This window comes from Dama dama, chromosome 1 (genome assembly GCF_033118175.1).
Source record: "Dama dama isolate Ldn47 chromosome 1, ASM3311817v1, whole genome shotgun sequence".
Classification (NCBI taxonomy): Eukaryota; Metazoa; Chordata; class Mammalia; order Artiodactyla; family Cervidae; genus Dama; species Dama dama.
In genome coordinates, this window is record NC_083681.1 from 81,809,102 (window position 1) to 81,881,013 (window position 71,912).

Sequence of the window (71,912 nt, forward strand, 5' to 3'; positions counted from 1 at the left end):
CAGGTGAGAGGTCTGGGACAAACGCAGCACCGACCAGGGTACCGGGGCAGCAGGTACCAGTGAAGGCCGTCCTGGGAAAACCTCTGGTTGTAAACGTGCGTTTCTCTCCTCCCCTCCTTCCCTGCTCCCTTCCTCTCTCCCTCCCTCCTTCCTTCCTGCACCTTTCTTCTCTTTCTTTCCTCCCTTTCTCTTTTCCCTCTTGAAGCATTAAAGCCCTTCTTTCCTTCCAGATAACTGATGCTAAATACAGGTTTATGTTTCATGCCAGCAGCACTTTACTGAGGTATAATATAAATGCAGTAACTGACATGACTGAACAGGGCTTCCCTGGGGGCTCAGATGGTAAAGAATCCGCCTGCATTGCGGGAGACCTACGTTTGGTCCCTGGGTTGGGAGGATCCCCTGGAGGAGGGCACGGCAACCCACTCCAGTGTTCTTGCTTGGAGAATTCCCACGGGCAGAGGAGCTTGGAGGGCTGCAGTCCATGGGGTCGCAGAGTCGGACACGACTGAGCAGTGAAGCGCAGCACACACAGCGACTGAACGGCAACAGAGTTCACTAACTGTTGTGATTTAAGTGCGCAGATTAATGGATTTTGATAGCATACATGTACACATATACCCATCATACAGATCGAGGTATAGAAGATTTCCATAGCCCAGGGAATCCTTCCAGTTCCTTTCCAGACCATCCTTCTTCCCTCGTCCTCCAGAGGCGGGTTAGTCTGTCTACATGAGCTTCGTAGAAAGGAAATCTTTCTGTCTGGCTTCTTTCATTCATCATAACTTTCTTTTTTTGAGATTTGGCCATGTTGTTGTATGTATCACTGGTTCATTTCTTTAAAAAGTGCTGAGTATGAATAGATTGCAATTCATTTATCCATCCTTCTGTCTTTACACATTTGGGTTGTTTTCAGTGTTGAGTGTCTATGAATAAAGGTGCAATGGACGTTGTGGTCATACTTGTTTTGGGTGAACATAGGCATTTGTTCTCATGAGTCCATACCAAGGAGAAGGAATTACTGGGACATAGGGTAGCCGTATCTTTAGCTTTATAAGAAACTGCAAAATGATTCTCCAAAGTCCTATAATCTTAAACTGATCATACCAAAGGTCAGAAAGCACATGGAGAAATTGGAGTTCTCACTGCAGGAGTTCCCACAATGCAGGTGGGAATGTCTTGGCAGTTGTTTAAAACATATCCAATTCCTTCAACAAAGGTAGGATAATTCAGGTTTTATTATTATTTTAGTTTGTAAAGCTTATGTTTATTAGGGAATTTTTCTATTTTCTCTGTTATCAAATTTATTGGCATAATGTTGGTTATACTATCTCCTTATTCTACTTTATGATATCTATAGGATCTGTAGTAATGCCCTTTTAAAATTTAAAATTTAAAAAATCTTGGTACTTGGGAGTTCTATTAATCTTTTCAAGGAAGCAAAGTTTGAGTTTTTGTTGAGTTTTTAAAAATCTATTTTTATTAACAGCTTTGTTGAGGTATAATTGACATTCATCTATTTTTTACGTCATTGATCTTTTTCTCATCTTTACTAGTTCTTTCATTCTATTTTCTTTGGGTTTAATTTGATCTTCCTTTTCTAGCTTCTTGAAGTGGAAGCTTAGATAATTGATTCAAGACATTTCCCCCTTAGGGTCGTCATTTAGAACTCTAAGCACTGCTTTAATATCATCCTCATCCCAAATTTTCATATTTATTTCATTAGTGCTCAGTTTAAAATATTTGCTTATTCCCATTTTAACTTACTTTTCCTGCACAGGTTATTTAAGAGTGTATTCTTTAATTTCTTTTAGTCACAAATTACTAACATTATTGGGCTTCCCTTGTAGCTCAGTTGGTAAAGAATCCTCCTGCAATGCAGGAGGCCTGGGTTTGATTCCTGGATTGGGAAGATCCCCTGGAGAAGGAAACAGCAACCCACTTCAGTATTCTGGCCTGGAGAACCCCATGGACGGAGGAGCCTGGTGGGCTACAGTCTATGGGACCACAATTGTTGGACGTGACTTAACGACTAAACCACCACCACTAGCGTTATTCATTTAATTCATTGTGGAAAGAGAATTTGTTTGTCTTGATTTCATTTCTTTGTGATTTATTGAGACCTGACTAGCATATAATCCATTTTGGTGGATGTTCCACATAAACTTGAATGGAATTTGGATTCTTCTGGCTTTGGGGGTGTAGCATTCCGTGTATATCAATTAGATCAATTTGGTTAGTGGGATTCAACTATCTGCCCTTGCTGACTTTGACATACTTTTTCTACATATTACTGAAGAGAAGGGTTAGCATATCCACCTATGTATTTTCCTCACATGTTTTGAAGCAGTGTTGTTAGGTACGTAAAGATGTACGATCACCGTGTCCTTCTGAAAAATTCATGCTTCCCTTTATCTCTGGTTGTGTTCTTTTCCTTAAAGTCTCTTGTTCAATAATCATGTAGCCAGCTTACCTTCTTTATCTTAGTGCTTCCATGGAATATAATTTTTCATTCTCTTGCCTTCAACCAATCTATGCCTTATCTTTAAGGAGTGTCCCCTGTAAAGAGCATATGGCACAAATGCCTATGGCTGATTCATATTGGTGTATGGCAAAAACCATCACAGTTTTGTAAAGTAATTATCCTTCAATTAAAATAAATAAATAAATTTAAAAAATAGAAAAAAAAGATCAAACAGCAGGTTGTCCATATCATAAAAAAATCCCTTATTCTCCCATTAGCATGATTCCCAGCTATAATCCTTCATAAAGAGGAAAGTGAAAGTGAAAGTGAAGTCGCTCAGTCGTGTCCGACTTTTTGCGACCCCATGGACTGTAGCCCACCAGGCTCCCCCGTCCATGGGATTCTCCAGGCAAGAACACTGGAGTGGGTTGCCATTTCCTTCTCCAGGGGATCTTCCTGACCCAGGGATCGAACCCAGGTCTCCTGCATTGCAGGCAGACGCTTTAATCTCTGAGCCACCAGGGAAGCCCGCCATAAAGAGTAAAAGTCACTATTAATGATCATAGAGACAAAGGATAAAGAAGGGGTAACTGGAAAACTCAAGCATGGTGCATTGGGGAATGGGAGGTTGGATGTGGTGATCGGTTTCCTAGGATTATGCGATCTTTTAGCTCTGTGATATCAGAGAGTAGCCCTGGGACTCTGAGAATTTGGGGGGTAGACTAAAGAGAAAGAGGGAAAGAAAAAGGAGGCAGAAGGAACCAGCCAAACAAATTTCACCAAGCTTGCCGCTTTTCTTACAGAGCTTACAGAGTAGTTCTTGCCCACTTCCGAGGTGCCAGTGAAAGCATTCCTTCTTTAGGGTAAGCTTCATATGGCATTGATGCTACTGATGCTTATCTCTCTGGGGAGAATGTGGGTGAGGATGAAGGACCCTATCAAAGCTACATCCCTTGGGAACTGAATTTTACAAACGACTTTTCTGATTGCGCCTTTTATGTCTTTGTTCCTCAGACTGTAGGTCAAAGCGTTCAGCATAGGGATGACCACAGTGTAAAAGACACGATCTTGTTCTCCTCTGGGGATTTTGTCTGAGTTACTTCTCTGGCACATGAAGGCAAGTGTCCCAAGGAAGAGAACAAAAGCAGTGAGATAGGAGGTGCAGGTGGAGAAGGTCCTGGCTTTCCCACCAGGAGACTTCATTCTCAGAATCTGACAGTTCTGATGATGAGAGTGTAGGAGACCAGGAAGATCGTGCCATTGGCCAGGAACATGAGTTTGGCAGGAAAGAGGATGACAATTTCACTTTGTGTCATGCTGTGGGAGGCAAGATTTAGCAGGGGTGGGAGATGGCAGAAGAAGTTGATCTGATTGTCATCACAGAAGGAGAGGGTAAATGTGCACACGGTCCACAGGATGGCCCTTGATAACCCACAGACGTAGGCCCCGGCCAACAAGCCCATACGGATGCCTGGAGACATCACCACGTTATAGCTCAGTGGATTGCTAATGGCAACAAAGCGGTCATAGGCCATCACAGCGAGCAGGAAGAGTGAAATGACGGTGAAGACGATGGTGGATTTGGTGAACTGATGGTGAAGATGGTGAAGAAATAGAACTTGGGTGCACATCGGCCATAGGAGATGACCATTTTGCTTGTGGTCAGTGTGGCCAGGACCGGAGGGGTGATGACCACGGCATAGCAGGCATCCAGCAGGGAAAGAAGGCCCAGGAAGAAGTCCATGGGGGTGTGGAGTTGGGTGTCCCCTGGAGTTAGAATAAGCATCTCCACATTTCCCAGAAGGGTGACTAGATAGAAATTAGGAAACATCAGGAAGCGCGGAATGGTCAGTTCAGGGTGATCTGTGAAACCCACGAGAATGAACTTTGCCACAATGGTGAGATTTCTTTGGCCGCAGGTTCCATTCAGCTGGGTGGCCTCAAAAGGAGAATGGAATTAGAGATTCCAGACCTGCAGGCCTTTGTCTTCCTTAGAGTCAGATATTAGATGAAAATCTCATATTTTTCTGCTCAGAGAGAGAAAAAAATGTTATGATTTAAAGAATCTGCAGGCACTGTCTTGGTGGTCCAGTGGCTAAGACTCTGAGCTTCCAGTGCAGGGGGCCCGGGCTCGATCCCTGGCCCGGAAACTAGATCTCACATGCTGCAACTAAAAATTCCACATGCCACAAAAGATTGAAGATTCCATGTTCTATAGCAGAGACCTGGTGCACCAAGTGAAAAAATAAATAACAATAAGTAATAACAATAAAAGAATCTAGCTGGCAGGTACTATGGAGAGTGTTCATCTATCTGTGTATCCTTCTGGAAAATGGACTCAGGGTAGGTATTTCTTCAGGTTCACTTGCTTGTTGTCTAAGGTCTAAGACCAGAGAAAACCTTAGACTATCAAGACTAGTAGGGACCAATCTGGAGTCTCTCCTAGAATATCCCCAGCAGATGGTCACACAGCCCAGATGTACCCAAGGGCTGCCTTGTATGGATTCCAAAGTTGGGCCCTGACAACTCCCAGCAGGACGTAGAATGTGATGTGAATGCTGCCTCCAGAGTGGTCGGACGCGGAGCCCTCCGTGGTCGGACGCAGAGTCCTCTGTTACCTGATGGGGACTTTCTGGGCACTCTACCTTTGGAAAATTCTTCCTGTTGGGAAAGCCACATTGCCCTTTCTGTATCTTCTACACATTAGTACTGGGTTTCCCAGTTGGCACAGTGGGATGATCTGCCAGTGCAGGAGAGGCAGGAGAGGCAGCTTTGATCCCTGGGTTGGGAAGATCCCCTGGAGGAGGACATGGCACCCCACTCCAGTGTTCTTGCCTGGGAAACCCCATGGACAGAGGAGCCTGGCCGGCTACAGTCCACGGGGTTGCAAAGAGTCGGACACGACTGAGCGACCGAGTTTAAGGTCAAGTCTTCCACATTAGTATTATGCTTGATTCTGCACGTTGGGCAAGACCCCGCTCTCCCAAGACAGAAAGCGATCATGCCCACTCTTATCACGTCTCTTATTCTTTAAGTCAAACATTTCCAGTCATTTTAGCAATGCCCAGTGAGCCTTTCATAATCTATTTTTGTTCTGTTATGAACATGGTTATCATCTGTCTGGGATCTCTTTTTGGAGGGTCCTTGAGAGAAAGCAATTCTGTGAAAGTCGTTAGATTTATGAGGCTCTTATTCTGTGTCAGACATTTCCACATTAATTGACTGATTTCGCTCAATAATCCTGAAATAGCCATTATGAATTTTCACTCTTGAACTGTGTAAGCCGAGGGTCAGGAAGTTACAGCGGCTTGTCAAAGGATAAATTGCAAGTGCAGAAGCCAGAACTTAAGCTGCGGTGTCAAGACTCCAGGGCTCTGCTTGTTTCATTTCTCTACTCTCGTCCTTCTTAACCACCACCCGTCTCCTTGAAATTTTAGCTTCTGGAGCCTAGAGGTAGCTCATAGGAAGGGCGTTAAGAGAAATCAGGTTGATTCTTCACTTTCTAGGGGTGGAATGGGTTCTTTTTTTTTTTTTTTTTTCAGTGGGTTTTGTCATACATTGATATGAATCAGCCATGGAGTTACACGTATTCCCCATCCCAATCCCCCCTCCCACCTCCCTCTCCACCCGATCCTTCTGGGTCTTCCCAGTGCACCAGGCCCGAGCACTTGTCTCATGCATCCCACCTGGGCTGGTGATCTGTTTCACCATGGATAATATACATGCTGTTCTTTCGCAACATCCCACCCTCGCCTTCTCCCGCAGAGTTCAAAAGTCTGTTCTGTACTTCTGTGTCTCTTTTTCTGTTTTGCATATAGAGTTATCATTACCATCTTTCTAAATTCCATATATATGTGTTAGTATGCTGTAATGTTCTTTATCTTTCTGGCTTACTTCACTCTGTATAATGGGATCCAGTTTCACCCATCTTATTAGAACTGATTCAAATGAATTCTTTTTAACGGCTGAGTAATATTCCATGGTGTATATGTACCACAGCTTCCTTATCCATTCATCTGCTGATGGGCATCTAGGTTGCTTCCATGTCCTGGCTATTATAAACAGCGCTGCGATGAACATTGGGGTGCACGTGTCTCTTTCAGATCTGGTTTCCTCAGTGTGTATGCCCAGGAGTGGGATTGCTGGGTCATATGGCAGTTCTATTTCCAGTTTTTTAAGAAATCTCCACACTGTTCTCCATAGCGGCTGTACTAGTTTGCATTCCCACCAACAGTGTACGAGGGTTCCCTTTTCTCCACACCCTCTCCAGCATTTATTGCTTGTAGACTTTTGGATAGCAGCCATCCTGACTGGCGTGTAATGGTACCTCATTGTGGTTTTGATTTGCATTTCTCTGATAATGAGTGATGTTGAGCATCTTTTCATGTGTTTGTTAGCCATCTGTATGTCTTCTTTGGAGAAATGTCTGTTTAGTTCTTTGGCCCATTTTTTGATTGGGTCTTTTATTTTTCTGGAATTGAGCTTCAAGAGTTGCTTGTATACTTTTGAGATTAATCCTTTGTCTGTTTCTTCATTTGCTATTATTTTCTCCCAATCTGAGGGCTGTCTTTTCACCTTACTTATAGTTTCCTTTGTTGTGCAAAAGCTTTTAAGTTTCATTAGGTCCCATTTGTTTAGTTTTGCTTTTATTTCCAATATTCTGGGAGGTGGGTCATAGAGGATCTTGCTGTGGTTTATGTCGGAGAGTGTTTTGCCTATGTTCTCCTCTAGGAGTTTTATAGTTTCTGGTCTTACATTTAGATCTTTAATCCATTTTGAGTTTATTTTTGTGTATGGTGTTAGAAAGTGTTCTAGTGGAATGGGTTCTTTGATAGCTACTCATTGTTCCAGGCGCTGCCCTCTGGAATGAAGCCTCTAGGGGGTGGGGGTGGAGGCTTCTCTCTCAGGGATTTGGGGACTCACTGGGAAGCTGGTTGGAGTCAGGATTAAAGACTTGTTTGTGAGCTAGGGGTTCTCACCAGCCAAAGAACTTCCATAAAACATTTTGGGCTGTCTGTCAGTTTCGATCCTGAGAATTTCAAGGTTCATAAGGCAAAATCAAATTCCTAGTATTTCAGATGCAGAGTACCGGGTCCACCAAGTTTCTGATAATTACCATATTAGATCTGCTGGTTAGCCGTAGCTTGAGTACCGACCACCCTGGCTCACCCCATTGCTGTCATCTTCTTTGACCGCAAGTCCCTTTCCTCCAGAGCACTGCAACTCCTGTGATTTTTCTGTGTTCCTACCTTTTGTTTCTTTCTGTCCCTCTGTGAAATGTTTCCCATCATTTTTCTTTTTTTTGCCTTCTCATAACTTACACATGGTGTGGCTATTCACCACATGGAGGTCCATCATCTTATTGAAAAACTGAAAGAAAATTTTCAGGGCTTTATTGTATAGTTCAAATACATCAAAAAGAGGATTTGATGTATCCAGCTGCCTTTCTGGGAGCGAGTCCAAAAGTTAAAGAGTTGAAACTATATAGCCGGGCCTACATGTTAATTGTTGTGTCCAAAGGATCAGTTATGTAGTACAAAACAGAGCTTCATGCCTTCACGTGGATTGTGGAAGATGCTGGCATTGTGATATCTTTCTGAGACCTAAGTCTTGAAAACTCAGCTTGGAACTTACTAGTATAGACAAACTGAGTTTGTACTCACATCTATTATTCTGTTCCAAGACTCTCTAAATCCTTCTTTCAAAGCAGCATTCTTTATCCTTATTTAGCCACACACTTTTTTTTTCCTTCTTTCCATAGAGATGAAAATTTAAAGACATGGAAGTATGCTTTAGGACATGCTTAATTAAATGTCCTCCAACTCTCTTTGCTACGCTTGTCTCTGAATCTTAAGATTAGAAATGTAGGTTTCTTTGAAGCATTTGAAAGATTACTTTGAAAATTTCAGTATTTGGACTAAATAGCTAGTAAATTCAGATTTCTAAATAATCACATGCTTTGTAGACATAGCAATATCCCACTGCTTAGTCGGATTTGGATTGGCTAATCCACCATCTATTTTCCAGAGTGGGCATAATCTTTTGGCTTCCCAGGTGACTCAGTGGTATAGTATCTGCCTGCAATGCAGGAGATGCAAGAGGCGAGGGTTCGATCCCCGGTGGGGAGGGGGGTAAGATCCCCTGGAGGAGGAAATGGCAACCTGCTCCAGTATTCTTGCCTGGAAAATCCTATGGACAGAGGAGCCTGGAGGGCTACAGTGCATGGTGTTGCAGGGAGTCGGTCAACCAGTGGACATGCAGGCAGCGTAACCTTTCAGTCCAGCCCTTGGATATGCCCCACGACATTTGCATAACTTAGTTAACACAGCCTGAGAATAGGCACCTTCACTGATGCCTTCAATAGGCCCTCATTGGCCTAAAAAGAAACGTTCATCTGGCAACTTTCTTTCGGATGGTGGTAGCTAAAACTTGCATCTGTTCAAGACACTGTCTCCATGGGGAAACCTGACAGAGAGAACTTTCCTTGAAACTCAGTTATCAGCAGTTGTCTGCTGGTTTCTGGGTCCACGTCTGTCCGATGTCTGATATTTGAACGTGACCTCATGTTAGCAGAGCGTCTGGGTGAGTGGTTTGTCTTTCTCCCCGGGGACTGGGGGTCTCTGTGTCCATGGCCATCAGGATGGGCTTTCATGCTCTTTCCAGCAGTTGGTGGGAGTAACCACGACGCTTACCAGGGCTCCTGGACTTTATAAACACACGGACCCCTGGAGTCAGGAAGGACCTTGGCACGCAGTTCTGTGAGTCTCCCCCTCTGCTCCTCAGAGGCCTCGGCCTTTGTGGAGATGCCTCGAGGGACACAGCAGGGGAAGTAAGCAGGAGGCTGAGCGCGGACGGTTCAAACAAAGCGGCGTTTCTTGTCACGCTTGTAAACAGACAGGTACTTTTCCATCTTGTTTGGAGATGGGGTTCTGACGTTAACGAAAGATGACCGTCTGCTCCACTATGTTCTTTTCATTTGGCAGAAGAGAACTCTGAAGCTCAGAGAAGTAACTGTTACCCAGCGTGTCAGAAGACATTCCTCCCAAACCGCTCTCGGTGGGGTGTCTCATGTGGGGCCTTGGGACAGCCCGTGGGGTCGTGAGAGGGCAACCCAGAGCTAACAGGCCCGGGATGGAGCCCCAGGAGCGTAGTTGGGACCCTCAGAGGCCAGGTCCCCGAGGTTTCCGAGTGGCCACCTCCCTCTCTGTGACATCCATCTCCACGTCACCTTTTTTGTTAATTGGGGGTTTTTGCCGCACATCAGTGTGAACCCGCCACAGGCATGCGCGTCCTCCCTCCTGAACCCGCCTGCCCCCGCCTCCCCATCCGCCCCTCCAGCTTGTCTCGGCGCTGGCTCTGGGCCCCCTGTGTCAGAGAGCAAGCCCTCTGGCTCACGGTTTGACAAGTGGTGATGGATAAGCATCAGTGCTGCTCTCTCAAATCCGCCCACCCTCGCCTTCTCCCACTGAGTCCGAAAGACTCTGCTTTACGTCTGCGTCTCCTTTGCTGCCTTACACTTGGGATCATCGGTACCGTCTTTCGAGATTCCATATGTATGTGTTAATATGCAGTATTTGTCATTCTCTTTCTGACTGACTTCAGTCTGCATCAGGCTCTAGGTTCATCCACCCCATTAGAACTGACTCAGATGTGTTCCTTTTCATAGCCGAGTAATATTCCAAGGTGTACATGTACCACACCGTCCTTATCCATTCTGCCAATGGGCATCTAGGTTGCTTCCGTGTCCTAGCTATTGTAAACAGTGCTGCAGTGAACAGTGTGGTACACGTGTCTTTTTCAGGTTTGTTTGCTCTTGGTGTATGCCCAGCAGTGGGATTTCTGGGTCATGTGGTAGTTTTATTCCTAATTTTTAAAGGGAATCTCCACACTGTTCTCCATAGTCATTGTATCAGTTTGCATTCCCACCAACCGTGTTAAGAGGCTTCCTTTTTCTCCACACTCTCTCCAGCATTTATTGTTCATAAGCTATTTGATTTTGGTCAGCTGTTCTGTCCAGCTCTACATTATCTTTTCAAAAGCTTCTTCTGAAAGAAGGTCTTTCTGACCTCACCAGCTGAGACAACCTCCTCAGAGGGATGGGACCCAGCCTTGGTACCTGCTCTGAATACCTACTTATTCAACCATATGGGTGTTAGGGGAGTAATAGTATCTATGCCAATTATTGTTCCCTGCACTTGACATACTTAGTGCTAACTTCTGCAGTCATCAGTAAGGTATGTATTCCTGCGTCTGCTTCACAGGAGATAGAATTAAAGCCTTGGCCAGATAACCTGTCTGAGAGGTCACAGAAAAATTTTAATTGTTTTCAAACATTTGGAAAACACACCTAATAGTCTCTGGAATATTTCTGATCTCCCAACATAGTTACAGGATTTATCCTACCTCATGGGGAAAGAGCCGGTCCTTTTGCTTCTGTGAGGAAATTCTATGAAGCACTGCTGATATTTCCTGTGTTCTGAGCAGATCCAAAAAGACTGCTGCTGTGGTGATCTGAAAGTCATAGAAAATGCAATTACCTAATCTTCCTCGGGCTGATATTACCTTTTGCTGAAACCCGCTTTTGAACACACTCCCAGCAGGTAGCAAGACGAGGCTGTGAGCCCAGTTTTACCGAGTGCCTGGGCAGCTTTCAAAGCCTGCAACCCCAGGTCCTCCCGGCATCTAACTGTTTTGCCTTCTTGCTCAAACAACCCAATTTAGATCATCTTGTTTCTGAATCATTGAGTTTTCTGATCCTATTGAATTCTTTGGTGGTCTTAACACCTTATAGGTATCACGTGTGTGTGTGAGTCACTTCAGTCGTGTCTGACTCTTTGAAACCCCATGGACTGCAGCCCGCCAGGCTCCTCTGTCCATGGCATTCTCCAGGCAAGAATACTGGAGTGGGTGGCCACGCCCTCCTCCAGGGACGGAACCCACATCTCATGTCTGCTGCCTTGGCAGGCGGGTTCTTTACCACTAGCGCCACCTGGGAAGCCCCTAGGTGTCACCTAAGATGATGCTAGATGAAAAAGGGGTTCTTTTTTCTATACGATTCACTGTGATAATTTGCCTGCCTTCAGTGGGGGTTGCATGAGCCCAGACTTGACTGCAAATCACAAAATGAGCGGGGCAGGGTTTCATGCTTCTAGGAGAAGTCAGCTCTTGGGTTGGCGCTGACTCATGGATATCATCACATCCTCCTCTTTCTCTCGGCGGGTAAGAAAACCACAGGCCTAAGGATTCAAAGCTCAAGAGGGTAAGTGGCAGACCAGTCTTGGATGACACCATTTCTCATGCTCCTCCCTCTATGTGACCTTCAGGGACGGAGCACTGTCACCTCCAAGCCACGCCCTCCAGGGCTGGCAGGAGACGGAGAGAACCCAGGCCTGCTCTGACCCATCACAGATGAAGAAATAGACCCAGCGGGGGAGGGCGCATGGCTCATCTGAGGTCACATGGCTTCTTAGTTGCCAGCTGAAGGCCGTGAGAGCTGATCAGAAATCATGACGGGGTAGCTAAGGTCAGGGGAGCCTAGGACTGTGAAACCAAGGTGCGTTTGATCAGCTTGGTCTCACCCAGCCTGTTCTGCTCAAGGATCCTGCTTCCTTTGAGACCCACCTCTGGGAAAGCTGGCTAAACCCCATATAGATGTTCTCAAGGTCTCTGTGAGCCATGCCTGGGTTATTTTCCCATTCTCTATTGTAGTAGAGTTTTGAGCATTAGACCTTCTTTAGTTTAAATATCTGCCTTCTAAAATATTCTGTGGGAGAAGTGTTCAGTTCTTCAACCTATATAATTTAAAAAATTTTATATTGGAGTATAGTTGCTTTTACAATGCTGTGTTAGATCAGAAGAATAAAAAACCTTCAAGTAGTGAGTCATCCTGTGGCTCTTTGACCTTCAACTGGTGGCTTCCAAGGTCACAGTGTTTAATGGCCTCAAGCTAGTGGGATGGGAGGAAGCAGGGCTTGTTGGGATGGTCTGCACCACTTCTTCAGCATTCTATTGGCTAAGCTGCATGTCCATACTTAGCCGCAAAGGAGGCTGGCTAAGAGTCTAGTTGTTTTACCAGTCCTAGCTGGATAACATGAATCATTTGGGGTCAGAGGGCACGATGAGGTAGGCAGCCCACATGATGGCCCTAATGATTCCTGCTATCCGGTAAGCACGTCTTTGAGTGATTTACTCTTTTGAGAATGGCCCGGATTTAGTGACTCACCCTTAGTAAATAAAGTGTGATGGGGTGTTACTTTTGAGATTAAGTTTAAAAAAAACGCTGATGCCTGTATCGGGTATTCTTTCTGAGAACACTGTTCTATTCTCTACTAGAACACTATTCTAGTTCTCTGCTATTCTCTCTGGGAAAAGTCAGCTGTCGTGATGTGAGTTGCCCCATGGGAAGGTCCATGTTGCAAGGAGCTGACATATTTGGTGACCAGTGGGGAAGGATCGCGTCTTGCCAATAGCCATGCCTTAACCTGCAGCCCCGGCCAGCGTGATAATCACCGCTTTGTGAGAGACCCTGAGGCCAACATGCTAATCACTGCTTTGTGAGAGACCCTGAGGGAGGTTCCCAACTCACTGGTGCTGGATTCCTGACCCCATGAAAACAGTGACAGGAAATGTTTGCAGCTTTAAGCTGCCAAGTTAACAATAATAGACAACTAACACATCCTCATGCAGAGATGCTACAGATGGCAGACAGCGCTTCAGTACTCTGCTTACTTCTTGTGGTTCTTTTTTTGCCTTGGATGTTTAGCCCTTGATTTCTTAGTATCTTTTCACTTGTTTATTTTATCTTTTTAGGTGCTTTTGTTTTATCTCTTTGCATGTTTTAAGGCCAGTTTGGTCGGAAAATCCTAGTCCACCATCTTGCCAGAAATGGAAATCCTATTCATTTAAATCTTTCTGCTTTTCAATAAGTCTTTGTTGAGCACCTACTGTGATTCAGGAAGCAGACTAAAAATAATGGATAGTTCTTGCTTCCATGGAACTTACATCCTACCGGAGGCGGGGGTAGAAAACAAACAGGCAAATAGATACCAGGCCTTGTCGTGTCCTTAAGAGTGAAACAGCAGGACCAGGGGATAGAGTGTGCTGTGCAGCAGCGGAGCTCTTGTTCTAATATCGTGGTCCAGAGGGTTTCTCTCAGATGAGGCAGCATTTCAGCAGAGACCTGAGTAAAGTAAATGAATAGGTCTTGTAGAATGATGATGAGAATGCTTGTGCAGACCCTTTCTTCTTGGAGGTCTGCAGGAGATGTTGGGAAGGAAGCATTCTCTCATTCCTTTTATTCCAGAGGGATTGAATGTAGGGAATTTGGACACGGCTTAGCAGGTTGGAGGATCTGAGACGTCATTGCTGCTTTCAGCCTCTCAAGCATCAGTAGAGCTGTCTTGTCTGGGACAAGACTTAGAGCTGAAGCTGACTTAAATGCCCTGGTCCCATCTCAGCCATCACAGAGAATAGGGTCAGTGTAGGCACTGAATAAATTTTTTATTGAATGACTCTTATATACAATCTCTTCCATTTTCTATCCAGCTGTTTAGCCAAGAACTTGGAGGTGTATAGGCATTTAGGTTAAGTAAGCTTCTCTCCTTGTTAAATACATGTTTTTATTTTGTTTATCTTGTCTTCTCTGATGTGTTGACCTTTGGATTGTCCCTGACTGACTTTTGAGTGTCCCTTCACACGACTCCCAAGTTGCCCAGCAAGAAAACCATCTTCTATGATTCTTGGAGAAAGAAACTAATGAGTAAGCCCATTTTGTTGTTGTTGGGAGAAATTTATTTATTTATTTTTAATTTAATTTTTATTTTATATTGGAGTATAGTTGGTCTTCCCAGGTGGCTCAGTGGTAAGGAATCTACCTGCCAATGCAGAAGATGCAAGTTTGATCTCTGGGTTAGGGAGATCCCTCAGAGAAGGAAATGGCAACCCACTCCAGAATTCTTGCCTGGGAAATCCCATGGACAGAGAAACATTGTGGGCTCCAGTCCCTGGGGTTGCAAAAAGCTGGACATGACTGAGCACACATATAATTGATTTACAATATTGTGTTAGTTTCAGGTGTGCTGCGAAGGGACGCATGGGCTATTTTCCCTTAAGTGATTCTGTATCAGAGAAGGCGCGATTGTTTATAAATTGGTGTTCAAAGGTGATATAAACTGGTAAATAAGAGTCCAGTTTCTGGAGCCAGATCCTCTGAGTGCAAATCAAGAGCCTGGCTTCTGTGACCTTGGACAGCTTAGCTTCTCATGTCTTAGCTCCCTCACCCCTGTGCTAGAACAGTAGCCTAGAACACCCCTGTTTTAGAACAGTGCTAGAACAGTAGTTACCTAAGCAGAGGGTGATGAATGGGGAGGTCTCTCCTGTAATGGGAGAATGACAATGGGAGAGACATAGACACACCCTCATACTGAAAAGCGAAAGTGAAAGTCGCTGAGCCGTGTCTGACTCTTTGGACCCCATGGACTGTAGTCCGTGGAATTCTCCAGGCCAGAATACTAGAGTGGGTAGCCTTTCTCTTCTCCAGGGGATCTTCACCACCCAGGAATCAAACTGGGGTCTCCTGCATTTCAGGCAGGCTCTTTACCAACTGAGCTATCAGAGAAGCCCACCTCACTCCTGTGTGGGGATAATAATTGCACCTACACTATAGGGTTGCTAAGGCATCACAGGGTTGTTAAAGACATCTAAAAGTTCTTAGACTTGTGTCTTGCATATAATAGGTTCTCTGTAACTCTTAGCTGTAATAATGATAATATTTTGTTAGGAGCCAGGACAGTGAGTTATTAGATTCTATAGATTGTAAAAAAGACCACTCAGATTATCTAGTAGAATAAGGGTCTATGGTTAAGACTTTTGTGCTCCAAAAGGGAGACAGAGATTTCTTGGGCGACTTAATGGCAATGCTAGAGCTCAGTCTGGAACATAATTCAGGACTCAGAAAGATCTAACGCTGCACCAGGGACTGCTTTCTCTGGCTGCTTTTTCAGCATCTGACGTTTGCTCATTTCCTCTCTGTCTGCCCATAAGCATGGCTCAGCCATTCTCTCCATATCTCATCATCACTTGTGAGTCTCATTTCTCAGCTAACGTAGTCTTTCCCCATATTTTTCAGTTTAAATCCTCAAGGCAGAGATACCTTTATTGCTCACCGTTGTACGAGTCTAGAGCATCTCATGGTTTCCCACTCTGTTCATGTTCCGATGAAATCTGTGCCAGGGGCTTATCTAGTCTGATCACCTGAAGGGCAAAGTCAAGTGCTAGAACCGTAGTTACCTAAGCAAAGGCGACGAGTAGGGAGGTTTCTCCTGTAATGAGGGAATGACAGAAGCACAGACACACTCTTCATTTACACTACTGACTAGGTCTCACACGAGACCCCGTCCTTTGTTTATTGAAAGAGTGTAAATGAAATGAGTGTCAATGAGGGCAGACCTGCTGCAACATACTAAAGAGCTCCTTCCCATTAGAGTTCTGTAAGGATGGAGGCCTTTGATCCTGATGACCGAGCTGGAGCTAGTTCCCAAAGGGGAATTTATTACAGGATCCCAGTGTGTCCTAAGGGAGCAAGAACCCAACTGTGGCCGTGTTCACTGCAATGGAAAGTAGGGAATGGGAACTGTCCGTGATCTTCCTGAGTCTTTTGTTGCAGATTCTTAAAAAAAAAATTTTTTTATTGGGGTGTAGTTGCTTTACAATATTGTGTTAGTTTCTACTATATAGCAAAGTGAATCAGCTATTCGTATGCATATATGCCCTCTCTTTTTTGATTTCCTTCCCAGACATATAGAACAAATGTATGGATACCTATCAAAGGGGGAAGTTGGGGATGGGATGAATTAGGAGATTGGGATTGACATGTATACATACTGGTACTATATATGAACTAGATCCCTGGGGGAGGAAATGGCAACCCACTCCAGTGTTCTTGCCTGGAGAATCCCATGGACAGAGGAGGCTGGCGGGCCATGGTCCACGGGGTCACAGAGAGTCAAACACGACTAGCGACTAAAGAGCAACAATACCTTAAAATAGATAACCAGTGAGATCGTACTGCACAGAGAAGGGAGCTCTGCTTAATGCTCCGTGGTGGCCTAAATGCAGGTTCTCTCTGAATAACTACGTCATTGTCGCCTCTCTCTTGACTTCTCCACGTTGGTCAATCTGGTCTCCTACGCTTGGTCTCTCATATGTTGAGCTTCACGATGCCCGGGGAAAAGTTTGTATTCATACCAGGTATTCACTTCTGAACAAAACGCCTGCAGGCAGAGGGGCAGGCCATCTTAATGAAACAGTTGTTCCCACGTGGAGGGGCATGGAGCCTCGACTTCTCATAAATTCACGATTGGTTAGAGGGATTCATTGGGCACAGAGCAATACATTCAATAAAAAGGACATCCTTGGGTTACCCTTGAGTATGTGGGATGCAAATAAACATACTCACTCCTCCTACCCCACCCCCAAAATTAAACATCCATATTCATTTTATTTCTTAGGTGAAAAGGAATGTTGTTCATCATTCTGTGTTCATTGTCTTGCCTTTTCATTTGTTCATGATCTATTTAATATTTGCTCTTGGCCATGGAATTGTGGCAAGGGCCAGGGTTGACATCAGAAAGTAAACGAAAGAGAAGGGAAGAGAACAATATATACTGAGCAACGGATTGGTGCTGATTCCTTTCTCATCACTTTGTTTAATTTTTACAATATGCTCTTGAATTAAAAGTTGTTACATTTGTTTTAGACTTGATGAAATTTAGGACTTGAGACATTAAACCACTTATCCCAGTTGTCACAGTGAATTAGTAGTAGAACTGGAATTCGAATACAAGCCTGCTTCTGAGAGTCATGCCTTTGTCTATGGCTATAAACTAAACAAAAGGACTATGAGCAAAGGCCCAAAGGGACGGTGAGAGAGTGTTTTCTTAACTGCAGAATGGGGGTCTTCTATGTAACTGTGGCCTCTGTATTTGTCACTTCCATGAAGCTCAGATGAGACCAGGCATGTGCTGTAAAAAAGTGTTCAAAGGCAATTACTGAGCACTCCTCTGGTTCAAGCTCTGGACTGGGGGACGCGTTCAGCCATGCAGAAAGCAGACTCTGCCCTAAAGGGTTTTGCAGTCTTGTGAAGTGGTTATAGTTACTTTCCCCTCTTACCAGATCTTTTGCTAGAGAAGATAATATGCGGGGCAGCATTTTCCTTATACCTGCCTTTGTCCTCTGACCTTGCTCTTCCTGGAAACAGGATGCTTGGTGGGGAGAACTGTGTATGAGGCAGGCAATGTGAGTCAGGAGGTCAGGCCATGCACCATATCCCTCAGAAACTAAAGACTTGGCCCTTGAGGAAACATTCCCAAAGGCTTGATTCATCTTGAAGGTATCACAGTAACATTAAAGCGGGAAACAAAACAAGCTGAGTGATTAAGTGGGAAGGCAATTTGCAGATTCGCAAATTCCATTGTTCTGGTGTGAACCAGGAGGAAAGACACTCCAAGACTTGAGAATCTAGGATGTGAGGAGGAAGGCTCATTTCATAAACACTCCCTTCCCGTGACCACTGAGAGACTCACTTTTTAAAAACCGAGGTATAGTTGCTTTAAATAATGTGTTAGATTCCACTGTACAGCAAGGTGAATCAGCTCTGTGTTTACACATATCCCCTCTTCCTTGAATTTCCTTCCCATTTAGGTCCCCGCAGACCAGAGCATCGAGTAGAGTTGTCAGTGCTATATGGTTGGTTCTCATCATTACATATTTTATACATAATATCAATAGTGTCTATATGTCAACCTCAATCTCCCAATCCATTCCACCTGCCCTCTTAGTATCCATATATTGTTCTGTAAGTCTAGGTAGAGACTCACTTTTGTCTTATGCAACACTCCCCATTTACTGAGGGAATGAGTCACTTATGCATTAAAAAATAAATACTAGCTTTTTTTTTTAAAAAGACTTTTTATTTTGTATCGGAGTATAGCTGATTAACAATGTTGTGGTAGTTTTAGCTGAATGATGAAGGGATTCAGTCCTACCTATACGTTTATCAATTCTCCCCCAAACTCCCCTCCCATCCAGGCTGCCACGTAAGACTATTTAACTTTAATCTAGGGTATCTTCAGAAGCAGTCCTTGTCCCAGAGAAGAAGGCAGAACCAATGGGAGCAAAACTGAGAAGGAAAGGACGGGAAGCCCAAGTCTGGGCGCAAAGAACGCCGGACTGGGGAAGATTAACTGAAGCCTCCCTGGGCCGCCGAGATCCTGTGAGTTATGATGTCAGTGAGCAGCTTGAGACTCCTGGGTTCTAAGGAATGGAGATGGGAGCAAGAGAAGAAAGTACATTTGAATTGCTGGAAATAAGTGTTATCATATACACAGTTAAAATTAAAAAAAATTTTTTTATTGAAGTATAGTTGCTTTATAACATGTTAATTTCTACTGCTTGGCAGAGTGATTCAGTTATACATACATACATATATACATACATAATATATTATTTTTTCATACTCTTTTCCACTAAGGATTACAAAGGACATCACAGGATACTGAATATGGTTTCCTGGGCTGCACAGTAGGACCTTGTTGTTCCCCTTCTATATATAACAGCTTGCGTGTGTTACCCCCAGGTGTCTGCAGTGGCTCAACAGAATTCGCCAGCCAGTGCAGGAGATGCAAGAGACCCGGGTTCGATCATGGGGCAGGAAGAGCCCTTGGAGGAGGAAATGGCAGTCCACTCCAGTATTCCTGCCTGGAAAACTCATGGACAGAGGAGTCTGGTGGGCTACAGTCCATGGGGGCTCAAAGAGTCGGAAGCACACACGCACGCGCACATCTGCTAACCCCAGCTCCCTGCTCATCTCCTCCTCCCTCCCCCTCGGCAGCCACAAGTCTGTCCTCTACATCTGCAGTCTGCTTCCCTTTGGCAGATAAGCTCTTCTGTGTCATGTTTCGGATTCCACGATAGGTGTATACTGTCACCCTGCTTATTTAACTGATATGCAGAGCACATCACGGGAAATGCTGGGCTGGATGAAGCACAGGCTGGAGTCAAGATTGCCAGGAGAAATATCAATAACCTCAGATATGCAGATGACACCACCTTTATGGCAAAAAGCAAAGAAGAACTAAAGAGCCTCTTGATGAAAGTGAAACAGGAGAGTGAAAAAGTTGGCTTAAAGCTCAACATTCAGAAAACTAAGATCATGGCATCTGGTCCCATCACTACATGGCAAATAGATGGGGAAATAATGAGAGACTTTATATTTTTGGGCTCCAAAATCACTGCAGCTGGTAACTGCAGCCAAGAAATTAATATGCTTGCTCCTTGGCAGAAAAGCCATGACCAACCTAGAGAGCGTATTGAAAGCAGAAACATTACTCTGTCAACAAAGGTCCATCTAGTCAAGGCTATTGTTTTTCCAGTAGTCATGTATGGATGTGAGAGTTGGACTATAAAGAAAGCTGAGCGCCAAAGAACTGATGCTTTTGAACTGTGGTGTTGGAGAAGAGTCTTGAGAGTCCCTTGGACTGCAAGGAGATCCAACCTCCATCCTAAAGGAAATCAGTCCTGAATATTCATTGGAAGGACTGATGCAGAAGCTGAAACTCCAATACTTTGGCTACCTGATGCAAAGAGCTGACTCATTGGGAAAGACTCTGATGCTGGGAAAGATTGAAGGCGGGAGGAGAAGTGGACGAAGGAGGATGAGATGGTTGGATGGCATCACCGACTCAATGGACATGAGTTTGAGTAAGCTCTGGTAGTTGGTGATGGACAGGGAAGCCTGGCATGCTGTAGACCATGGGGTTGCAAAGAGTCAGACACGACTGAGCAACTGAACTGAACTGAATAGGTGATATCATATGGTATTTGTCTTTGTCTTTCTGACTTAATTCACTTAGGATGATAATCTCTAGGTCCATCCACGTTGCCGCTGATTTGCAGTTTTTCTTCTGTGCCTGTGTGACTACTGTCTCTCTGAGGATACAGGCTGCATATATTGCTGGTGCCTGTTAGGATAGGTTGAAACAGGGAAGGAAATGGGCCAAGAGAGCCTTTCAGCCAGATCTACACGCTCTGGGACACCTGGAACCTACCAGTGACCTTTCTGAAGGCTGCTTTCACATCCGTGTTTCTCAGGCTGTAGATCAGAGGGTTCAGCATGGGGATGACCATAGTGTAGAAGACAGTCACCACCTTGTCTTCCTCTAGGGATGTGCCTGAAGCACTCCGCAGATACATGAAGGCAAGGGTCCCGAAGAACAGAGCCACAGCAGTGAGGTGGGAGGCACACGTGGAGAAAGCCTTAGCCCTGCCCCCTGAAGAGCTGACCTTCAAAACGGCCTTGATGATAAGCAGGTAAGAAATCAGGATGACCAAGGCGTTGACCAAAATCACAAAGTTGCCAAAAAAGATAATGACAATCTCTACATCTTTTGTGTCACTGCAGGCCAGCTTCAGCAGGGGTGGGAGGTCACAGAAGAAGAAGTTGATCTGATTGTCGTCACAGAAGGAGAGGGTGAACGTACATGAGGTACGCAGGATGGACCCCATTAGCCCACAGACGTAGGCTCCGAGGACCAGCGCCCAGCAGATCCTGGGAGGCATGGCCACGGTGTAGAGCAGTGGATTGCCAACAGCCAGGTAGCGATCGAGGGCCATCACCGACAGCAGGAAACACTCCGTGCCTGCACAGAAGGTGAAGAAGAAGAACTGGGCAGCACACTGGCCGTAGGAGATGACCGTCCTGCCCGTGGCCAGGGTGGCCAGGACCTGAGGGGTGATGACCGAGGTGTAGCAGGTGTCCAGCAGTGAGAGGTGGCTCAGAAAGAAGTACATCGGGGTGTGGAGTCGGGCATCCTCCTGGATCAGAATGAGCATGCCCAGGTTCCCCAGGAGGGTGACTAGATAGAAACTCAGAAATGCCATGAAGAGAGCGATCTCCAGCTCAGGATAGTCAGGAAAGCCCATGAGGATGAACTCAGTTACTATGGTGAGATTATTCTTGCCCATGGATTCCACATAGACTGGAGATCTGAGGTTGGGAATGAGATGGAAAAAAAAAAATTCCCAGAATTGAAGAACAAATGTTTTCTGTCTGGTCGCAGTTAGGTTTATCTTTGTGGGCAAATGTACAGAGGTTGTGTTTGAGAAATCTTGTACCTGGCTGACTCTTCTTAGATATCCTGTATTTTTGGGAGCTGAGCCATGAGCTGGTGCTTCTAATTTAAATTAACTCTGGTCTATATTTGGAAGTTTCTGTGAAGATAAGAGACACATAGACTCTGAGATTTGGAAATAATCTAGGCTGCATCTGCTCTAACATCCATTGGACACTGGAGTCTCCTCTACTGAACACCGCTCCATGTGTTTGTCTGGTTGCCCTGTGAGCTTCTATCTGTGGACAGTTTTACCTGTGAATTGCCTTTTTGGTTCTAGATTTTGTCTTTTTCTTCCACACTTTGGCTTTAGCTTCACCCCTTCAAGACCCAACAATTCTAAACCCTTCTTCTCAGGAAAGCATTTCGGAGGTTGGAAGATGGCAAATCTTTAGGTGGACTGTGTGGTCAGTAACTTTAGTCAGGTGATATTAAAAGACGTGTTCACGGGTCCAAACTAGCAACTGGTAAATAAGTTCTGAATATCTAGGACACAGCAGAGTGCTTTAAGTTTAAATATTGTATTATAAACTTCGAAGTTGCTAAAGACTAGTATCTGACTGTTATCACCACAAGGAAGACAGGACAGTTATGGGACATGGTGGAAGATATGCTATGGTGGCAATTATATTGCAATATATGACTATCAAACCAAAACATTGTACAACTCAAACTTATACACTATTATAGTAGTAATGAAAATTATAATTGGAAGACTTTTCTCCACTTTAATTTTTACCATGTTATTCTAAGGCTGGAGGTCTCCTCTAGCTGGGATCAAGGGTCACTCATGGGAGGCAGACACTGGCTTATCACAGAAAACACAACCTCCTTGAGCCGTTCCCTGCTCCCCACTCTGGCAGCCCTGTTATGGGATGAAGGATGTTCTTCGGGAGGCCCTCTTGGGATTGTCAGCATCCGCAGCTACCATCTCTAGGACAGACACTAACCAGCTGAATAAGCTTCCGGAGTCACTTCCTCGCCTTGGACTTTGCTTTCTGTCCTGCAAAGTGACAGGGCTCGATGACACCATCATGAAAGGTCCTCTGCTCTCACAAGCCATGACTTGTGTCTGGATGTGTGGGCTAATGAGGCTCCTGAAAGGATTTTTCTAACACGTGTGCTCTCGCTATGAGTCACTGAGCACATAAACCATGCAGCTCTATCTCAGGTGATGTGCAGCTTGTTATTCATGTTCGGTTGCTAAGTCGTGTCTGACTCTTCTGTGACCCCATGGACTGCAGCCCACCAGGCTCCTCTGTCCAGGGGACTTCCCAGCCAGGAATTCTGGAGTGGGTTGTCCCTTCCTTCTCCAGGGTGTCTTTACTTGTACATCATATTATGCAGTCTTGCATCCAAAATTAATCATATTCCCAAGTTCCTGATAAACCGTCATTATTGAGCAGGGTGTGATCCTTCATATTATTTTATTCTTCTCTACGTCCTCAATTGTTTCCCAATCCCTTATAGGGATACACTCTAGCACATGTCAACTATATATACCTCTATCTATATTGCTTTTATATTTACTTTAAAAATGTGTATATTTTAAAAAGTAAACTTATTTTTAGTGTAGTTTAATATTTACAAACATGATCTGTTTTGTGTCTTTTTCCACATACATTATATCTTTTTGATTCATCCATGTTGTCTCGATCAATTGTTTATTTTTTCTGATTTTGTTATTCTCTTCTTGTGTGCCCTTCCTAAGAGTACCAGCCAGGATATTAAACATTCTACATACATATTCTCATACAATCCTCACAATGACCCTATGATAAAAGTGTTATTTTGTCGTGGACGGAACTAAGACTCTGAATAGTTAAGCAATTTGTCCACAGTCACGTGACTAGTCAGTTGAAAACCCCAGATTCTAACTCCGGTCTGCTGTGTTTCAAAGCCAAAGCTGCAGTCATAGGAGGAATCCCACCTACAGCATAATTACAGGACATCCAGTACTTTGTGGTGGATTCTCTGGTCTAAGCAAGGCAGTATAGTACCCCACCCCTGTCTGGGAAAACTATCTACATTTTCTATATGTTGCCTACTGACACACAGATAAGCCTGAAAAGATTGCAGCTGTAGGTTTTCAAGAAAAAAAAAAAATGAGCCAGTCTTGTTTGTGTATTTCAAATAAGAGCTGGAATCCCAGTCTGGCCGGGGTCCCATTAGGTGACAAGGTCTGATGATGTGGCCAGAATCTCTGCCCAGTTTCACCCTCCCTAGTCTGTGTGGACCTTCCTTCAGAGCCAGGACCCTCTCAATGTTATCAAGGTCTCGACGACAACCTGCTTACCCGATGGAATAATCCGGTTGGATGCATCTTAATTTTGGAATCAAAGTAATCAAAAGTCATTTAAGAATTTTGAAGAAGCAGCTCAGATTATGCAAATGGATGTATAGAGCTGACAGGTTTTAGGTTTTTTCTTACTCAGAAAACCAGAGGCTCTTTAAAAGTACGTCTAGGGATGGTTTTGTAGAAGGATGCAGGGAGCGTGAAAACAGTCCCTGACTTGTGAATCAGCGCCTGGATAGCCCCCAGGGCTCCCTGGGAGAGGCAGCACTGTCAGGGGAAACTCTTCTGAACGTGCTCGTTAGCTCATCTCCCACGTCAGAGAGAATGAAAACAAATCCTGTGGGATTCCGTGGCAACTCCTGAGTCTCATTAGCCTTAAAGCTCATTTGCAGTTCCTCTAAGGACTGAGGCTGGTTCCCCTTTACCACTGGCCCTCAGTGTCCAGCTGTCCCGTTAGTGGTGGTGACAGGACCAGGACTCAATTCTGAAAACTCTGGGTGATGTTTTATACACTGCGTCCATCCTACATCAATCCATCCTTAAGTCTTAAACCTGACGTCAAGTTTCATCTCAGGAGCTGAAACTTAGGCACATCATCTGCTCCGAGTTTTATTAGGAGGGATGATTCCGGAGGAAATGAGGCTAGGTGTGCTAAATATTCTTCATCCCAAGGACAAAAGAAGCTGGCAGGCTACAGTCCATGGGGTCACAAAAGAAGTGGACACAGCTTGCTGAAACGATGAAAGCGTCTGTGTGCTGAATTGTGAATGCTTCCTGGAATGGTCTAGAGGGTACAGATGCTGTTGGGACAAAATAGAGAGAAAAAGGGCGAATAAGCCAGTAATGATAGTATTCCATTAAACATCCCCCTCCCTCTACATTGCTCAGTTGTGTCTGATGCTTTGGGACTCCATGGACTGTAGTCTGCCTGCCTCCTCTGTCCACAGAGTTCTCCTGGCAGGAATACTGGAACGGGTTACCATTCCCTTCTCCAAGGGATCTTCCTGACCTAGGGATAGAACCCCAGTCTTCCTGCATTGCAGGTAGATTCCTTACCATTTGAGCCACCAGGGAAGCCCAAATGTCCCCTTGGAAACTTGCAAAATTATAGGGCAATTATTGCTTTCTTCTCTTTGTGACATATTGGGATGATCTGAAGTGCTTTGATGTATTATACAAATATTATTGTTTTTCCATTATTAATATTAACCATAGAGCTTTTGTCTGGACTTTTGGAAAGAGATGTGCCTTAGGTTGGGTTCCTTAAAAAAAGACTTGAGCCATGGATTTTGAGGCCAGTGTTTCACTGAGGGAGTAGAAAATATAGGAATGGGATGGCTGGGTGGTTTCTGCACAGTCAGAGCTCTGTACACAGTAAAGCCCATTTACTGTGGGCTGCCTCATTAACTCTGGATGTAATGATATCATTTCAGTTCGAATCAAGCTGTGACTTGGTCCTCAAGGGACCTCTAGAATATGAACTATACCATGGGCTCAGTTCTGCCTCTAGCAGGGGTTTTGGCCTGCAGGCCATAGTAACTATCCATTGACCGAGGGGTGTCCCCAGGAGATGTGGAAGTGATGCCCACCCCCCTTTGGCATTTCTGGGAGAAGTGGATCCCCTGGCTGAGGGCAATACCCCAGAGAAGGCTGCACCCATGAGCCATCAGCAGTCCACACTCACAGCAGAACAGTGTGGTACTGGCATAAAACCAGTGACGCAGGCCAATGGAAGAGAACAGAGGAGAGGCTTTTGTAGAAGTCACGTGTAAGTGATACCAAGGGAAAATTTCATGCAAAGCAAAGGACAGAAATGGTGTGGACCTAACAGAAGCAGAAGATATTAAGAAGAGGTGGCAAGAATACACAGAAGAACTAAACAAAAAAGATCTTCATGACCCAGATAACCATGATGGTGTGATCACTCACCCAGAGCCAGACATCCTGGAATGTGAAGTCAAGTGGACCTTAGGAAGTATCATTATGAATAAAGCTAGTGGAGGTGTTGGAATTCCAGCTGAGTTATTTCAAATCATAAAAGATGGTGATGTTAAAATGCTGCACTCAATATGCCAGAAAATTTGGAAAACTCAGCAGTGGTCACAGGACTAGAAAATGTCAGTTTTCATTCCAATCCCAAAGAAAGGCAATGCCAAAGAATGTTCAAACTTCTGCACAATTGCACTCATCTCACATGCTAGTAAAGTGATGCTCAAAATTCTCCAAGCCTAGGCTCCAACAGTACGTGAACCATGAACTTCCAAATGTTCAAGCTGGATTTAGAAAAGGCAGAGGAACTAGAGATCAAATTGCCAGCATCCATGGAACATTGAAAAAGCAAGAGAGTTCCAGAAAATCATGTATTTATGCTTTATTGACTATGTCAGAAACTTTGACTGTGTGGATCACAGCAAACTGTGGAAAATTCTGAAATTTCTGGGGATACCAGACCACTTGACCTGCCTCCTGAGAAATCTGCATGCACGTCAGGAAGCAGCAGTTAGAACTGGACATGGAACAACAGACTGGTCGGAGTACGTCAAGTCTGTATGTTGTCACCCTGCTTATTTAATTTATATGCACAGTACATCATGAGAAATGCCGGGATGGATGAATCACAAGCTGGAATCAAGATTGCCAGGAGAAATATCAATTATCTCAGATATGCAGATGACACCATCTTTAGGGCAGAAAGTGAAGAACTAAAGAGCCTCTTGATGAACATAAAAGAGGAGAGTGAAAAAATTGGCTTAAAGCTCAACATTCAGAAAACTAAGATCATAGCATCCTGTCCCATCACTTCATGACAAATAGATGGGGAAACAGTGGGAACAGTGGCAGACTTTATTTTTTTGGGCTCCAAAATCACTGCAGATGGTGGCTGCAGCCATAAAATTAAAAGATGCTTGCCCCTTGGAAGAAACGTTATGACCAACCTAGACAGCATATTTTAAAGCAGAGACATTACTTCTCCAACAAAGGTCCATCTCATCAAAGATATGGTTTCTCCAGTGGTGGTCATGTATGGAATGAAGGTTGGACTATAAAGAAAGCTGAGCGCTGAAGAATTGATGCTTTTGAACTGTGGTGTTGGAGAAGACTCTTGAGAATCCCTTGGACTGCAAGGAGATCCAACCAGTCCATCCTAAGGAAAATCAGTCCTGAATATCCATTAGAAGGATTGATGCTGAAGCTGAAACTCCAATACTTTGGCCACCTGATGCAAAGAACTGAATTATTTGATAAGACCCTGATGCTGGGAAAGATTGAAGGTGGGAGGAGAAGGAGATGACAGAGAATGAGACGGTTGGATGCCATTGCTGATTCTACGGACATGAGTTTGAGTAAACTGCGGGAGTTGGTGATGGACAGGGAGGCCTGGCGTGCTGCAGCCATGGGGTCGCACAGAGTCAAACACGACTGAGCAACTGCACTGATCATCAGTGTTGATAGTTTCAGGTGCCCAGAAAAGGGACTCAGTCATACATATCTATGTATCCATTCTTCAAACTCCCCTCGCAGCCAGGCTACCACACAACATTGAACAGAGTTCCTGTGATATATATACAGTGGGTCCCTGTTAGTTATGTCTTTTAAATAAAGGAGTATGTACGTGTCCATCCCCAAATCCCTAACTATTCTTTCCCCCAACGCTTCTCCCAGTAACCATAAGTTTGTTCTCTACGTCTTTGAATTTAAAGCTTTTCATTTTTTAAAAATCTATTTGTTTTTAATCGGAGGATGATTGCTTTATAGTCTGGTGTTGGTTTCTACCGAAACATTTCATTTTTGATGTCCAGTGGTGTGAGTGCCAAGTACAAGAAGGAACAGGGGGCCCCTTGCTGCTCCAGGAAGGGAGATTCTGAAGAAAGCCATTCCAGGAAATGCCTTTGGGTGCCCAGGGATTTTCTCCCAGCTCACTTCCTGCCTGGAGGGCTTACTCAGACTGCATTTGATGGGAGCAGGGCACTTCGGCAGGGGTCAAAAGTTAACGACCACCTCTTGCATGGTATTATCTTGCAATAATACCAGAGCCTCTGGCTACCTGCCAGACCACCTCCAGGCTCTCCCAGCCCTAGTTGACTAGAGTAGCATGCCTCCTGCCTGCCTAACTGCTCCTCGAAAGCCCAGCTCATTCCTGCCCCAGGGCCTTTGCACTTGTGGTTCTGGCCACCTGGCATGTTTTTCACTTAAGAAGATGCTCTTGTGTCTTCTCTTCATGCAGATCTCAGTGTAAAGGCCACCTCAGAGAGACCTTTTCTGACTTCCAGGAGGTCGTCTTTCTCTGTTACCACACCAGACAGTTGCTATCACATCACCCTGCTCTATGTCTTTATGACACTATTATTATTATTTTTTTTGGTCTCTGCCTATTAGAACGTAAACTCCCTGAGGGCAGGAATTTCATCTGTTTTGTTCATTACCACATCTTTAGCACTCAGTTGCTGGCATATACTGGGCACTCAATAAATTGTTGCTGCTATTCATTCACTAAGCAGTGTCTGACTCTTTGCAACCCCATGGTCTGCAGCACACCACACTTCCCTGTCCTTCACCGTCTTCCAGAGTTTGCTCAAACTCATGTCCATTGAGCTGGTGATGCTATCCAACCATCTCATCCTCTGCTGGTCTCTTCTCCTTTTGCCTTCTACCTTTCCCAGCATCAGGGTCTTATCTCATCAGTCTCTTCACATCTCTCAAACAAGTCAAAGGAGAGGGACTTCCCTGGTCCAGTGGTTAAGAATTTGTGTTTGCATTTCCCGGGGTGTGGGGTCAATTCCTGAGCAGGGTACTAAGATCTCGAATGCCATGTGGTATGGCCAAAAAAAAAAAATCAAATGAAAGGAGCTATCCTTAATGTTTCTATGGTTCAGTTAGAAACGTCAAACATCTCGCTGGAAAAAAAAAAAGGCAAAGAGAATGAATGCTAAATGTACAAGAAATGTATACAAGTGTCTAAATAACACGTGAAAAATGTTTAAAATCTCAAGCGTATCTGAAGACCCTGGAAAATGAAAATGCCCCTTTCCCCAGGGTTCTGCTTCTAAAAAATTATTCTAAGGAAGCAATCATTAATATCTGTAGAAATCTGTGGTCATGTTACTTCATAATAAAAAGTTGAAAGTACCAAAGAGGCGGAACTTACTTAGCATAATAGGATATTTTGGATGAGGAGACCTGGGGTTCAAATGGAAACATCTCCCAATGCACACACTTGCTTTTAGTCTGTGGATGTTGGGTAGGTGGAGGTGAGTAGGGCCAGTGATCTACACAGGAGGCTGAGGAATTTCCTCCGAGATATAAGCGATCCGAGCTGAGACCTGCAGAGGCTCAGGAACGGAAGCTGGAGAAACCCGCAAGGAACCCGCCTTGAGGGCGGAGCCTCGCCGGTGGGCGGGGCTGCGTCGGTCGTGGCGTCGGCGTCAGACGCACAAAGACGCAGAGGAGGAGATCGCCTCCGCCCGGCTGTGTAGGCGGATGGCGGCGGAGGGCGGGAGAGGCTTCAGGGCTTAGCAGCTTCAGGCGGGAGCCCACGCACTGTGGAGCTGCCTCCCTGACTCTGGAGCGGGCCGTGTGCTGTGCTGAGACGGCTCAGCCGTGTCTGAGTCTTTGGGACCCCGTGACTGGGGCCCGCCAGGCTCCTCTGTCCATGGGATTTCCCAGCAAGCATCCTGCAGTGGGCCGCCATCTCCTCCTCCAGATCTTCCTGACCCAGGGATCGAAGCCTGGAGCTGGCTAGGAGTGCAGAATGGTGACCCACACTAGAGCCCCTCTGTGGAATGGGCAGTGGTTCTGGGGCTTCCCTGGTAGCTCAGCTGGGAAAGAATCCGCCTGCAAAGCAGGAGACCTTGGTTCAATTCCTGGGTCAGGAAGATCCTCTGGAGACGGGATAGGCTACCCACTCCAGGATTCTTGGGCTTCCCTTGTGGCTCAGCTGGTAAAGAATCACCTGCAATGTGGGAGACCTGGGTTCAGTCCCTGGGTCGGGAAGATCCCCTGCAGAAGCGAAAGGCTACCCACTCCAGTATTCTGGCCTGGAGAATTCCATGGACCGTATTGTCCATGGCGTCGCAAAGAGTGGACACGACAGAGTGACTTTCAGTTTCACTTTTCGCTTCCTAGGACATAGCGAGATGAGCTGCAGTATGAATGCGCAGGTGGCCTCATCTGACCACTGCGGTGGAGAAGGCTCAGGATACCGTGCTAACTGCCAACAGTGTCTGTGGTTTACGTTCTCTCCATCGCATGTGAGCATAAGAGATTCCATACACCTTTTTTTAAAGCATGCCTGAAGCTTTTATTTTTATTGAAAGTCCAAACTAATGAACTGGCAACTATTAGAGCTCAGCTAGTTTTCCAGGCAAAAAGGACCTACATAAATAATTACCAGTAGCCTTTCTTGACAAATATCACGATATCACTTACACGTGGAATCTAAAAAAATGATGCAAATGAACTTATTTACAAAGTAGAAACAGACTCACAGATAATACAAAACAAGCTTGTGATTACCCAGGAGGACAGCAATGGGGGAGGGATAAAGTGAGAATTTGGGATTAACAAGCACACACTGCTGTATGTAAACAGATCAATTACCTACTGTACATCACAGGGAACTATATACAGTATCTTGTAGAAACCCATAATGGAAAAGAATCCGAAAATATGTATCTACATATATGTATAAATGCATTATTTTGCTGTGTACCTGAATCATTGTAAATCAACTATGAAGTGTGAACTGAAAGTCGCTCAGTCGTGTCCGACTGTTTGTGACCCCACAGACTGTAGGTCACCAGGCTCCTCTGTCCATGGGATTCTCTAGGCAAGGATACTGGAGTGGGGTTGCCGTGTCCTTCTCCAGGGGTCTTCCCAACCCAGGGATCGAACCCAGGTCTCCCACATTGCAGGCGGATTCTTTACTGTAGTTCAATAAAAATTAATAAAAAAGCCTTTTTTATATCAGTAGCCTTTCTCTACATGAGCAGTAATCAATAACATATCAATAGCCTTTCTCTACATGAGCAGTAATCAATAGAACAATGAAACAGAAAACTGAAGGGCTAGTGAGGAGACTGAATGAGTGGAAGCGAGGTCTCACATCTCATCGATTGGTATAGGCTTAGAAGTGTGTGCCTGTGTGTAGCAAATCCTTATTAGTGTTTTCAAAATTACATAAACCTGTTTCAATTCCCTTTCTGTTAAGAGTGGAAGGATATTACATCTCAGAAACATATATATCAAAATTTTGAAACATATTTTTCCTTATAGGGTCTCTCCTTCACCAAAGCATTCCAGAAACCTGGGGATGTCTTTTGCAGGCAGGTTATCATGACTACCCTTATGATCAAGGTATCAGACAAGGGCAATAGCACCAGCTCTGTGACAAGTTTGGGAGTTAGTTTTTTCTTTCCCTGGGTTGCTTAGACTTTTAGGGTATAGAATCTTGGGGTATATTGTTTGATGACCCCAGCATCATGAGCTGCATGAGGTCTCAGCATTTTCCACGGTATTGCAGTGGGCTGTAGGTTTCTCCCACTTGAGCAGGTTATAATAGCTACGTTTCTCATATTAACTCACCCCAGCGGGACAGCATAAAAAGTGCATGAATTTTGATCCTGAATTTTAAAAATATGCAGTAAATGTCTAGAGAAAAAATTCAGTAAGTATATTAACAGTACCAAGATATCTGGAAGGATATTAATTTTTTATCACTATGTTCTTTAGTATTATCCCCATACTTATTGGCCCTTAAAAAAAAAGAAATAAGAGAAGGACCCATCGTTAGTATTTCAACCTGAAAACCAGTGTTTTCACAGATTAATATACTAACGGCAGGCACCTGGGGTCATGTACATTATTTTCTGCATTTCTCTCTCTGTTTGAAATAGTTTTAGATTAAATATTAAGAAGCTTAATAGAAAATAGAAAACAAATGCTTTCTAAAAGTTTGACACTCAAGATGCATGAGTGTTCTGTATGTTTTCTATGGAACATCTTTAATCTCCATGTCCATCTCAGGAGGTGGGTTTCGAGAAGTCACAATAGTTCTTTAAATTCCAATCACAGGGAAGGAGGCTTTGAACCCACACAGTCTACTGCCAGAGTTTATGTGCTAAATAGCTTCGTCTTGGTGCCTTTCCCCCCAACTATAACAGTGCTTGTTGGAATGGTGTGATTACAGTGGTTTAAATGTTTTCACTGGACTTCCTGGTGGCTCAGTGGGAAAGAATCTGCCTGCCGATGCAGGAGATGCTGCTTCCTTCCCACTGAGGTCTCCGCAGAGCGCAGAGTGGCGTTCCCTGGGCGTTATAGTAGGCTCTCGTTAGTTACGTGTTTTATACATAGCAGTGTATATGCATCAATCCCAATCTCTCAGTTCATTCGCCTTACCCCTTTCCCCCCTTGGGGTCCATGTGTTTGTTCCCTATGTCTGTGTCTCTCTTTCTGCTTTGTGGAGACAGATTGTTAATATTAGTTGAGTCAAAGAGCAGGCAGGGTTCTGGGACTCCACATAATCACTGATTTCACTCGTGTCCCATAAGTGAGATTGTTCAGAAGGTGTCACCTTGGGTGGTTGAGAACATATTAGCGTGTGGAAATATCTCTCCCATCCCTGCAATGAGACTAAATTATGATAGGAGCTGCCAGATCAGACACAGTTTGAGTGGGGAGGAACTGAGAAAGCTAATTGTGCAGGGGCCGTTTTCTGAAGATTTCTCTCCTCTGGGGCTCAGAGAAGCCTAATTAGAAGCTCAGGGCCTGATTAGAGACACCCAATCAGTGGCGAATTCCCACACCCTGGTTTTCTAATTGCCTTCCTGGAGCACCCAGAAGAGGACAGAGTTCTAGGCGCCCATCATTGGGTGCTTCTGTGGGGTGTCACAGCTTACAAGCTGCAGGCGCTCAAGATGTTTATTCCCCTTGTCTCCAAAAGCCTCGTTCGGACCTCACGTCACATTCTGCTCCCATCCAGCCTCGTCTTCCAGGAAAGGAGCTCTTGGTCCTGCCGAAGGTAAGCGTGGCCAAATTAGATCAGAGAGGAAATGAACCACAGTCCAGATTCAAAACATACTTGACAGGCTTGAATCTTGGTTTCCTCTCATCGAAAAAGGGGCCATCTCTCTCTTCCTTGGAGAGCAGGGTCGAAGCTAGTGTGGTTTGTGTGGAGCACAGCGTGCTGGGAGGTGTTCGTTCATCTCCCCTGCAGGGATGCAAGACGCTCAGCACGTCTGGGTCTAAGTTCCCTCATCTGTGTCACGGGGCTGATCATGCACAGCACACCTCCTCCAAGTGATTGCTTTTAGAATCAGAGACAAGGTAGGTGAGACCATGTGGAAGACGAGGGAGGCTCTTTCAATTAAGGGGTTATACCGAGAAAAGGGAAAGAGCAAGAAGTATCTCTCGTTGAATATCTAAGAAACTTCTAAAACTCTGGTAGGTGTTTGGAATGTGATTGTACTGACATTATAAGGAGAGTTGGAAATGATGGGAAGACTCTAAAACAGAATGAGCTCCTTTGTGGGAGAATAATGTCCCCATCGTGGGGATTGTTCCAGCGCCATAAGGATTGGTTGGAAAGGGTCACCATTAGCTCAAAGGTCAGCCATCAGAGATGCCCTATGTGGGATTTCTGCTGTGGGTCAGAGGGAAATCTCAGATTCTTTCAGATTAGGGTCCATGAATCACTCAGTCGTGTCTGACTCTTTGCGACCCCTTGGACTGTAGCCCTCGGGGCTCCTCTGTCCATGGGATTCTCCAGGCAAGAGTACTGTGGTGGGTAGCCATTCCCTTCTCCAGGGGATCTTCCTGACCTAAAGCATAGACAATTGAGGTCTTTCTTTCAGGACTGATCAACTGGGAGCTGATTTTGGGAGACGCTCTAAGGAGGTTGAAAGTGAAAGTGTTAGTTGCTCAGTCACGTCCATCTCTTTGTGACCCCATGGACTGAAGCCCACCAGGCTCCTCTGTCCATGGAACTCTCCAGGCAAGAGTACTGGAGTGGGTTGCCATTACCTCCTCTAGGGGACCTTCCTAACCCAGGGATAGAACCTGGGTCTCCTGCATTGCACGCAGATTCTTTACCATCTGAGCCACCAGGGAAGAAGCCCTAAGGGGGTTAGAGGGTGAAAAAACTCCACCCAGGGCTGTAGGACTGGTTCTACCCAGGTACTCCCCATCATCAGAACTCCTCTCCCCTCCCATCCCCCTTTGCTGGGGTCAGCTCATCCATTCTCATCACTCTCCAAGAGGCAGAAGGCTTGAGTTGCTCTGGGACACAGAAAAGCTGAGATTTGGAAAAGGAAGCGCAGTCCAGACAGTAGAAAGAGTGTCTCACCAGGCTGCAGGAGACCTGTCACTCCCAGGATTTTCCACTGGTGTTCGCTTCTTGGCAAGAACCCCCTCATCTCCGGATCTCTTTTCCTCATCTCTGCTCCATCTGTCTGAAGTCCAAAGGGCAGAGCTGTGACCATCAGAGAATCCTGTAATTTCCAAGAGTTGACTGCACTTTCTGTCCAGGGGGCAGAAGCGGCAGAGAGAGAGCAGGCAGTGATGAAGTGTGAGAGATTTGAGGTCAGTGTTTGGAGTGAATGTATGTAGCCTTCTAGAAGTTGACCACAGGATCACAGAGTGAGGGAGAACTCGAGATTTCCACTTTCCAGATCTCCCGCCTATGGCCCCCAACCTCCCACCTTCGGGGCGGGGGGGGGGGGGGCACCTGTATCCCTATGGCCACCTTGCTGAGGGACTGGGAGGTGAGGTGGAGGGATTATCAGTTCTGGCTGCTTTTCATGCGAGCTATGTGACCTTTGCACAAGTCTGGTGACCTCTCCAAGTCCCAGTTGCCTCCCCTCAAAATGAGCTGTGTGAAGATCAGATGGGATCATGGGAGGACAGGGTTTTAAAGGCAGGGATCACGAGAGTCGCCTGTCATTTCGTCATTTGGGGAAGGGGTGTCCACGCCTTCCATGGCATGCAGCAGAACCAGTCTTTGTTGAGAATGCATGCCTTTAATTGCAGCCTCGAGCATTCCTGTGACTTGGGTGTTAATCCTGTCCATCTTATACATGATGCAACTGAAGTTCAGATAATTTACACGGCTGGCTGGGACTTGACCCCAGTGTGATAGAACTTCAAAGCATCCTAATTCCACGACACCATGCTGGTTCTGCCCTATTTTTTGGTGAGGTTTGCTGGAGATTACTTTCCTATGTATAAGTTTAAATTCAACTAGAAAATGGCCAATTAAAGTTTTCTTCCAAACAAATTTCTGAGACAGAGGGGAGCTCTTAAATAGTCTCTTTTCATCTCTAGATTGAGCTACTTTTTACCTGAACACAGAGTGTTGGTGCAAGAAGCAGTTAAGTTTCTTTTTCTCCCACCACTTAAACATCCTTAAGACCGAAGTCCACGCTGACACCTTGAGTGGCAAATTGTCTTGTACCTCATTCCTTTATTCCTTTTTCCTATGAAGTTACCACAGCAGATGATGCCGGCTGTATTCTAGTGGCCCAGGGAAGATCATTATCATCTAATGTTTGTTTAGTTCTGTATGTTCATCACTGCAACCCCAGTGGACAGCATACTGCCTGGCATAGAATACAAAGGAAGATCCTTTAGAAACCTTAGTTGCATATTTCCAGCTGAGAGCAATGGCTGCATAAATTTAGGCACATTGTACAACCTTTTAATCTTACTCTTTTAAAATCACTTTAACCCTGACTTGGAGGATCTGAGTGGTTTAGTTTTGCTGAGCTGTATAAATAATCTTCAGATCCGTGGCTGTATTTTTTCCACAGTGTGAGCTATTGTAGAGCTGGCATCTGGGCCCTGCTAACAATCCTTTCCAAGTGCAGACTTATTACTTTGAGAATCATCTTCCCATATATTTTCTCGATTAGCCCATAGTAGCCTCTTGGCTCCTAGTCCAGTATATTAAACACCAAAACCTGCTGGGCATCTTTGCTTCAAAACCCCTTGTTAGTATTCTGAGGTTAGTGGTGGTTTGGGGGAGGTTAATAATCGCAGAGAACAGTCAGTCTGGAGGTCTGTCTCCGTCAGCTTTGGGATGTGTGGGTTAGATGTCCTGGCTGTATCTTGTTGCTATTGCTCGGTAGCTAAGTCATGTCCGGCTCTTTTGCGACCCCATGGACTGTAGACCGCCAAGCTCCTCTGTCCATGGGATTTCTCGGGCGAGAATACTGGAGTGGGTTGCCATTTCCTTCTCCAGGGGATCCTCCCCTTCCAGGGATTGAACCTGCATCTCTAGCACTGGCAGGCAGATCCTCTTACCATTGACCCACCAGGGAAGCCCAGGTGAGTTGGCCAGTATAAATATGAAGCTGTGAGTCTTGAGCAGACATGACTAACGTGGGGGAAAGATAACTTAGAGTTCATGGTCCCCCAGAAAGTGTCTGGAAGTGAGATATTTCTATGCCCAGCAACAAATAGATAACAGATTGCTCAGAACGTGCAATGCTGACGTTGCTCATTACCATGGAGCGTGGTGGGTTTATGATGGCTTTAAGGATGCCTTTTCTTACTCTGCATCCTTAAAACCCAGCAATTTCAGCTATTTTGTGGGCTCCAAAAACAGGAATCTGCTGCTTCACTGTTCCACTCATATTTCCCCAGCAGCTTAGTTTATCTAAATTGCCTGGGACCAAATACTTTCCTCTGAGGCTGCAGTGATCCATGGTTCTTCTCCCTGCCTAGAGATTTTGTGCAGCTGCTGCTGGTTTTCTCCAGCCATACCATTAGGAAACCAATTGGCTATTCTGTCTAGAATCATCAGTCCTCTTAGACCAGTTCGGGAGTTTAGACAATGCATCACAAAGCGAGGTGGAACTCGTCTTGGAGAGAACAAACTTTCCGGCTCCTATGAAGATCAGCAAACACTTGCCAACCTGGGTTTTCTCTAACACTTTCCTCTGCCCCTTGAAAAGTAGATGTCCTTGATGCTCAGAAGGATCATACTTAAGTGATAGGTACACACTGCTATATTTAAAATGGATAAACAAAATGACCTGGTGTGTAGCACAGGGAACTCTGGGTGATGTTATGTAACAACCTAAATGGGAGAAGAATTAGAAGAAAAATAGGTACTTGTATATGTGAAACTGACTCACTTTGCTATACATATGAAATTAACACAACATTGATAATCAGCTACCCTCCAATATAAAATAGAAAGTTGAAAAAAAGACACACACACAGACAGAGTACGCTAGGGATTAGGAGACCTTCCGTGCTTTTCACAGTATCAAGATGCAGTCCTAGGTCACTACCATTGAATTTGGGTTTATGAAGATTTCAGGAGCTGAGTGCAGTAGCACAGACCTGGAGACCTCCCCGAGCTGTCCGTTTTCTCCCCTGACCATCTGCCTTTCTCCACCATCCTTAGATGGGTCTGACGCGTGCACTGTCTTTCCAGAATCCATTTGGCAAAGGCCTCTGGCGGCACTGTTATTGGTCTGATGGCCGCTTCTTCTGATGAGCTTGGCTTCTGGCAAACAGGCGATTTTATTTTGTATTTATTTATTCATCAATATCTCTTTCCAGAGGAGATTTAAAGTGGCTTATAAAAATGTATGACACGTAGCAAGATAATAAATAAAAAACGAGGAATGAGACTTGGGCAAAGCAAAAGAACAGGTGGGAACTGGTGAGGAGCCAGGAGCAGGGTTGGTCACGTGGCCTTTCCCTCGCCACTTAAACCTGTGCTGGAGGTGACGGTTCCTGGTGGTGGCACGTTCTTGATTGGAGCTTAATTCTGCTGGTGGTCTTGGGCACGTGGTCTCCCTCACATCCCTGCAGACGAGGCAGGACCAATAAAGATGATACTACAAAAAGGAGAACGTGTGCAGTGTGTTCAGAGTTGTGGTCAGTTTCCAAAATTTTTATTTAATTCATGTTACTCTCCTCTTTGCCCAAATGTAGGGAGTAATGCTTGTAAAGCCAGCGGAAAGTTCTGGTTGTGGTGAACAGATGGTAACTCATTACCACCCTCGTGAGCTGTCGGCAGCATGACCTTGAAGTCCAGTAGACCTTGGTTCAAATCCCAGCCTGTGGTTTGTTGTCGTTTAGCATCTGAGTTGTGTCTGACTCTTTCGCTGCCCCCTGGACTGTAGCCCCAGGCTCCTCTGCTCGCGGGATTTCCCAGACAAGAATACTGGAGTGGGTCACTGTTTCCTTCCCCAGGATCTTCCTGACCCCAGGGATCAAACCTGCGTCTCCTGCAATGGCAGGCAGACTCTTTGCCACTGAGCAACCAGGGGAGTCCGGTGCTTTACCTGAACCAAACTGCTTCATCTCTGCAAGCCTCTATTTCCCAGTCTGTAAGTAAAGATAGTAACAGTTTCCGGTGTCGGGGGCGTTGTGAAAGGTCGGTGAGGCAGTGTGTGCAGAGCACCGAGAACAGACCTCACTCAGTGACTGCTGTTTGAAGGCCGTTCTTCCTCACTGTTGTTCGTACATGCCCTTTTCCTCCATCAGGGGGCTTTTAAGAGAGAAGAGAGGTCATCACACTGTAGGACAGGACGCAGGGGCCGAGGCGATTGAGTCCAGTCTGGTCATGTAAGGACACAGATCCAGAGATGAGAAGAGAGCTGCTTGAGGTTACACGCCACCTTCGTGGTGGACAGCAGGCATCGTGCAGGCCTCCAGACGCTGCTCCCAGCCTCCCGCTTGTGCACGCTCGCTGGCTCAGCGTAATCAGCGGCCCCTGCCCACCGTGACCCTCCACTCCCAAGGAGACCAGCTCCCCTCCCGTAGAAGAGATCAAGTGTCTCTCAGGGGGAGTGGTGGGAGGAGGTGGGACTGACTCACGCCTCCCCTGCCTAGGGCTGCCCGGAGCCGGGCTAGCGTCTCATTTCCTGGGCCAGAATCACGAGTCATGTGTCGGTTGGTGAATTTAGAGCCAGAGGTCCTGGTGTGGCCTTGGGAAGGTTGGTTTAACCAGTTGAGCCTCATTTTACTCAGTAATAAAACGGGGGTAAGCTCAATTTCTGAATGGCAGAACAACCTAGTGGCTGAAAAATCATTCTGTAGCAATTACCTGAGTGCTTACTCTGTGCTAGGCCCGTCGCGTGTATTTCCATGAATTATCTCTTTTGCCTCCCGCAGCACCACAGAGCTGTTGTTGCTATTGCAAAGATATTGTGTCTGAGAGTCTAGAGGTCAAACACCTTGCCCAAGGTCACACAAACAGAAACAGCTGAGTTTGGAACAAGCTCTGTCTGTCTTCAGGGCCCATTTTCTCACCACTGTGCTTTATTCTAGTCTACCTTTTCACTGAGTGATCTTCGGCTGATTATTGAGCCTCTGATACCTTAGGGGTTTCTCTCTGTGTTAGGAGGTTGGCCCTTCTGAACAAAGTTGTCTTTGGGTCTCAGAAGGACCCGAAGAATTCTGTATGTTGTGTAACGGAAGCGAAGTGGTCCATGCTGGTGTCTTCATTTCTTATTGGTCCTGAATAAATGATGTGTGCAAATGAGCAAGAGTAGCTCCCCGATCCCTACCATCTCTGCAGAAATGTCACCTTTTCAGTGAACCTTCCTTGATGAGCCTGTTTAACACTCCTCCCCGTACTTTGGGTCTCCCAAAGCTCTGTGTGTGCACGCGTGTTTCATAGCACTTGTCTTCTATCATGGCGAAAAAATATAGTTCTTTTTTAAAATGTATGTTGTGTATGCCTGGCCCTTCTGCTAGAACGAGCACTTCACAAGGGAAAGATCTCTGTCTGTGTTTTCTTCCCAGCAACCGGAAGAGTGCCTCATGCATTGTAAATTCTCAACAGATTCTTACTGAATAAATAAATGAGCATAAGTCTCTCTCTCTTTTTTTCCCTTTTTGGTCAAGATGATTTGTGTGAATTCCAAGAACGCAGCAAATCATTGTTTTGGTTGAGAGTCAATATTATGTTGGGCCCTGAGGAAAGAAAAGAACCCCTAAATATTTACATTAGTAGGACTTCAGTGGGGAGGGATAAACACCAGATACTGACATTTATTTCATCATTAGATCAGCTTTTGCCAAACATTGGCCCAAGTTTTATTTTCTTCATTATCTAAAATCCTGTGAGAGCTCTCTCAAATTCAGTTCCTGCTTGAAGGATGCAGGGAGGACAAAAAGAATCACCTTTGAAGTCCACATTCAGAATTTCCATAACCCCAGATGATGAGCATCCAAAAGGTTCAGAAGCAAGATTGTCTGCATACTTGGCAAGCCCTCGATCTTCATTAGAAGTCTGAACTCAGTGTGATGGCTCTGTCCCTTGAGGAGCTTTGCAGGCTAATTCTGGAATGGCTTGATTCATGATTCTTACCAACTGATAGTGATCTGGCATTTTAAAATAATGGGACAGTTCCTTTTGAATAGGAGAAGGTAGAAACCAGGGCATGTTGCTTGGCAGAAGCAGAGAGGAAGAAGAGATTGGCAGGCAACAGCTTGTAGGAGTTTTAGCAGTTCTTGCTCTTCACAGCTCACTGTCTTGCATCCAACTCTATTGGGTTCATATGCACATCCAAATAGCCATGGAGAAAGATAGAGTTGATATGAGAACTCCAAGGGGCTGTGGACTTGGAGATAAGATTCCAGAATATACATGAACCTAGAAGCATGTTACATTGTTGCAGAATTTACAGAAAAATAATTCTAAGTGTGTGAGTCAGACCAAATGTTAGATACAGTTGTGTCCTTTGCAGTAATATCATGACTTTAGCAATGACATTCTCATTCAACCAACAAGGAGACTAAGGTTGAGAAAGATGAATTAACTTGGCCAAGGTCTCAAGAGATGAGAACCACGGTCTGATTTCAAAGGTCGTGTCCTCAGCGCTATACCACTAGGATTTCTCCTCACTCTTTAGGGAGGCCGATGACTGTTTCCAGTTCTGAACTTGTAAGAAGTTAGGAATTGCCTATGAAGCTGCATTCTAGCTCTGGTTTTGCCTCTTTACTATGAAATCATGAGCTAGTCACTTTACCTCTTTGATCCTCATAATCTTCTCTTGAAAAGCAGGATGAACAAATATGTGCTTGCAAGGATCTCTGCAAGATCCAATGAAAAAAAGTTTGTAAAGATTGTGAAGTGAGGACTTCCCTGGTGGCTCAGTGGTGAAGATTCTGCCTGCCAACGCAGGAGACCTGAGTTCGGTCCCTGATCTGGGAAGTCCTACACGCTGCAGAGCAACTCAGCCCGTGGTCACGACTATTGAGCCTGCGCTCTTTAGAGTCTGGGAGCAGCAATTACTGAGCCCACGGGCCACAGCCACTGGGCCCGCACGCCCTGGAGCTGGTGCTCACAGCAAGAGAAGGCGCTGCGATGAGAAGTCCATGCCCTGAAACCAGGCAGCAGCCCCGGCTTGCCCCACAAGAGAGCCCACGCACAGCAACGAAGACCCAGCGAGGTCAAAAATAAATAAAATTATTCAAAACCTGCAAAGTGATTTGCTGCAAGTGATCAGATCCAGCCGTGTTCATCTTAATTTATCTTTAGTGAGGTTTTCTGTTTTGATTTCAGGAGGCAGCCGAGGACTCATGGCAGAGAACGGCACCATGGTAACAGAATTCATTCTGCTGGGGTTCCAGCTGTGGGCCGAGCTGCAGACGGGTCTCTTCTTTGTATTTCTGCTCGTTTATCTCATCACCCTGGGAGGCAACCTGGGCGTGATGGCGCTGGTTCAGAGTGACCCCCGCCTCCAGACTCCCATGTACTTTTTCCTCAGCCACCTCTCCTTGCTGGACATTTGCTACGCCTCCATCATTGTCCCCCAACTGCTGGAGACCTTGCGGAGCGATAAGGGGACCATCGCCTTTGAGCGCTGTGCCGCGCAGTTCTTCTTCTTCACCCTCTGTGCCAGTGCTGAGTGCTTCCTCTTGGCCGTGATGGCCTACGACCGCTACGTGGCCGTGTGCAAACCTCTCCTCTACGCCTCGGCCATGACGCCCCAGGCCTGCCTGGGGCTGGTGGCCGGCGCCTACGGCGGTGCCGCGGTCAACTCTGTGGTCCGCACTGGCTGCACCTTCTCCATCTCCTTCTGTAAGTCGAACCACGTGGATTTCTTCTTCTGTGACCTCCCACCTCTGCTGAAGCTCGCCTGCAGTGAGACCAGGCCACGAGAACGGCTGATCTACCTTTTAGCTTTCTTGGTCATTGCAACCAGCGTTTCAGTGATTCTCATATCCTACCTGTTCATCCTTCGGGCCATTCTGAAGATTCGTTCAGCTGGTGGCAGAGCCAAGACCTTCTCCACCTGCGCTTCGCACATAACCGCAGTGGCTCTTTTCTTTGGGACGCTCATATTCATATACTTGAAGGGTAACATGGGAAAATCTCTCTGGGAGGACAAGATTGTGTCAGTATTTTACACTGTGGTCATCCCGATGCTGAACCCACTGATCTACAGCCTGAGGAACAAGGAAGTGAAGGAGGCTCTGAAGAGAGCACTCAGCAGGATGACGGTTTCCTGAGTAGAGTAAGACGTGAGCTCCATTGATTCAGAAGCTCCTGCAAATAATCCTTTGGGCTTTTAGCTTGTTTTCATAATACAGAAACCAGACCTGATAATTACAAAGACATACGGAGGCAAAAAAGAAAAAAAATGTAGATTTAGTTTCCAGTAATTGCTTTATTAACTCTGTGACCTTGAGCCAGAAATTCTCTGCCTCAGTTATCACATCGGTAAAAGTTACCTAGTTATGATTGAAGTCAGCCTTAAGAGAAACTGAATGCTGAAGGACTTTATAAGTGATAAGATGCTATAAAATGTGAAATTTATTTTTCTGAACCATCCTGAATATTGCTCATTGTTTTCTCAGCTACATAATTTCTTTTTTCCCACCAAGCTAATGTTTGTACCTTGAATACTTACAATACAATAGCTTATTGCTTACATAGTGAGGATAGTCATTTTTCTTGGTTGTGGGTAGTGGGGTGGAAATCAACCTTGACCAAAGGAAACGTTCCTCAACATTCAATCATGTATAATTTAGGTATTTCTCATGAAAGATTCAAGGGGAAGAAAAGAAGGGAAGAAATATAGAAGAAAGAAAGGGGAAAAAAAGATGTGAACTGGGAACTGTTCAAGTTAGTTTATTTCCTGAGATACTGTACAGGATGCAGACACTGTGGAATCAAAGAAAGGTGTAATGACTTGCATTAATTGCTGAAAACAGTTTGATCTTGGTGTAAAGCTGAACTGAGCCTGATGTATAACTTTTGAAATATTTCTTGATCACCCAAGTTCAGCATCCCTGTTTTATTTCTGAAGCATTGTTCATGGACCATCTGGCTCTGTTCACTCAAGCTATTTTCTATTCTCCAGTAATGAAAACCAGTACTTACATCTCCTATAGGACATTTACTTTATCATCAGCAGACAGATGACTGTGAATCTGACTGCCACTTTTTAATGGCCTTCACGTCCGCTAGAAATATTACTTGGGAAATGTCTCCATGGAGATTCCACAATCTGATTCATCAATTCAGCAAATATTTATACATTATCAACTACATATCAGAAATAACGCTAAGTTCAGGAATATAATAGTAAATAAGATAGACACGGTTCTTCCTTCATGGAGAATAGAATGCGAGGTATAGACATTGGACTACTACACGGTTGAAAAAGTTGGCTTAAAACTCAACATTCATAAAACTAACATCATGGCATCTGGTCCCATCACTTCATGGCAAACAGATGGGGAAACAGTTGAAACAGTGAAAGACTTTATTTTTGGGGCTCCAAAATCACTGCAGATGGTGACTGAAGCCATGAAATTAGAAGATGCTTGCTCCTTGGAAGGAAAGTTATGACCAACTTAAATAAAAGCAGAGACATTACTTTGCCAACAAAGGTCCATCTAGTCAAGGCTATGGTTTTTCCAGTGGTCATGTATAGATGTGAGAGTTGGACTATAAAGAAAGCTGAGCACCGAAGAATTGATGCTTTTGAACTGTGGTGTTGGAGAAGACTCTTGAGAGCCCCTTGGACTGCAAGGAGATCCAACCAGTCCATCCTAAAGGAGGTCAGTCCTGGGTATTCATTGGAAGGACTGATGCTGAAGCTGAAACTCCAATACTTTGGCCACCTGATTCGAAGAGCTGACTCATTGGAAAAGACCCTGATGCTGGGAGGGATTGTGGGCAGGAGGAGAAGGGGATGACAGAGGATGAGATGGCTGGATGGCATCACCGACTCAGTGAGCATGAGTTTGAGTAAGTTCTGGGAGTTGGTGATGGACAGGGAGGCCTGGCGTGCTGCAGTCTGTGGGGTCGCAGAGAGCTGGACATGACTGAGCACCTGAACTGAACTGAACCCAGTTAATTAATTTTTTATGCGATTTTGGAAAGGGGAAGAGAGGAGGCATCACAGGATACTGCTACCCTGTGCGGTAGGGTTCTGACTCAGTTTGTGCGATCAGGTAAGCCTCCCCTGAGGACCTGACAGTTAAGTTGAGGCTTAAAGAGTAAGTGCATCATGGTCATAGGATGGGGTCACCACTGCAGATGGAAGGAGTTGCAAATGCAAGGATGCCTTGAACTGAGAAACCAGAGTGGCTGCCGCCTGGTGAGTGAGAGGCTTAGTGTGAGATGCAGCTGCTGAATTCAGGAGAAAGCGTGTCACAAAGAGACTCGCAGGCTCACTTAGGACTTGTGGACTTTACTTGAAGAGTGAGCGAGGGATGAAATAGTCTAATCTGAAATTTAAGAAGATCCCTTTGGCTTCCATGATCTTAAGTTTTCTGAATGTTGAGCTTTAAGCCCACTTTTTCACTCTCCTCTTTCACTTTCATCAAGAGGCTCTTTAGTTCTTCCTTTCTGTCATAAGAGTGGTGCTATCTGCATATCTGAGGTTATTGATATTTCTCCCGGCCATCTTGATTCCAGCTTGTGCTTCTTCCAGCCCAGCGTTTCTCACAATGTACTCTGCATATAAGTTAAATAAGCAGGGTGACAATATACAGCCTTGACGTACTCCTTTTCCTATTTGGAACCTGTCTATTCATGGCAAATGGATGGGAAAACAGTGGAAACAGTGGCAGACTTTATTATTTTGGGCTCCAAAGTCACTGCAGATGGTGACTGCAGCCATGAAATTAAAAGACGCTTACTCCTTGGAAGGAAAGTCATGACCAACCTAGACAGTGTATTAAAAAGCAGAGACGTTACTTTGCCAACAAAGGCCCATTAGTCAAGGCTATGGTTTTTCTAGTGGTCATGGATGGGTGTGAGAGTTGGACTATAAAGAAAGCTGAGCACCGAAGAACTGATGCTTTTGAACTGTGATGTTGGAGAAGACTCTTGAGAGTCGCTTGGACTGCAAGGAGATCCAACCAGTCCATGCTAGAGGAGATCAGTCCTGGGTGCTCATTGGAAGGACTGATGCTGAAGCTGAAACTCCAGTACTTTGGCCACCTCATGTGAAGAGCTGACTCATTTGAAAAGACCCTGATGCTGGGAGGGATTGGAGGCAGGAGGAGAAGGGGACGACAGAGGATGAGGTGGGTGGATGGCATCACCGACTCAACGACATGAGTTTGAGTAAGTTCTGGGAGTTGGTGATGGACAGGGAGGCCTGGCGTGCTGCGATTCATGGGGTCGCAAAGAGTCAGACGCGACTGAGCGACTGAACTGAACTTTGGCTGCACTGAGACTGGTGGAAGGCGGACAGTCTTTGGTATGGAGATGGAGGAAAAGAGACCCACTTCATCGAAGGAAGAGCAAATGGCATATTCCGGGAAAAGGTGCTTGACTGCCCTGCAGTACTGTCTGTGTTGTTCTAGAACACACATCAGGCCAGAGAAAGATAACACGTGGGTGTCTGACCGTGTTATTGGTAGAGGACTGGTTCTGGGAAAATGGTGAATTTGGGGAAATATACTTTTGGAGGCATCCACTTTTTATGTGGTGTAACTTTTCTTCTCTGAATTGTGGACCTAGCTAAGATATACTCAGGTATGCACCTGGTGTCCATTCATCAAAATGATCAACAACTACTTTTTCTTCAGAGGGCAGCACATGTTCAGTAATTCCTGCTATATGCCAGACTGTGTCAATGGGCTGAGGAAATCACCCCGTGGAGGGTTCTCGCATGCTTAGAGGCAGGAAAAACTTCCCACTTAAGAAATAAACAGATGGGAAAAATGCTAGACAGTGAGTGTGCTATTTTAGTACTGGTGAGAGTAGCCTCACATTTCTCCCCCACTTCTATTTGGTGTTGTGGTTCAGTCACTCAGTTGTGTCCGCCTCTTTGTGACCCCATGAATGGCAGCACATCAGGCTTATTTATCCTTCACTATCTCCTAGAGCTTGCTCAGATTTGTATCCATTGACTCGGTGATGCCATCTGACCATCTCATCCTCTGTCGTCCCCTTCTCCTTCCACCTTCAGTCTTTCCCAGCATCAGGATCTTTTCCAATGAGTTGGCTCTTTGCATCAGGTGGCCAAAGGACTGGAGCTTCAGCTTCAGCATCGGTCCTTCCAATGAATATTCAGGGTTTATTTCCTTGAGGAAATCTTGGTGAGTGGCAGCAAACTTTGCCTACACATGAATGCCCTTTGATGCATGTACAGTATTGAATGTATATACAATTGCTTCAGGGATGCACGAAGTGAATAAAATGCAAATGAAGTCTGAGTGTGTTTTAGGGGCCCATCATCTGGTGATGAGATAAGGCATTAGAGGAGACGGCATTTATGTTAAATTTCCACTTAAGTGTATTAATAAATGAATGAAAACATTCCCTTATTGTCTAATGTATATCAGGCTCTGGGCCAAGAATTTTCTCTTATCTCATTGGCAGGACTCGTTAAAATAGACACTGCTGCTGTTTAGTGACTAAGTCACGTCTGACCTTCTTCGCCGTGGACTGCAGCCCAGCAGGCTCTTCTGTCTGTGGGATTTCCCAGGCAAGAGTACCAGAGTGGGCTGCTGTTTCCTCCCCCAGGAGATCTTCCTGACCCAGGGATCGAACCCACGTCTCCTTCATTGGCAGGCGAGTTCTTTACTGCTAAGCCACCTGAGAAGCCAAAATAGACACTGCACATAATCTTTTGGAAAATAGGATCCTATCATGGTTGATTTTATGTGTCAATTTTACCCCCTGGGTCGGGGGTGCAGATGTTTGGCTAAAGGTTAATTCTGGGTGTGTCTGTGAGGCTGTTGCTCAAGGGGATGACCGTTTGAATGGGTGGACTCAGTAAAGCAGGTCACCATCCCCCGTGTGGTGGGCGCCCTCCCGTCCTGAGGCCTTGACTGGAACACAGGGCCGAGGTCGGGGGTCGGGGGTCGGGGGCACTCATGCCTTCTTCTCTTCCTGACTTGCATGAACCGGAGCACACTTTCTTCTGAACTTGGACTGGGATCGACACCATCGGTTTCCCTGGAGTTTGAACCCTGACCTGCGTCCCTGCTCTCCTGGGCTTCCCGGATTGTGGGAATTCTTACTTCCGTAAAAGGAACGGTGTGGGCCACAGTTCCTCGTGAGAAATCTCCTTCTTTGCCGTAAACAGATCTATCACCCCCAAAAGTTTCCTATTGCACTATTTATTTATTATTATGATGATATTATTTTGTGATAAGAACACAATGTAAGATGTACCCTTTTAGCAAATTTTAACGTCTACAATAGAGATTATGGTCATGGTTTCACAGGTATACATTTATCTCTAAACTCATTAAGCTGTATATACTAAGTATGTACAATTTTCAGTATATCAATCATACCTCAAGGAAGTGGCTTAAGAAAAAAAATCTATAGATTGACATATATACACTACTACATATGCAATAGATAACTACTAAAGTTCTACTCTGTAGCACAGGGAACTCTCCTCAGTACTCTGCAATGGCCTATATGAGCAAAGAATCTTAAAAAGAGAGGATATGGTGCTCAGTGATAAAGAATCACCACAATGCAGGAGACGCAGGGTCCGATCGGGAAAATAAAAAATGGGTCAGGAAGATCCCCTTGAGAAAGAAATGGCAACTCACTCCAGTATTCTTGCCCGGGAAATCCCATGGACAAAGGAGCCTGGCAGACTACAGTCCTTGGGGTCGCAAAAGCATCAGATACAACTTAGAGACTAAATAACAACAGTGTATGTGCATAACATAACACTCACTTTGTTGTACACCTGAAACTAACAGGCACTGTAAATCGACTGTACTCCCACAGAAATCAAAACAGAAAAATCATATACACGTATATGTTCTTTTGGTTCTGTATATCTGGAGAACGCTGAGTAAAAAAATCCAGCTGGTAATATTGAAAGCTTTTTCAAAAAATCCCTTTCAACTTCTAAATATATCGCTCTTAGGAATCGTGTTTCAAAATTATAAGTTTTCAGCTGTAGAACTTTAGCCTCAGTCTACCAAAATGGATATAGGAAAGATAAAAAAGCAGACTTTCAGACTTTGACCCATTTAATTCAATCCATCAAGAGGCCAAAGTGCTGTGTTTTTCTCATCGTTTGGAGCAAGCCCCCAACTGACGTCACCAAGACGGCAGCATGGGAGGCCCCAGGACACCTCCCCTCACAAAGATGAACGGTCCCCGATCAGAAACAGCTCTGGGAGGGCTCAGGAGTCCACCTCCGAAACTTCAGCACGGCAGCGGAACAGAAAGCCTGAGAAGGACCACGTAGGAGGGAAGGAAGGAGAGCCTCACTTTTTCCGCCTCGTCTCACCCCCGGCCTGGCACTTGCCCATGCCAGCAGGGAACTCCCCGGCTGGAAAGACTCCCTTCCCTGAGAATCGAGAGCCAAGTGGCTGACCAGCGTCCCCAGAGGAAGCCCTCCGGCTTCACCAAACCCAGAGGCTGGCGAAGCTGAGCCTGAAGAGGCGGCTGGGGCAGGGAAGCAGGGCACAGGCTCTCTGTACAGCCGCGTAGTGGGGCGACCGTGGCTCCCAGCGACCCCAACAGGACCCCAACAGCTTTCCCCACCCAGCAAGCCAGCAGCCAGCTCCGCCACCTCGGGGGACCCCGGGCATATCTCACTGTTTGTTACCCCACAGGTGTTCATGTTCCCAGATGCCAACCATCCGAGCCCCTCCCACCTCCTTACACCAGCTTCCAGCCAGCACCCCGTCTGTACCCGCAGCTAGCCCCAGCTTCCAGGGCTGCATGCATGCAAAATTACAGCTCAGAAAGGAGACCTGCACCCCAATGTTCTTCTCAGCACTGCTTACAATAGTCAAGATATGGAAGCAGCCTGAATGTCCACCATCAGATGAATGGATCATATAGACAGTGGAATATTACTCAGCCATTACAAAGAGTGAAATGCCTTTTGCAGCAACAGGCGTGGACCTAGACATTATCTTATTAAGTGAAGTAAGTCAGATGGAGAAAGATGAAATTCATATGATACTGCTTATATGTGGAAAGACAGAGAGAATAGGTCGATGAGTACCAGGGACTGGACATTGGGGAAATGGGGGGATGTTGGTCAAAGGGCGGTACAAAAACTTCTCATTATTAAGATGAGTAAGTTCTGGGTCTAATGTACATCATGGTATAGTTAACAGTACCGTATTCTTTACTTGAGCGTTGCTCTGGGAGTAAATCTTAAATGTTCTCGCTGTAACAGCTACGGTTCAATGGTAATTATGTAATGTGAAGGATATGTTAGTTAAACTCACTGTGGTAAACATTTTCACAGTACATAGGTGTATTAAATCACGTTGCATACCTTAAACCCACGCAAAGTTATATGTCAATTCTATCTCAATAAAGCTGGCAAAAGTAACATCACCAATACTTCGTGATTTCCATTTTTCACATATATTAATTTGAACGAATGTAGGTGTAAAGCCAAATTAACTAGATTATCACATAAGGGCATGAGTATAGGGTAGAATTATGGCGTATAATTAACACATCACATGATCTTGGGTCTTTTGCCCCAGTGTATACTTACATATTCACTTACTTACACACATTTACACATATGTGTATGGGTATGGATATCATCCATAACCACAATATCCATGCACATCATCCAGTTGTAACATTTCAGATAGGATCAACAAAAGCCACAAAAAAGTACTTTTTTGTCGTGATGATCAAGACAAGACAGACAGAAATACTTCTCAGATTTCTTTTTCTGTATCCCCACTCACATCCTATTTTTCTAACTTACAGGAAAGAGATGGGCTTCCTGGAGGCTCAGCTAGTAAAGAACTTGCCTACGAACGCAGGAGACGCAAGACACATGGGTTCAATCCCTGGGTCGGGAAGATCCCCTGGAGAAGGGAATGGCAATTTGCTCCAGGATTATTATTATTGTTTTTTTGCTCCAGTATTCTTGCTGGGAGAACTCCATGGACAGAGGAGCCTGGTGAGCTATCGTCCATGGGGTCACCAAAGAGTCAGACATGACTGAGTGTGCATACACACACACACACACACACACACACACACACGGAAGGAACATGCCATCATGTGCTGCACTCTTCTCAGCCGCTCAGCCGTGTCTGACTCGTGTGACCCCGTGGACTGTAGCCTGCAAGGCTCCTCTGTCCATGGGATTCTCCAGGCTAGAACACTGGGGATCTTCCCTACCCAGGGATCGAACCCAGGTCTCCTGCACTGCAGGCAGATTCCTTATTGTTTGAGCCTCCAGGGAAGCCCAATGCCATCATAACCATGTGCAAATGACCACAGGAACAGAGCTGCTTATGCCCAGGTGTCACCATCCCCCGCGGACCTCCCGTATCTTTCAGGCAGCAGGACAGAGCTGTAAAAGGAAAATGAAACATTTCAGTTATTGGTGATGGAATTCCAGGAAGCTGAGATAGCTCTCGGTGCTGAATCTCATTTTGCCTGATGCTGAATCAAACCTCAAGCAATATTTTCTCCTGAATTTTACTCAGATATAGTGTATGAAGAGGATAAATCACCCAAGAAATTGGGAAAAGCTGACAGAAGTTGAAAGGAAGGTAGGCTTCCTGCTTCCCTGTGGTTCAACTGCCAGGTTATTCCGTGGAGACCAAGATGCTTCGTGGACATTATACAGTTCATCCTTTTAGTCCTATTGGGAAACAAGGTTTCAGCTGTTTCTACTTATCTCTTCTTCAAAAACCTCGAACTGTTCTGAAAATTGTTGAAAAGAACATTGTGTCTTTTCGTTATCTCAGCATATCTTTATCTTGCAAGCACACATGCACACACACACACATACACATGCACACGCACACACATGCACACACACATGCACACACACACGGACACACACACATGAATGCACACACACACATACACACACGCGCACACACACACACACACACACAAATGACAGCAACAGCCATAACAAAAGTGTACCCTCCCTCCACTCTGTCATGAAATGAATATCTGAACTCTAATTCTATCCTTAGTAAATTTTACTTTTTTGGGTTCCCCCCAAAGGTATTGTAAAACTAGACTGTCTAGAGAAGGAGAAATATCATATAACATCCCTTATATGTAGAATTGGGCTTCCCAGGTAGCTCAAGTGGTGAAGAATCCACCTGCCGATGCAGGAGCCTCAGGTGATGTGGGTTCGATCCCTAGGTAGGGAAGATCCCCTGAAGGAGGAGATGGCAAACTATTCCAGTGTTCTTGCCTGGAGAATCCCATGGACAGAGAGCCTGGTGGGCTATAGTCCATGGGGCTGCAAACATGATATGTAGAATCTAAAAAAAATGATGCAAATGAACTTATTTATAAAACAGACACAGACTCGCAGACTCGGAGAATGAATTTGTGGTTGCCAGTGGGGTAAGATTCGGGGGAGGGGATAGTTAGGGAGTTGACATGTACAGACTACTATGTTTAAAGTGGATAACCAAGGAAGACCTACTATTTAGCACAGGGAACTCTGCTCATTGTGAGGTGGTTGCCTGGATGGGAGGGGAGTTTGGGGGAGATTGGGTACGTGTGTATGAATGGCTGTGTCCCTTTGGTGTTCACCTGAAACGATCACAACATTGTCAATCAACCATACTCCAATATAAGATAAAAAGGAGAAGAGGGCGTCAGAGGATGAGATGGTTGGAGGGCATCAGTGATACAGTGAACATGAGCTTGGGCAAAGTCCGGGGGATGGTGAGGGACACGGAGGCCTGGCGTGCTGCAGTCCATGGGGTTGCAAAGAGTCGGACATGGCTGGGCGACTCAACAACAACACCTGTTACTTCATATTTTCAATATAGACATCATCTAAAATATTTTATTCATTAATTTAATAAATTTACTATTTACTGAGGAGCTACTATGCTACACATTTTCCTAGCAGTTTAGGAGGATTATCACTGAAGAAAATTGGTAAAAAACAAACTTCTGTCCTAGTGGAGCGTATATCCTAATGGAGGAGATAGATAATGAACCCTGAATATAGTTAACTGGTATGGGAAAAATGAGATGGATTTTGTAACAGTGAGTAATTCCCTGTGTTCAAGATCCTGGATGAAGCGTTGGGACTTACCTAGTATTTCTCTCTTGGAAACCACGATTATATTCTCTGTTGCTTAGAGTTTGACTATTTTAGACACTTCATGTAAGTGGAATCATGCAGGATTTGTTCTTCTGAATCTGACTGATTTCACTTAGCATAATGTCCTTCAGTCATCCCATGTTGCAGCAAATGGCAGAGTTTCCAATCATTCTCTACTGTATGAATATACCACACTTTTCTTTACCCATTCGTCTGCTGATGATGTTGGGCTGTCTCCATATCCTGGCTAATTGTGCACGATGCTGCTATGAATGTTGGTGTACAAATATATGCTCATGTCCCTGCTGTAAACGTTTTGGGTGTATACCTAGAATTTGAGTTGCTGGGTCACATGGTGAGTCTACGTTTAAATTTTGGGGGAGTCCCTGACTGTTTTGCACAGGGCCTGCACCATTCTGTTGTCCCCACCATCAATGCACAAGTGCCCCAGTGTTTCCATTTCCTCACCAGCATTTGTATATTCTGTTTTTTTTTTTTTTGATAGCTATCCTAATGAATGCAAAGTGGTATTTCACTGGGGTCTTGATTTCATTGCTCTAATGGGTAGTGATGCTGAATATTATTTCATGTGCTTATTGGCCATTTGTATAATGTATCTTCTTTGGAGAAATGTCTGTTCAAGTCCTTTGCTCATTAAAAAATTTACTGTGGTTGTTGAGCTGTATGAGTTTTTTAAAAATATAACCTGGATATAAATCCTTTATTGAATAAAGTGAAAAAGCTGCTCAGTTGTATCTGACTCTTTGCGACCCCTTGGACTGTAGCCCATCAGGCTCCTCTGTCCATGAAATTTTCCAGGCAAGAATACTGGAGTGGATTACCATTCCCTTCTCCAGGGGATCTTCCCGACCCAGGGATTGAACCCAGGTCTCCCTCATTGTAGGCAGATTCTTTACCATCTGAGCCGCCAGGGAAGCCCCAAGAAGTCTTCATGAAAGCCAAGGTCAGTAAGCTTTCCCCCTGAGTTTTCTTCTATGTGTTCTGTAACTTCAGCTCTTATGCTTACCTGTTTGATTGATCTTGAGTTCACTTTTGTACGTGGGGGTAAGGTAAGATCTAACTTTTGCCTGTGGATATCCGGTTTCCCGATACCATTTATTGAAAAGAGGCATCCAATTAACATTCACTGAAACCTAACACCCTGAGAGAAGATATGGTATAAAAAGATCACAGGACTGATGGGAAAGTGAAAATCCCTCAATTGTGTCTGACTCTTGGTGACCCCCACGGACCGAAGCCCTCCAGGCTCCTCTGTCCTTGGAATCCTCCAGGCAAGAACACTGGAGTGGGTAACCATTCCCTTCTCCAGGGGTTCTTCCCAACCCAGAGATCAAACCCAGGTCTCCTGCATTGCAGGCAAGTTTCTTTACTGACTGAACCAGCAAAGAGGCACTCAATTAACATTTGCTGAAATCGTAGCACCATGAGAGAAGCTGTGGTATAAAAAGTCACAGGATTGATGGGAAGGAGCTGGTTACTCATCTCCAGGGCATCAGTGACTCCTTTTTATCAAAGGGGCAAGTTCATCCTGGAAAGGTTAAATGATTCCAGGGGCTGCAGCAAAATAGCAGCGGAGCTTTAAGGTTGCTGTTGAGAAGATGGTGTTGCATAATTCACTTTCATAGTTTACCTGGGGAAGTGTACATCCTTCAGGATGGGCAAATTCAACCTGCAGGAGAGTGAAAACTGTCTCCAGCCTGAATATTATTTTCTTAACACAAAAGCATAAAGTCAAATTCCTGTTTACGGCTTGTGGGGCTGCCCAGATATTAAAGTGCAAGCTTCAGACACGGAGAGTGAGCTGAACACACTGGGGAACATAGATCTAGTGGGCATTACCTCATTATAACCACGTGGACACAAGCAGTCTTTGTTGAGAAAAGGCAGTTCAGTTCAGTTCAGTTCAGTTGCTCAGTCGTGTCCAACTCTTTGCAACCCCATGGACTGCAGCACGCCAGGCCTCCCTGTCCATCACCAACTCCCGGAGCTTACTCAGACTCATGTCCATTGAGTTGGTGATGCCATCCAACCATGTCATCCTCTGTCTTCCCCTTCTCCTCCTGCCCTCAATCTTTCCCAGCATCAGGGTCTTTTCAAATGAGAAAAGGCACTTCTAGATATAATGGTAGTGAGGTAATGTCTCGTTTCTATTTCTTTCTCTGAGTTTGGTTTCTTTGTTTTTGCCACACTGGGTCTTCACTGGTGTGCTTGGGCTCTCTCTTGTTGCGGAGCACAAGCTCTGGGCAAACGGGCTCCAGGAGGTGTGGTGCAGGGATTGGTTGCTCTGGGGCACGTGGATCCTCCCAGACTGGGGATGGAACCCTGTCCCTGGCATTGCACAGTGAATTCTTAACCATGGGCCACCAGGGAAGTCCTCAGTATCCGTCTCTTTACCTTGCACAGAACTACCCTGGGCATCAACACAGCTGTCTTCGTTCTGACGTTATTGACTTTCACTAGGAACTCTGGGTGATCATACTTCTTTTCCAGGTAGAATTATCACAAACTGTGTGGGAGGGGGCTGGGGTAGAAAGGTGCTCCAGTGCGGTTTTCCCATTACCAGGAGCCTTGGCAGGGACAGCTCAAAGTTAGCCAAACTGCTGTTGGATTTCCTAGGAGATCTAAGGAAGCCAAGACAACCTGTGTGGAAATCCTCCAGACCAGGTGAGCAGCAGTTCTGAATCCCAGAAGTTATAAATCGAGTAGAACAAAGAGTTGATCTGAGAATCTGGGGAGGTGCAGGTGTGAGCTCATTCTGGAAGGCACGATGTGCTGGGCGCTTGCTGGATGAGAGAATAAAAATAGGAGCAATTAAAATCGCAGAACAGGAACATATAAAGTCAGTGCGTCACTGAATTCCCTGCTGAAGGGTAGTTTCAATGTGCTGTGAATGTGGATGCCAGCTTCCCTAGGTGTGGACAGCACCAGGGAGGATCAGGTTTCAAATAGCCTGGCCAATATTTACTTGGAAAATATCTCATTATTTTAATTTGTATTTCTTTCATTATTAATGAGGTTCAGAACTATCTCATTTGTTTGCATCATTTATATTTCTTTCATAAATTTTTTATGTGCTCTCTTGATTGATTTGTAAGAGTAACTTGGATATTGGAGAAATAAGTCCTTTGCCTGTCATTTGGGTTGCAAATATTTTCCCTAGCTTCTCTTTTGAGTTTGTTTATGGTACCTTTTAGCCTCCAAAAATGTTAAAATTTAATGTAGCTGTGCGATCCATTTTTTTTTTTTTTCTCTTTTCCTCTTTGAGATTTCCTGTTGTGATTAGATAACCCTCCGTAAGAAAATAAAGCTATTCATCCATGTTTTCCTTTAGATTTGTGAGAACTGTATTCTGTCCTCAGGTCTAAATTCTTGGATCCATCTGGAATTTCTTCTGCATGCATCGCAGCGCAGGTTTGCATTCTCTGGGAGAAGGCAGAGCAGCCCTCTCTGCCCGCCGGAGTGTGAGCTGCAGGAAGGCGGCCACCGAGCTTTCTGCCTGTCAGCGTGGCGCCAGGGCCTGGCACAGTGCCTCGCAGCTGGTAAGGGTTTCGTGAAGACCCGCTTCATGAACGTGTACCTGCATGCTAAGTCGCCTCTGTCGTGTCCAAGTCATTGCGACCCCCTGGACTGTAGCCTGCCGGGCCCCTCTGTCCATGGGATTCTCCAGGCAAGCATACTGAAGTGGGTTGCCATTTCCTCCTCCAGGGGATCTTCCCAGCCCAGAGATTGAATCCATGTCTCTTATTAAGTCTCTTGCATTGGCAGGCGGGTTCTTTACCGCTAGTGCCTCCTGGGAATCCCCCTTTAATGAGTACATGAATGAAATTCTAGAGAAGATAAATCTCTACAATTTATCTCTCAGAGGAAACCTTTCATTTCTGGATTTTAGACTTTATTAAAAAAGATCGCTTATTTATCTATTTGGCTGTGCTGGGCCTTAGCTGAAGCACTTGGGATCTTTAGTTGCGACCTGCAAATTCTTAGCACCTAGTGGTGTGTGGCACCTAGATCCCTGAGCAGGCATCGACCCTGGGCCCCCTGCCCTGGGAGCTCCGTGTCTTAGCCCCTGGGCCACCAGGGAAGGCCCTGGAGTTTATACTTTGGAAGGAATAAAAACAGAGTGGCCCACATCCAGGAAATAAAAAAGCAAGGTGGTGGAGGAACTAGAAACCATGTTAGACAGGAAAACTGGAAAGAAAGTGAAAGGGGCTTCCCTGGTGGCTCAGACTGTCTGCCTGCAAGTCTGGAGACCTGGGTTCCATCCCTGGGTCAGGAAGATCCCCTGGAGAAGGAAATGGCCACCCACTCCAGTACTCTTGCCTGGGAAGTTCCGTGGATGGAGGAGCCTGGTGGGCTACAGTCCATGAGGTTGCCGAGTCGGACACGACTGAGGTCTGCAGACAGGAAGCCGGGGAAGCGTGCTTTAGAGAACGCTGCTGAGGACGGCAGCTCGCCTCTGCCTGGAGGCCAGGAGGTGTGCGAGGGCCAGCGGCGGACGCTTGGCTTTCGCGGGTTAAGGACGCGCCTCGGCACGCCCGGCTCCCAGGGGGCGAGGTTGAGTCTGGAGACAGAGAGCTCCTCTCCCGTGAGCTCCGTGTGCTCATGGGCTTCTTGGGGACGGTTGTAGAAGAGTCAAACCTCGAGAGCCAAGGGACCGCGGTGCAGAGTGTGCTGAAGATAGTCCGGGAGAGAGGGGGCAGGAGCCTGGGTAGGAAGGCCTCTCATCCAGAGAAGCACCTTGCTCTAGCCAAGAGTTAGTTTATGTTGCAACCAAGTTTAAGATTGCCTTTGGTTTTTCCAGAGGAGGTTGAAACTGATTTTTTTATTTTTTCAGAAGACAGTTTCGTTTTTTTTTTTTTTTTTTTTTTTTAAGTATTGCTACTTATTTATTTATTTTAGGCTGCGCTGGGTTTGAGCTGTGGCACGCAGGATCCAGCTTGGCAGGCTCAGGTGCCCCGTGGCCTAGAGGATCTTCCGTGACCAGGGATCGAACCCATGCCCCCTGCTCTGGAAAGTGGACTCCCAACCACTGGACCTCCAGGGAAGCCCCCAACTTTTTATTTTTTTTTTAATTTATTTTTTATGATTTTTTTTTGATGTGGACCATTTTTAAAGTCTTCATTGGACTTGTGATAATATTGCTTCTGCTGTTTATGTTCTGGTTTTTCGGCCCTGAGGCATGTGAGATCTCAGCTCTCCAGTCAGGGATGGAACCCACAGCCCCTGCACCGGAAGGCAAAGTCTTAACCTCTAGAATGCCAGGGGAGCCCTGAAATTGAATTTTTAAAATAGACTGTTTCTTGATTTAAAAAAACCTCTTCCTGAAGCAAACAAAACATATCTGATGGCTAAATTTCTCTTGTGGTTCATCAAGCCTGCGACTCTTGTTTCGGATCAAAGGGGAATTATATATAGAGAGAAGCACAGATTCCGGCTTAGGTGACCTTTCAAAGCTTTCCTGCCCTTGACGCTCTGACTTCCCAAGCTACATAGATGTGGAGGATCATTCACGGGGTCACTGTATCACTAGAGTATGACTCAACACACGGAAAGAGCAGACGGGATGGAGGAGGAATACGGATTTGATGGAAGGAAGAGGGTCTCTGGAATTAGTCTCTGTGTGACCTATTCTCATTTTATGGCAGTAAATGTTAATTTCTGGGTTATAATAGAGCGGAAGTATGGAAGCAAGTTCTGAAAGAGGCAAGAGATATTTGAAGTGGCGATGGAGAGAGAGAGAGAAGGAGAAGATGGAAGGGCAGGAGGGCCAGGAGGGGAAGGGAGAAAGAAGGGAAGAGAAGGGAGGGGAGAGAGGGGAGGAAGGAAAGGGTTTTGGACTGAGACTCCGATGTGCAAAAAAAGAAAATTAGGAGTTTGACGTCTCTCTGCTCCCAGCCCAGTGGCCTGGAGACCTCACGAGGTCTTATGCACGCTGCCCCATTCATTAATAAAGTGGCAGTGTTTCGGCTTAGCCATAAAAATAATCCGTGCTGTGGATTTTTCATCCTGTGATGAAGCTGAGAGAGTCTAAAAGGAACGGAGATTGTTCCTGCTTCCCAACCAACGTGATTTCATGGCGTCGGCATCACCCACTATTAGGATATCAGCCGGATGCAGAGTTGAGAAGAGCGGGCTTTCCTTCACGTGGCCCCTGTGGCCTGGAGGAGGGTTTCCTCATGGGGCACTGGGCAGTGATAGTGACATAGTGACCCCCTGAAAGAAGGAGTGCTTTCCGTGGAGGTCGGCTGTCCAGGCTTTCCGTGTGGGTTCCTGACTCCGGCCGGGCACCCCGCGGCCCTGCGTAGCATCTTGGGGGACGCTGTCAGCGCCCTCTGCGGGCTCCAGCGCAGACCGTGGGGGATTCCTGCTGTAGGTACCGGCCACTCGTCCTGACCACTCGCCCTACAGCTTGGCAGGCAGGGAGTTCGGGCTCTAGGAGCAGGGCTCAGTCAGGCAGGGGCAGTGTCTGTAAGTTCCCAGACTCCTCGGTCCTCGGAGAGGGTGGATCCGAAGCGTGCTCCGTGGAGCCGGCCGGCCTGAGCCTCATTTGACAATTTCAGGAAGCTCTCGTGAACATGGCCCACTCTGGCATCCTTTCTTTCTCTGTCTCACTTCCCACTTCTCTCTCTACACCTCCTGCAATCACCTCCCACACAGACCATGAGCTCTCAAACCCACCTCAGGGTCTGATTCTGGGGAAACCCAGTCCACCACAGGCAATAGGGAACTTGTGTGGGTGAATTCAATGGAAATTATGATTCCCACATTGTTGTTTGAACTGTGCGTCTCATCAAATTCATAGGCTCAAGTTCAGACTCCGAATACCTCAAAGTGTGACTTTATTTGAAGACAAGGTCTTAACAGACAAAATCAAGTTAAAGTGAGGTCATCAGCGGGGGACCAAACCTAAACGAAATCCATCCTGAGTGTTCATTGGAAGGACTGATGCTGAAGCTGAAGCTCCAACACTTTGGTCACCTGATTCGAAGACCTGATTCATTGGAAAAAACCTGATGCTGGGAAAGATTGAGGGCAAAAGGAGAAGGGGGCAACAGAGGATGAGACAGTTAGATAACATGATGGGCTCATTTGAGCAAACTCTGGAGGTAATGAAGGACCGGGGAGCCTGATGTGCTGCAGTTCCTGGGGTCGTGAAGAGCTGGATATGACTTAGCCATGGAATAACAACAACATTAGAGGGGGCCCCAAGCCAACATGACTGGTGTCCTCATTAAAGACGGAAGTTTGGATAGAGAGAGAGACATGCGTAAAGAAAAGATAATATGAAGGCTCAGAGGGAGACGATGCACAAGACAAGGAGAGAGACCTGGACCAGATCCTCCCTTAGAGCCCTTAAAAGGAGCCAGCGCCTTTTGTCTTTGACACCGTTCTCTTTGCCCAAATTGGTATTGAAGTGCCATGATCTGGGGACACGTGCACCACATCCAAATGTTTGCCCCGTTGGCTATGTTGCGGTGCCTGGAACTCTTACAGAAGCCCTTACTCCTATGAGTCAAGCCACAAGAACCCTGGCTAACATTCACCAGCTTTCAAGAGAGAATGAAATTCTCAGCCAACGTATCTTTACGTACAAGAATAAAACTTCTAGCTACCGGGAGTTTCCTGGAGGTCCAGCGGTTAAGACTCTGCGTTTTCACTGCTGAGGGCCACGTCTTGGTCCCTGATTAGGGAACTAAGATCCCACAAGCCACATGGCATGCCCCAAAAAATTAATAAAAAAGAAAATCTTTTAGTTGTTGATTCCTTTACATCGTCTCTGAAGAGAAAAGAAAGACTTTAGCAAACCAGAGAACAGGAAGGCTTTTTATTTTTTTTCTTCTGAGCTTCTTATTTTATATTTTGGTGTAGCCGATTAACAGTGTTGTGATAGTTTTAGGTGAACAGTAAGGGGACTCAGCCGTACATACACATGTGTATTCCCCCCAAACTCCCCTCCCATCCAGAATGTCACACAACGCTGAGCAGAGTTCCCTGTGCTATATGTTGGTCCGTGTTGGTTATCCGTGTAAAATGTAGCAGTGCGGTGGGAAAGAATCCGCAGCAGGGTTTTGATAAAGGTGGTGGTGACGGCTAGGGGCACGTCACGAATAACATGGATCTCAGGGTACTTCTAGGAGAGAAAGATCGGCGGTTGCTGGGGCAGGAGGGGGTGACGCACTTGGCAACCGGTGAACATGCTGGGGAGTTACATGAGGAGCTTCAGATTTGGGAAGTGGGGAGATGCCGAAGGGGCCCCAGAGTCTACCTACTGGCCCCACAAGCACGCTGCACTTGCTCATCGTCTAGTATCTTGCTCAGGGCGGTCTCGGCGTGGGGACGGCATCACTGCCATCTTCCTCTTCAGGGGACTTTTCTGATCATGCGTGTGTAACCCAGCAGTCACTTGCCCCAGGAAGCCTGTTGTGCCCTTTTCTGCCGTATCCTCCACCGTCCCACTCTAGTCCGCCCACTCAGGAGAGCCCATTCAGTCGGCCCTTCTGTGGGGTCCTGCCCTCCTCTTCCACTTCCCACTGCCGCGGTCTCCTTCTGCTGCCGTCTGGACTAGAACCCCCGACTTCCCGGGGCTCAGCGGGACTGAGCACTTCCTTCCCACGCTATGCCTCCAAGACTGTCCATCCCTTCCTCCACCTGCTCCGTATCACCTTCCACTGTATTTTTGAGTAATGCATCTGTCCCACGCCTGGACTGATTTTCTTCTCCTGACACAATCTCTGCATGATGTAAATGCACTAGTAACATATCTATTAACTGAGTGAAGTCAGATTTGCTTTTCCTGCCCTTCTCTGGGAACTGCTACCAGCCTCTGCGCCTGTGACATCCTGGCCTATTTCTTGAAGGAGCTGTTGCACTAGTGGTGTGCAACTCTTGTGATTCAGCTGGATACATATTTACTGAAATCCTGTTGAGTCGGAAGGAGTCTGTCTTTAGACATTTACTGATGATTTCTTGAGGGAGAGCTTTTTATTCTCAACATAAAATATTCATCTCAAATCACCAGGGGTTCTTAATTTTAGAGGCATTTCTTGCACCAAGACTTTGATAACTTGGTGATAACTATGTGTATTCATCTCAGAAAAACAAGCACAAGCGTATATAGTCAAACTTGTACAATAAAAAACATAAAGTTAGAGTTGATGTTTATGTAGGAGAAAAACACTTTCTGTCCCTTGGGTTCACTTTAATTTCTTAGTTTTAGGCCTACCTAAGATTGAGTCTCTCTAAACCTTCTGGATAATTCAAATTTTATCATATTACTGTTTCCATTTTTCCAGATTAAGATAAGAAGGATACTGCTATGAGCTGAATCTCATTCCCCCCAATTCATATGCTGAAGCTGTAATCCCCACTGAGAATGCATTTGGAGGAAGGAAGTAGTAAGGTTAAGTGAGTCGGAAGGGTGGGGCCCTGATCTGAGTGATCAGTGTCCTTATAAGAGGAGACAGCGGGGGGGGGGGGGGGGGGGGGGCTCTCTCCCCCCACGGTATCAGGACACAGTGAGATGGTGACCCTTCTAAGCCAAAGAGACCTGTCACCAGATCATGACTATGTCGGCACTCAGACCTTGGACTTCCAGCTTCCATAACCACGAGGAGATAAATTTCTGTTGTTCAAGCCACCTGTGTGTGCCTGCTTGGTTGCTTGGTCTTGTTCCAACTTTTTGTGACCCCATGGACTGTAGCCTGCCAGTCTCCTCTGTCCATGGAATTCTCCAGGCAAGGATATTGGAATGAGTTGTCATTTCCTTCTCCAGGGGATCTTCCCGACCCAGGGATCAAACCCGTGTTTCTGAAGATGGGAATACCTTATTTTATTGCACTTTGTAGTGTAGTTTTCTTCTTTTTTTTTCTACAAATTGGAGGTTTGTGGCAACTCTACGTTGAGCAAGTCTATCAAGGCCAATTTTTTTCAACAGCATTTGCTCACTTCATTTCCGTGTCTCATTTTGGCAATTCTCACAATATTTCAAGCTTTTTCATCATTATTATATTTTTTTATGGTGATCTGTGATCAAAGATCTTTGATGTTGTTACTGCTGTAATGTTTTGGGGCACCACAAACCAGGCTTGTATGGGATGGCGAATTTAACTGATAGTGTTGTGTGTGTTATGATGTTGTGTGAGTTCTGACTGCCCCCCCAACTGGCTGTTCTCATGTCTCCCTCCATATCCTTGGGCCTCCCTGTCACACAAAACTATTGAAATTAGGCCAGCTGATAACCCTACATTGGCCTCTAAATGCTCAAGTGAAAGGAAGAGTCACATGTTTCTCACTTTAAGTCAAAAGTTAGAAATGATAAAGCTGAGTGAGGAAGGCACATTGAAATCTGATCTAGGCTGAAAGCTAGGCCTCTTGCACTGGTTAGCCAAGGTGTGAACACAGATGAAATTAAGCATTAGTGAACACAGAAATAATAAGAAAGCAAAACAGCCTTATTGCTGGTATGGAGAAAATTGTGGTGGTCTGGATGGAAGATCAAACCAGCCAAATCATTTCTTCAAGCCAAAACCCCAGAGCAAGGCCCCACCTCTCTTTAATTCTGGGAAGGCTGAGAGCAGTGAAGCTAGCAGATGTTGGTTCATGAGGTTCAGGGAAAGAGGCCACCACCACAGTGTAAAAATGCAAGGTGAATTAGCAAGTGCCGATGTAGAGGCTGCAGCAAGTTATCCAGAAGATCTAGCTAAGATAAGGAAGGTGGCTACCTTAAATAGCAGAGTTTCAGAGTAGACGAAACAGCCTTGTGTTGGAAGAAGATGCCCTGTAGGACTTCTGTAGCTGGAGAGGAGCAGTCAGTGCCTGGCTTTAGAGCTTCAGAGGACAGGCTGACACTCTTGTTAGGGGCTAACGTCGCTGGTGATTTAAGTCGGACACAATGCTCATTTACCACTCTGCAAACCCCAGGGCCTTAGGAGTTGTCCAAGATCTACACTGCCCGTGCTCTATTGATGGAACAGTAAAGCCTGACTGACTGCACATCTGTTTGTATTAATCAAGCGGTTTGAAAAAAGTGAAGTCAAAGTGTTAGTCGCTCAGTTGTGTCTGGCCTTTTGGAACCCCATGGGCTGTAGCCCACCAGGCTCCTCTGTCCATGGGATTCTCCAGGCAAGAACACTGGAGTGGGTTGCCATGCCCTCCTCCAGGGCATCTTCCCAACTCAAGGATTGAACCTGGGCCTTCTGCATTGCAGGTGGATTCTTTACCATCCACACCACCAGGGAAGCCCCATAAAATGGTTTACTGAACAGTTTAAGTCCATTGTTGAGACATACTGCTCAGAAAAAAAGATTCTTTTCAAAATATCACTGTTCATTGAGAAAGCACCAAGAGCGCTGATGAAGATGTATGAGATTAATGATGTTTTCATGGCTGCTAATACAACATTTATTCTGCGGCCCATGGATCAAGGAGTCATTTTGACTTTCAAGGATTATTATTTAAGAAATATATTTTATAAGGCTTTGGATAGTGGCTCTTATGATGGATCTGGCAAAGTAAGGATTCATCATTCCAAATGCTTTTAAGAACATCAGTGACTCACAGGAAGAGGTCAACATGTAAACATTAACAGGAGTTGGGAAGAAGTTGATTCTAATAGTCATGGATGACCTTGAGGGCTTCAAGATTTCAATGGAGGAAGTAACTGCAGATGCAGTGGAAATGGCAAAAGAATTACAGTTAGGAGTGGAACTTGAGGATGTGACTGAATTGCTGCAATTTCATGATTATACTTTAATGCAGAGCACAGAAGGCAGTTTCTTGAGATGGAGACTACTCCTGGTGAAGATGCTGTGAAGGTTGTTAAAGCGACAACAAAGGATTTAGAATGTTACCTAAATTTAAGTGATAAAGTAGCAGCGAGTTTGTAGGGGATTGACTCTGATTTTGAAAGAAGTTACACTGCGGGTAAAATGCTATGAAACAGCATTGCCTGCTGTAGAGAAACCATTTGTGAAAAGAAGAGTCAATTGTTGCGGCAAACTTCACTGTTGTCTTTTAAAAGACGGTCACAGTCATTCTGTCAGCAGCCACCACACTGAACAATCAGGGCCATCAGCATGAAGACAAGACCCTCTACCAGCAAAAAGATTATAACCTGGTGAAGGCTCAGATCTTGGCTAGCATTTTTTAGCAATAATGGGTCTTAAAATTAAGGTATGTATATCTATTTTTAGACACAGTGCTATTATTGAACACTTAGTAGACTACAGCATGGGCTTCCCCGGCGGCTCAGTGGTGGAGAATCCACCTGCCAATGCAGGAGGTGTAGGTTTGATCTCTAAGTCTGGAAGATCCCCTGGAGAAGTAAATGGCAACCACTCCAGTATTCTTGCCTGGGAAATTCCATGGGCAAAGGACCCTGGCAGGTTACAGTCTATGGGGTTGCAAAAGAGTTAGGCATGACTTAGTGACTAAACAATATGGCAAAAACAGGACTTTCATAGGCACTGAAAACAGAAAAATCTGTGACTTGCTTTAATGCAATTGTTGCTTTATTGTGGTGGTGTGGGACTGAACCCACAATATCCGAGGTGTGCCTGTACATAAGTGCTCTGTTTTTTGAAAATTTGCTTTATGCCACTTGGACTGAAGACCTACATTAGTACTGTTATGCCCGATGTCCGAATCCCCGAGTGGGAAGAGAGAAGGCCTCCAAGACAATGCAACTCGCAGGAAGGGAAGTTTATTACTGACTCGAGTCAGGACTCTCCGCCCGCAACCAACGCAGTGGTGCGAGTCAGAGAGCCCCGAGCCCAGGCTGTGACACAAATTTATAGGGTGAGAAGCGGATTGGTCACACGTTTGCAAAGCAATTTCATTGGTCAATACTTTCGCGCGCGCGGGACTTTCCTGGGGGTTTCCGCCCCGTTCCTAATTTCCTAATTGGCAAACATTGGTGAAAGCTAATTGGTCCTAACTGGCAAACAGTGGTCATTGTTAAGCGAAAGCTGCCTGATAGTAGGAAGGCCTACTCCTAATCTGAGTGGCGTTCCTTCTGCTCCCCTCACAGTACTTGTTCTCACTAACCAAAATAAATTCGAAGAGAATTTTTACTTTTACAAAAAAAAGTGACAAGCAAATCAAATGTCCAATGTGTGTCTTGCAGCGGCCAGTACAGAGGCAGGGCACACCCAGCAGAGAGAACGGCCCCGCCACACTCCTTCCACGGGAACTGCGCTCAGCATCAAGCTGCCGTAGCTTCGGACCGTGTCTGTTAGCATCTGTGCTTTATTCCAGCTCACTTGGTGCATCTGTTAGCCAGGTGTGTCCTGGAGTAATTGCTTCTTTGCTCTATGCCATTCTGGCTTAGGAAAAGTTGCATAAGAATGTCCATGTGGTACATACACAGAATGGAATATTACTCAGCCAGCAAAAGGAACAACATTGGGTCATTTGTAAAGATGTGGATGGACCTAGAGGCTGCCATACAGATGAACTAAGTCAGAAAGAGAAAAGCAAATATCCTGTATTAGTGCATATACGTGGAATCTAGAAAAACGGTGTAGACAATCTTATTTGCAAAGCAAAATTGAGAACAGATGTAGGGAACAAATGTGTGGATACCAAGGAGGAAAGGAGGGCTTGGGATGAGTTGGGAGATTGGGCCTGACGTATGTACACTGTTGACAGTATATAAAAATCATGGCTAATGAGAACTGACTTTATAACTCAGGGAACGCTTTTCAATGCATATCTATTTTTAGACACAGTGCTATTGAACACTTTATAGACTACAGGGTTGGGAAGATCCCCTGGAGAAGGAAATGGCAACCACTCCACTATTTTTGCCTGGGAAATTCCACGGACAAAGGAGCCTGGTGTGCTACAGTCTATGGGGTTGCAAAGGTCGGACGTGACTTAGCCATTAAACCACAAACAACGTGAGTAAAGTGTGGTGTAATCATGACTTTCACATGCACTGAAACAGCCTTCTTTTGCTTTCAAGTCTCTGCGGTGACCTAAGGGGACGGAAGGAAATCCTGAGGGAGGGGACGCGTGTGTACACGGGGCAGACCCACTGCTGTGGAGCAGACACTGGTGCAGCATGCAAAGCAGCTACATTCCAATAAAGTTAATTAAAAAAAGAATGTTGACTTCCCAGTTGAAGAGAAACCTGGGAAAGGACGATGCTCCTTCATTTTGACAGCTGTTTCAGGACAATGGGCCCTCTACTGCTAAGAAGAAGATAATGTGGGCCTTGTAGTGGGATGTGACTGAATAGCCCAATCCAGAAGATAATATTTAAGACAGACATTTGACTATTTGTTTTGTTTTGGTGCTTTAGCTTGTCTTCTTTACAAGGAATTGATGCAATTTGAAAAGGATTCCAATTTATTTCTTAAAAACCAAGCATTTATTGTCATCTTATTCTGTACCCACCTCTGGAATAAATCTGTTTTGGAAAATTCAAGGAAATGAAGGCATAGTCAGGTCCTCAAGTCTAGTACAGAGAAAAGGTGCCTGAACCCCACGGAATAGTGGCAGGTGGCGGTCTGTAATCAGTGGCTGCATTGTATAGGGCAGGCTTCCTTGTTAGCGGTTAGTTCAAATTATAAGCTGATGTGTAGCTAATAAAATAGAAGTTCTGCAATTCAGTCCTTTCCCTAATTCAGATTTGTCTTATTGGTTAGTGAGATTTTATAGCTTTTGAGGAAAAGTTCACTCAGTTTCTCTGCTGTATGGACGATGTTTTGCTCGTGTCCGTATGGTTTAAACGTGTATTTTATTTTAAATAAAAAAATGATGAATATTTCACTTAACAAGTGGAACAACATTTCAAAGCAGATATTTGGGAGACCAGGACATTTTTCTGAGATTTCCCTTGTGCCATTCTGGACTCTGTGTCCCTTTTCTCTGTCTCTGCATATAAATATCTATCTATCTAGATCTAGTTTATATCTGTCTGCCTGTCTATAATATCTGTGTTGGTGGTTTAGTCACTAAGTCGTGTCTGACTCTTCTGACCCCATGGATTGTAGCCCACCATGCTCCTCTGTCCACGGGATATACCAGGCTAGAATACTGGATTGGGTTGCCATTTCCTTCTCCAGGGCGTCTTCCCAACCCAGAGATTAAACCTGGGTCTCCTGCATTGTAGGCCGATTCTGTACCAGCTGAGCCACCAAAACTATACATACATATATATGCATAAAGTATATGTGTAATGTGTAATATATATTCGATCATTTTTGGTTAAGATCTTGTATAGCAGAGCCCTCTATAGATGCAGAGTCAGGCTTTGCAATTTTGGTTGCAGAACAGCTATTGAACTAGCAACACATGAAAAACAGAGGAGACTGGATGTTAGAGAACAGGAAAGGGTGGCTTTCCCTATAATAAGAGGGCATTTTCCTCCGATAGCCTGTGAGTCAGCCTGACGCTTTGGCACATAAGGTTTCAGTTGCTCTCAGGGTGGAAACCAAACTGAACGTGGCTCGTAAGACCCTGCATAACCCGGCCCCGACCAGCTGCTCTCTGCTTCCCTTGGATCATGTTCCCTGTTACCAAACCTGGCTCACACTGGGTCCTTCCAGTCTCTCAAATGCATGACCTTGGCTGGTTCCAGTCCAGGGCCTGCCCAGGTCAACCACTCTACTCACTCTCTACCCTTTCTTACCGGTTTAAGTGGGTAAAGAATCTGCCTGCAATGCCCGAGACCCTGGCTCGATTCCTGGGTGGGGAAGCTCCCCTGGAGAAGGGATAGGCTACCCACTCCAGTGTTCTTAGACTTCCCTGGTGGCTAAGCTGGTAAAGAGTCCGCCTGCAATGCGGGAGACCTGGGTTCCATCCCTGGTTTGGGAAGATCCTCGGAGAAGGGAAAGGCTGCCCACTCCAGTATTCTGGCCTGGGGAATTCCATGGATTTTCAGTCACTCGCTCAAGACAAAGTAGAATGTTGTATTGTAAAGACAAAATGGGCAATATCACGGTCGGAGGAGTCAAACTGTAGCTAGAACCTGGGCCCCAGAAGCTACTGGGAACCAAAGCTTCATTCCCAAGTCTCAGGGGTGCCGTGGTCTGATCCAACTCAGCCTCACCCTGATTCTCACTGTGTGTCTTCTCGTAGGCAGCAGGCTAAGAGCCTAATTCATAATGAGCCCCACAGAGTTTGAATTCAGACATGGATTTTTCAGTTCCTACATGAAATCCCTTGATTGCATTTATATCCTGGAGAAACCAGAAAAAGAGTCCTTGAAAACTCGGACAGTTATTTTCTCTTTGAAACCATGTAAGTTGCCCACACGCGCTTGTGGTCATCAGCCACCAGGAATGTGAAGTCCTAAGGAGGAAGACTGTCCTAACCTCTTGGAGAAAATCACCTTTCATCTTTTAGAATTATGACATTTAGTTTGAGTGTGTTTCATGTAATGATATTACCTACCATGCTGTTATGTAATGATAACACGAAGGGCATCATTTTAGTAATGGGTTGTCAAGGTGGTTAAACTCAGGCTGTGTAACTTGCAACTGTCCTGAGGATGTGGTTAGTGAACACATGCTGTTAAAGTTGTTTCAGGTGTTAGGAATAGGCAGAAAGCTTGCACTGGGGAAGCTTTCTGTGCCAGCCTCTGGTAGTTGGGAAAAGAACTTCTTGCGTCTTTGTGGAAGCTGGGGCATTAACATGAAGGCTGATCTTGTTTACTGTCCCTGGAAGGAGGCAAGAAATGCAAAGGATTCAGAAATGTACTCACAGCGCCAGCTAGTAGTACTAAGAGGTAATTTGTGTCTTCTGAAACATAGGGTAAGGGAAAAATGAAAACATAATTTCTGTTCTTTGAGAGCTTTCCATGCACCACGGGAGACTGCATGACATCTTTACAAGGTTGGTGGGTGTTAGGGAGGATGGTGTGTAGGTTGCCACCCTCCCCGCCCCATCCTTTGGCCGTGTGGCTGCTTTGTGAGAACAGGGACAGTCCCATCACCTCTGTATTTCACAGAGTCCTTCTGAGCATAAAATGGATGCGACATTTCTCTGGAAGGTCAAAGGTGCTCAGTAAATATTATTACTGCTGTTACTCGCTAAGGCGTGTCTGACTCTGTTGCGACGCCACGGACTGTGGCCTGCTAGGCTCCTCTGTCCACGGGATTTCCCAGATAAGAGCACTGGAACGGGTTACCATGTCCTCCTCCAGGGGATCTTCCCCACCCACGATCGAATCCAAAACTCCTGCATTCAGTTCAGTTCAGTTGCTCAGTGGTGTCCGACTCTTTGTGACCCCATGAACCGCAGCACACCAGCCCTCCCTGTCCATCACCAACTCCCGGAGCTTACTCAAACTCATGTCCATCGAGCTGGTGATGCCATCCAACCATCTCACCCTCTGTCGTCCCCTTCTCCTGCCTCCAGTCTTTCCCAGAATCAGGGTCTTTTCCAATTAGTCAACTCTTCGCATGAGGTGGCCAAAGTATTGGAGTTTCAGCTTCAGCCTCAGTCCCTCCAGTGAACACCCGAGACTGATCTCCTTTAAGACTGACTGGTTGGATCTCCTTGCAGTCCAAGGGACTCTCAAGAGTCTTCTCCAGCACGCAGGTGGATTCTTTACCACTGAGCCACCAGGGAAACCCCAGCAGATGTTAGAGCCTATTAGTTTTTCTTTCTTTGCTTTTTCTCTATTAGGAGGCAAGTGATAGAAAGAAAGTGAAAGGAGAGCTTTGGTCAGAGTTGATGTAAAGGTGAAGGAGAGAGACAATAAATATAATGAATAATTTCATGTTATTTTAGAAGGTCATAATTCCCCTGGAGAAAAATAAGGCAGAGCAAGGGGAATCAAGAGTTTGCAATTTTAAGTGTCAAGGTTCCTTTTAAATGTCCCTTCCTTGGAAATCAGGTCCCTGGAATGTCTGTCCTGGTGTGGAAATGATTGATCACAGATATGACCTCCTTCTCATGGTAGCCTATGCAATTCGTGAAGGCAGGAAGTGTGTATCTGTGTGTGGATGTGTACGCACATATATACGTGGGGTGTGTTTGCGTGTGTGAGCTTGTGGGTGTGTGCGTAAGGTTCTTTCTGGCCTCTAGAACACCTTCCACCATGAAGTGACAAGATGATGTGATGTGCAGGGCGTTCCCATCCGTCCCCTTCCTGGTTCCGCCGTTATTAAAGGCGATTTTTCCTGACCTTGCTCCTTTCCTGTCTTGCCTGAACATTTTGAGACTCATAAAAAATGCTTGTGCCTCAGATAAGAATAATTGCCACCGTTTCTCAGCTGCAGAGAACTGGCGAAGGTCATGCCAGCCTGCAGCCTGTGCCAACTGCTTCTCCGGGCGATGGGCACGTCCTACTTCTCTTTTCCCCAAGGTTTCCCTGGGGTTAAAGATGAAAGGGGGAAGTATGATGGGCTCCTGACCCTGGGAGGTGGCCACAATGCGCCTTGCCTTTCCCTCGGTGAATAGGTTCCCTTGTATCCTTGCTGGGGAAAGTGTTCACAGAATGTGTTTCTCCCAGGTCACAGCTGGGGAGGGTGGGTGAGCCCATAATTATTTTCACCCGAATATGACCTGAGCCATAATTATTCAGGGTCCCAGGAAATCAGACCCTGGAAAATGGGTGACTCCTCAAGGGACAAGTCAGAACTAGAATTCAGGCTTCCTCAGTGCTTGTTAAGTGATGGCCCAGCAGGGCAAATGCTGCCAGAAACGGGGATACGCGGAAGAGGAGCCTTTTCTGTTGTTAATTAAAGGTGCCATTTATCACGTGTGTGTGTGCTAAGTCGCTTTAGTCGTGTCCTCTGGACCACAGGCCGCCAGGCTCCTCCGTCCATGGGATTCTCCAGGCAAGAACACTGGAGTGGGTTGTCATGCCCTCCTCCAGGCTATCTTCCCAACCCAGGGATCGAACCCACATCTCTTACGAACCAATGTCTCACCTACGTTGGCAGGCAGGTTCTTTACCACTAGCACCACCTGGGGAGCCTGTTTATCATGTAAATGGGGAACGGTCGTTTACACTATGATTGAATGTAAATGGTCATATTGGAACCCCAGTATGACCAATAACTTCTCCCTGGGGACCCAGGTCAGCCGTTGATTGAATGCAACAGGGCTGGGGCAGAACTTACCAGTAGAGTCTTGTGCTGGAGAGAGACACCCACAGACAGAAAGTCATGGCTGTCTATCTCTCTGTCTATCTATATGGATCAATGATCAATCCATCGCTGTGTTTTTTCTAAGTCGTGTCCCACTCTTCTGTGACCCCATGGACTGCAGTCCCCCAGGCTCCTCTGTGCATGGGGTTTCCTAGACAAGAATCCTGGCGTGGGGTGCCATGGCCTCCTCCAGGGGGTCTTCTCCACCCAGGGGCTGAACCCGGGTCTCCTGCACCGCAGACAGATTCTTCACCACTGAGCCACCTGGGAAGCCCAGATCCGTGTGTTTTTTGCTGGGAAGGGTACAGGAAAACAAGCGCGGAGGAGGCAGCTCAGAGAAGGCAAGAGAAAGACACGGGGCCACACAGCTGGCTGAGAAGC

General features: G+C 45.6%; 2 protein-coding genes and 1 pseudogene across 2 annotated transcripts; 1 reads left to right on the forward strand and 2 right to left on the reverse strand.

The window, feature by feature from the left end:
- Positions 1–3,334: 3,334 nt before the first annotated feature.
- Positions 3,335–4,250, reverse strand: LOC133074009 (olfactory receptor 9I1-like; annotated as a pseudogene).
- A 16,289-nt stretch (positions 4,251–20,539) lies between these two features.
- On the reverse strand, positions 20,540–21,484 carry LOC133056646 (olfactory receptor 9I1-like). Its single transcript, XM_061142207.1, has one exon. The coding sequence runs from the start codon at positions 21,482–21,484 to the stop codon at positions 20,540–20,542; it is 945 nt and encodes a 314-aa protein (XP_060998190.1).
- A 19,983-nt stretch (positions 21,485–41,467) lies between these two features.
- On the forward strand, positions 41,468–42,400 carry LOC133056653 (olfactory receptor 9I1-like). The gene has a single exon (XM_061142220.1). It carries the CDS (start codon positions 41,468–41,470, stop codon positions 42,398–42,400), a length of 933 nt encoding a protein of 310 aa, XP_060998203.1.
- Positions 42,401–71,912: the final 29,512 nt, after the last annotated feature.

Excerpts from the sequence above, each read along its gene's own strand:
- LOC133056646 (XM_061142207.1), bottom strand. The coding sequence starts at position 21,484 with ATGGGCAAGAATAATCTCACCATAGTAACTGAGTTCATCCTCATGGGC.
- LOC133056653 (XM_061142220.1), top strand. The coding sequence starts at position 41,468 with ATGGCAGAGAACGGCACCATGGTAACAGAATTCATTCTGCTGGGGTTC.